This window comes from Saccostrea cucullata, unplaced genomic scaffold (assembly GCF_032062105.1).
Source record: "Saccostrea cucullata isolate Sc308-1 unplaced genomic scaffold, CSIRO_AGI_Scuc_v1 ctg482, whole genome shotgun sequence".
NCBI lineage: Eukaryota > Metazoa > Mollusca > Bivalvia > Ostreida > Ostreidae > Saccostrea > Saccostrea cuccullata.
The window spans coordinates 314,318-366,975 of NW_026932110.1; the positions used below are offsets into that span (position 1 = coordinate 314,318).

At 34.1% G+C, this 52,658-nt stretch overlaps 1 protein-coding gene across 1 annotated transcript; it reads right to left on the reverse strand.

Annotated features, from left to right (window-relative positions):
- Positions 1 to 3,598: 3,598 nt before the first annotated feature.
- On the reverse strand, positions 3,599 to 51,834 carry LOC134234476 (disks large 1 tumor suppressor protein-like). The gene is made up of 26 exons (XM_062716555.1): positions 51,612 to 51,834; positions 50,146 to 50,277; positions 45,759 to 45,895; positions 45,384 to 45,497; positions 39,582 to 39,614; positions 39,329 to 39,376; positions 35,157 to 35,281; positions 31,053 to 31,155; positions 26,273 to 26,339; positions 25,785 to 25,921; positions 25,442 to 25,583; positions 22,463 to 22,523; positions 17,347 to 17,412; positions 14,287 to 14,443; positions 12,040 to 12,142; positions 11,640 to 11,742; positions 10,323 to 10,499; positions 10,059 to 10,122; positions 9,684 to 9,810; positions 8,404 to 8,430; positions 8,094 to 8,141; positions 7,711 to 7,812; positions 7,364 to 7,536; positions 6,630 to 6,739; positions 5,951 to 6,042; positions 3,599 to 5,762 (listed from the first exon to the last, which is right to left on the reverse strand). Exons 1-26 carry the CDS (start codon positions 51,628 to 51,630, stop codon positions 5,656 to 5,658), a joined length of 2,574 nt encoding a protein of 857 aa, XP_062572539.1. The 5' UTR covers positions 51,631 to 51,834; the 3' UTR covers positions 3,599 to 5,655.
- Between the last annotated feature and the right edge of the window lie 824 nt (positions 51,835 to 52,658).

A 52,658-nucleotide genomic window follows, 5' to 3' on the forward strand; every position in this document is an offset into this window, starting at 1 on the left:
GAGGCAAGTGAGGCAGATGCCTCATTAAAATTTTAGAGCATTGTGAAAATTGAAATAAAAAGAGATTTATTTTTTACTTTAATTATGTGGTTAAAATAATATTTTCAATTTTCAATGTGTCAATTTCAGTAAACCTGTAAAAAAGGTGTGTCATTATTGTTTGTCGCATGTAAAGATTAATAATAATTAAAACTTTAGTTTTAATTTGTTTGTCTGTTTCTTTTTTATTTTATTTTAAATTTTTGTTTTTGCCCATTCCAAGATGGTTTTATTAAGATGCCACCACTTAAAACTGCAAATTTTACAGCAATACTCGGCACTCAGGGCCTTTGACCAGCGAGCTTTTTCGTGCAAGCATATCGATTTTGCAACATGGGACCTCGGTTTTGACGGTCTCTTGTCACATGCAATGTTGATGAACATTCAGCATAAGGACAATATATTTTACATTTAGATAGCCATTACGATTGTCTTAAATTTTGGGAAATCCCGTATCCCCAGAGAACCCCCTCAGAAACTTCTATGAACTTGAGACTCGGGTGGCCCCCAGATCCATTGCCTCACTAAAACTTTGAGCCTAGTTACGGCCTTGATTTTTTTTTTAAAAAGTCCATCTTAAAATTTTGCGCAAAAATCAACAATTTTTTATTATATGAACAGAAACATGGGAAAAAATACCCCAAAAATACCCCAAAATACAAACTGCAACTTTATCAGTTTTCTGTTAACATTTTTACATCTTTCCGAACAAATATTTTTAAATCACAAAGAAGATTTAAATGAAACTATTCATTCTGCAGGGACGTAGCAACCGGGGGGCCGGGGGGGGGGGGGGGCTGGCCCCCGCACTTTTTTCCCGAATATTACCTTTACTATAGTAAATGTTTATTGAAAGGATGGTTGGCCCCCCCACTTTATACCAAAGTATAGTGATATAGGGAAAAAATAGGAAGTGATAGTAAGTTGGCTTCGGAAAAGTTGGCTTTATCAGTTTTCTGTTAACATTTTTACATCTTTCCGAACAAATATTTTTAAATCACAAAGAAGATTTAAATGAAACTATTCATTCTATAGTGCACTTTTTTCCCGAATATTACCTTTACTATAGTAAATGTTCATTGAAAGGATGGTTGGCCCCCCCACTTTATACCATAGTATAGTGATATAGGGAAAAAATAGGAAGTAATAGTAAGTTGGCTTCGGAAAAGTTGGCCACTACCCCCCCCCCCCCCCCCCCCACGAAATAGGATTTTCGAGTTTGGGCAACTTTAAATTTTCTCAACTTTTTCAGGTAAGTAAGAAAATTTTTTTCTCTGGTTGGCCCCCCCCACTTTCAAAAACGATGCTACGTGCCTGTTCTGAAGATTGTGTAGCAAGTGTTGAGCGAAAGACATCAATACCACTTTATATATTAAATATATGACAAAGTGTGTTAAATTATTATAATATTACAGCTCGATCCAGATCAACTAAGTATACCCGGTATGTAATATGTAGTCTTTTTGATCAGATAATGGTTCATAGTGCATTGAAAAGAATTACGTATTTGTGGTTTGAAGAAATAGATATATAACTATAGCCCGGCCTCCCATCTCCCTTATGCTCCCTACCCCACAAAAAATGTTAATATTATATCATATTAAAAATATATATGCTTGGTTCTCTCCCACGAAGCAGCACATACTGATGTTGATAATCCAGACACACACGTCATGTACTGGCTGACAGATAACAATATGTGCCAACAATCTTGGCATATATGTACACATTTATAACAACTAATTAATTATGACCTCATACTATTCTTCAGCAAAGGATAATTAGATATTTTCCCTTATAGTACAAAGTGATCCCACCTCAAAGCTAGTCCTTTGGGCTATGATTCAAAAAGAACTAGAGGTACTGTGAGCGATGAGCTCACTAAATGATACCCCCCGCCTCCCATATGGTTTTAACTGGTGAAAAAGTCCATGTTTTCCTGTGGCCGGGAAACCCAAAATATGTGTCGGATCAAAAAGTAAAATAGGAGGTGCACAATGGCAATATGTAATAAAGATTCTGTGAAAGTTTCATCAAATTTCATTCAGTGGTATGAGAGGAGTTGCGGATAAGAGATGGGTACCCCAAAGCGTAACAGACGGACGGACGGACGGACGCACGGACAGACTGACGGACGTACAGACGGGCGGACGGAAATACCGAATACTATATACCCTCCCGCTTTTCAAGCGGGGGGTATAAAAAAAAATTAAGCTTCACTTCTTGAAAGTGAACTAAGGATGCTTGCATGATACGTATGACTTATTATGATCCTACGGTTATTGAGAAGATTTTCAAATATACCCGGTATTTTCCATATATTCATGAACTTTAAACTACATGGCCCTGGTCTATGGCTAGCCCTGAGCAAAATGATTTGACCTTGAACCTTCTCTGCATCGAGAAGCTTGCTTATCACAGGCCTGTTAAAAGTAATTGCAGGTTAGTGTGTGTGTGTGTTTCTTGGGGGGGGGCAAACATTTCAAGCTGGGGTGGGGAGGGGGTTACACCAAAAGTTCAAATTTACTTGACAAGAAAATAAGCAAATAAAAAAAGTTATAAGATGGTTTTATAGAGGTGGAACAAGTATATAATATAATATGATATCTGTTGTCTATATTATTCTATATATCGGGGGCACCCTATGGCCCATTGTGGGATACCCTCATGTGATCTCTTCTTTTACTCATCATGAGTAAAAGACGAAATCACCCGTGGGTATATATTCGAGGATTGCCTATAATGGCCTTGATCACTAATTTTGACCTGCTGTTTGATCCGTTATTGTGGCTCAAACCTTTCTTGTAAGGGCTATAAGTTATAATCCAAATCTGACTGCATAACTAATTTTTATCTTTTCTTTACATTACACACCAGATTTCTGATTCTCCTACTTCTGTTCCAAAATTTTTAACAAACTTATCTTTTCTTGCTGTAAGATTTTTATGCAGCTAGAGTTATCTGCCCTTAGATTCAAGAAATGTTTGTTTTGAATCAATTCAAATATTCATTACACCTCAATAAACCCAAATAATCAGATTGAATAATTTACTTGCATGTATATACCCTTCTAAGTAAACAACAGTTATTTATGTTCATCTGAATTTTATTTCAACATTTTCCCGGGGTTGGGGTGTGCACCAGCTACCCTTTATGATAATCAATAATTTAATATTTAAACCTAGTAACATATACAATATAACTTTCTCAATATCCAAAAAGCATTTTCCTTGTCAATAGAGGGTTTACCCACAGGATATCAATAAGATCAGAGCAATCTAAATACACATGTATCTCATAATGTGGAAAGACTATGTTGTTAGTTTCACATTAACACTGAGGTAAGCCCCATCACACAGTAAATACTGTAATGTTTGAGACATCAGTCATGTCACTTGACATAGGAAAATTCCACCCAGATTCCACATGGAAATCATTTGTGTTATGTTGGTTATAATTAGAGAAACAGTTTTGAGCACAGTTTCTAAACTTTAAAAAGATCTTGTCTGTGCGAATTAAAAATGCAATCCCCTGGAATTCAAAAATAGAAGACAAAACCTTGGAGATTTCAACAATAATTTTATTAATTTATATTAATGATATACTATTTTTCTTGGTAAATGACTCCTGAATTAAATCAGCATATCAAATGAAAAGCATTTTCCTATTATGTACATGCACAATGGAAGCAAGCAAGACTTGTTTTCAAACACTGAAAATTCACACTGCCATTTGTAATCAAATGATATAAAAGAAGTTTGGGAAGAAAACCTGAATGATATCACATATACTTAACAACCTGTTCATTCTATTTTGTTCTTTAAATTCAAAAATATTTTCTATTAAAGTATCTGAAATTTCCTGTGAATAAGTTATACATTTCTTATTTAGCATAAAAATCCATGTACATGAGTTATATCTGAACATTCTTATGCACTAAGACACATTTCTGTGTAGCTGACAATTTCATTTCCTTTGTGTCTGGTAAAACCTTTAATTATAAAAACAGCCTTTCATATTGTTAAAATTAATTTCTACAATCAAAAATCCATATACCTGCTATATAACATTTCAAACAGCATATATTACATAACATCGCAATTTTTGTAACATATTTGGAGAAATATGGCAATTGGTATTGAAAAATTGAGAAATAAATCTACACCTAAATGTGAATCAGAATGGTTAGTAATGAGGCCATGGATATTGAACAGTGAGTTTGAATGCACAAAAAATGTAAAGAGAAAATGGCAAAGGTTTGTGTTATAATGACTGTCATCCTAATCAGACACACTTGTAGAATATCACAATCTCTCCCAGAATCATGAATGAAGTCGTCACAATACAGACAGATCCTAATCAGTATTGGCAAGACAAAAAAATCTCCCAAAAACTTCAACAAAGACAATGTACAAAGAAGCTTAAAAAAAAAATTGCTTACACTAAAAATTTTCAGCTCTAAACAATGTTGTCATGAAATACTGTAAATTTTTTCCTTCTGTTACAAGTGGGACTTCAGTATTTGATTGATAAAAACTAACATGGTCCTTGGCTGTTGATAGATAAGTAAAATATCAGTTGGTACAGAGGCGGGCGAGGTAGGCAAACCGTGCAACACAAACCTAGAGCTGTCTAACGACACAGACATTCAATGCCCATTATATGCAAAATAACTAGATTTCTCAGGAAAGAATTTAAAGCTTGGCTTTTTTGTATGTACAATAAAAAGGAAATCAGCACTTACATTGTCTTCCAAACAACTTGCACATCAATGCAGTTGTAATATTTCAAATTAACAAGTCTGTCAAAGTGTTTTTTGTATATAATAAAACAGTTCTTCGTATAGAGTATGTCACTTAAACTTGGAATACTTAGGAATGTTGATTCAATAACCTTTCATTTATTCATTCAGTTACAGAAAAGTGCATTTTAGAAAATAGCTGTATAATGCACAACTTTTAACTAGAAGCAAAAGGAATACATTGGCTGTATCATAAACCTGTACTACAATATACATAAAATGGAATAATTAAAATATCTTATTAATCAACATGATTAACATGAAAATCTTCACCGTAAAATTATTTCATATATTACATTTCTAAAAATTCTCCAATCTTATGTATTATTCTTTCCATTTATATATACAAATTTATCACAATAGGCAATATTTTACTGTCATCATTATTAATTCAACTTGGTTAAATTCTCCAATTATTTTCTTTATATACCTGAATATTCAGATCACTTTACTACCTAGGTTGTTAAATCCCTTAAAACTTTGATTTTTGTCTCTATTTGTCAAATAAACTCTTAAAAGACATTCAGCTTTCTCTAACAATCTTCCATCAATCAAAACCTTGAAAATTCTAATCTACAACAAAAGAACTCATACTGTCAAAATGCATGATCGAAGATGAAAAATGATAAATTACAGTAAAAAAAACACCATAAACTTCAATAAATAAAACTATTGCCCGCCCAGGTTTGTAGATTAGTTTCCCTTGGCCTGCATCACACATGATTTGGTAAGAATGTCAAAGTTCATTGGCAGTTTATGGATCACTGAACAAAGGTTGATCTGCTTCAGTAACCACACGACCTCTGACCCCCTGCTCATAACTTTTCCTTGGCTGGTACCCAGATAGTGGGCCCTGACTGGTCGCGGATCACTTCCTTAACCTTTGCATAGATCTCATTTGCCGTATCACCTTGAACAACAGCTGAAATAGACGAAATAAATTTTATTGCATCATTTCATAAAAGTCACATATGTGATATAAGTAACTATCATTTTAAAAACCTACTTAATTATCAATGTTACTTCCTAGCAAAATCTAAATTTTATGAAATGAAAAGAGATAATTATTATTTAAGACTTATTTTCACTAAAATCAAGTGCAATAATTACCAGTAAAGTATTCCCCGAATTCTTGTTCCAGTTTCATGGTTCTTTCATAGGTTAATCTGGCTTGTTCTTCTGTTATTCTCTTGTTCATATCCCTACAATGTACAGCTCCAATATAGAACGGTTACACACACAACACAGAAAGAGCCAAAGAAAGAGAACTTTCAAACCAACACAAAATTGTTAAAAGCGAAAATTTCACACAGAAATAAGCACCGTACTCAATGGCACCATGTCCCAAAATTGATTTGGAATTCATAAGTACCAGAAATGTGTTCATGCAATTTTAATACAAAATACAATCAAGTTAACCACAGAACAGAGTTCTACACGTAAGATTTCACTCCAGAACAAAACCCAGAGAAGCTGAGCAAACTGTCATACCAATGCTGGTCTTCTTGTTGGACATAAAGAGATCTTCCCAACTTACTTTAAAGATATTTTGTGAAATCTTATGAAAGATGGCATTTGTAACAGATTTTCTTTATATAAAATTCTTTTAAATAAATCCACTAAGGCAATGATTTCATAACAAAGCCAAACCACTAATTTCACTCTGAATGTACTACTTTTAAAATCAAGGAATCAAAAACCTTTAACTGTGAGTCATACCTGAGCCTATCAAGAGGAATGCACTTAATGACTACTGAAAATTAATTACAAATAAACCTTTCAGACTTACATTATGGATTCTATGGACTTGGGTTTGATAAGGATGGCTACTGGATACAGTCCAGCCACCTGTAGTCTCTTTATGGCATTCCCACTCACATCCAGGATACAGTGCTTCCCCTGAAAGACAAAAAGAAAAGTCAACATTATCTCCAACATCTCAAGCCATGGTTCAGAGTCTGCATATAGCTCTCTCCTACCTGTGGCCACAAGAAGTATCGTAATCCTGAATATTCATATTCAGCCAACGACAATATTTGTTTTCATTGCTATTGAAATCAACTATTAACATCAACAGTGTACAAGACACGTTTCATAAACTGCGATTGGGTATTGAAAGTTGTGTCAAAGTTCATTTTGCATCTATGCTTTACTCGCATTGGTCGATTTTTAATGAGCTACGAAATATTCTCTTCTCATTCAAGCACGGCCAGAATGGGATAGGAGTATACATTTCGACCATGGTTTGCAACAATACATTATCTCAAGTATTCATTCTGACTTGTAAAATTTGAATACTAGTATTTGAAAAGGTTAATATTCATCCAAAATAAAACTTTTACCAGTTGTTCTAAAAAAATATTTATAGAATTTGCTTTCAGTGTTGTCTCATGGCACAAATATGTGTCGTAAAAGATACACTTTAATAATATAAGTAACTTAGTGTACAAACTCTATACTACCAAGTCACCATAGTTTAGAAGCAAAACAGGATACAAACATCAATACAAACTAAGTACTAACCTTTTCTGCCACCTCTTTCACTGACGCTACACTGGTTCCATAGAGGTTCTCATTATACTGTCCTGCTTCAATAAACAGGTGATTTTGGATGTCACGCTCCATTTGTTCCCGTGAGTCTACAAAATGGTAATCTCGGCCGTCCACTTCGTACTCGCGCCGTGCTCGTGTCGTATCTACAATGACCAGTCAGTATCACGAGTTAATTGCAACAAATTGACTTGCGACATCTTGAAAGCATATTAATAAGTGGTATTTAGAAGAAAAAATTATTAAACGTATCAGTTCATTATTATGGATACTATTTATATTTTAAGAACACTTTTTTATTTAGTTCAAGTGAGACTTACGTGGAACACAACTGCCGAATTTGTCTGGGAATTCTGAGATGAGGTCATCGTTGATTCTGTCCTTTAGTGGCCCCAGAATGATGACAGGTCTGGTGTATTTCACTGTCAGTAGAAAAACAAAATGTGCACATGTAAACCAACAAATGTGCAAGAAATATACTTGAATTTAACTGCAGTTTTTTTTAATAACTGCTGAAATTATTGCATGTTAAATATACATATACCAAACATTACCATAGTGACAAAATACACCGATCTGCAGACTCTACATAATGGTATAACAGTATCAATTGGACTTTTTAAAATCTTGGTTTACAATTGGACTTTTTAAAATCTTGGTTAATTGGTAATATCCAGTAACAATGAAACTAAGATTGACTTACACTCCTGCTGCACTACAGCCTCGTATGACAGAATAGGTTCATCTCCACCTAGGGAACAAACAGAGACATAGTCACATGTAGAAACAACAGAAATTACCCTGTATATTTACTATTAAATTTTCCCAATTGTTCATGTGGATTGACCAAACATACAGAAATAGAAACTATTTATTCTGCTTTTATCTTAAGTTTCTTATATGAAGTGTAGATACAAATTCCATCCCGATCAATGTTAAGTTCTGTATGACATGTTGAACTTTGATAATTTTACCCCTATTGAACAGACAGGCAGACAGACAACTGTACTTACGATAGCTGGCCTCACTGTCAGCGCCACCTGAGAACAAAATCAAACTAGGGTCAACACACCATGCACATTTACACAACCAATCAACAACGTTAATAGCATGCAGGTTACCAGGCAACATCAAGTTGCTAGGCAGCATTAAATAAAAGCAAATCAATTGTCAACAAAAATTAATATCACTTCTTTTTTTTTCTTAATTAGCTAAACAAAAGTGAAAAAATTGTTTTTAAAAACAATGTAAGAAAGTATAAATTTTAAATCAAAACATATATATTTAGATATAAGTACACATAATACAAAATAAATGGGATTTCATCTAAGAGAAATTCGCAAAGCAATGAAGAAAAAATTGTGACTAAAAGAATTTAATGTGTTAGTCTATTTTTCTCACATTTATATTCTCTTTTTTAATACTGTATTTTATTTGGTTTATGCTTAATAGTAATTATTATACCTTTGATTGCTTTACTGATTTCTGTATATGAATATTTTGCTTGTAACAGAAGTACATGAATTCTGATTACATGTATTAACTTTGACTTTATTCTAGAATTTCTTTCTGAAGAAAATTTTAATCTCCAAAATGAGCAGTTGTTCAAGTAACATCCAACCCAACAAATATTCTACACATAGCTTTTTTTTCTTATTTCAAACACAACGTTAGTAACTTTTTTTCCCAACTAGACTTTTTATATTTTTTGTTAACTTCATTTGAAAGATTTGTTTTCACTTTTCATGTAACTTATAAATCTAGTGTGACAGTTATAGGTATATTTATCAGTTCATTTTCTGAAGCATTTACTGGCAGAAAAGCTAAAGAGTTACTGATGAATGGTGAAGTCTTCTGATTAAGTTCACATGTTCACAACATTAATCTCATGTAAAATGTACGTAAGAAAGAGTTTGTCTACATTTCTACTGACAATGATACTTTCAAATGTACATTTCACATGACTATATCATAATCTTGGGACAAGAACAGAAGCTAACAAGGCAAAGCAAGAAATTAGCAGCTACTGAAAATATTACCTTCAGCTACAAAAAAATCACAACAAAGAAACAAAATTAATGTCACTTCAAAGGAGTCTAAACTCTAAATTCTGCTGATAACGACTCTAAAGGAATATATACAGATATAGGTACATTTTATCCAACATTCTACAATTTTGAACTATTGAGGTCATAAGAAATAACAAATTCTGCTTTAAGGATGAATATAGGATTGTTAAGATCAGAGATATACACTGGGCATGCTCTGGACGTTAGACTGTCCGGTAACTTACGTTCGTCAGCACTGATGTCCTCGCCAACCGCATGGTCCTTGCTCTTCATAAATGGGAAATGTTTGGAAAATGAAAAATTCTTCTTTTTCTTCTCATTTGAATTGACATGTTGCACATTGCCATTTGTCTGTGAAAAATAAAATTCTTTATGCATAAAAACATCTCTCTTGTATATTACATTCTGACAAAAAGTGTTATAAACCTTGACAAAGTTGCAAGAGCACTCACATATTTAATTATATATTTTGTGAAAAAAAAATCACCTATCTGTTCGGTGTCACTAGTGTTCTTATATTAAAAGGGATCCAATAACAATAATTACCAAAGAACTGTAGAGCAAAACGCCTGTGGTTAACATTTCTACAACTTTCTTACCTTTTCACTTGTTTTGCCTGTAAATTTAACGTTCTTTAACCGTGCTCTTTCTTTTCTGTCTACCCTGTAAACAAAAAAGATTCAACTCAGCTGCAACATTCTTTCAAATAATATAAATTTCTATGACTGTAATGTTCTTTAGCTCTTCTGTATTTCAAATTCTAGTATACTGGTGTTTCATATAAAAGCAGTAGTTCTACATTACAATATCATGCAAAAATTACAAATTATTCCCATTCAAGTTTCTCTCGGGATCATTCTTACCGTCGTTTACTTGGAATGATCCCCATTCCTTCCTCCTCCCCGTCGGGGGTCACATAGCGGGCCTGCCACCACTCGTCATCACTAGCATTGGTTACATGGAGAATATCACCATACTTAAAGGCCAGGCCTTTACTGGGTAAACCACTGTCTTTTGTTGGTTCATAATCAAACAACGCTCTGAAAAACAGAAAAAAAAATCAGATTCAGGGTTTATTAAAACTTTTTACTGCAGGAGTAGAACCTTTGTAAAGAAGTATAACATTCTCTTAACTCTTTCAACACTGAGTAACTTATCAACCAACCCCAAGTACACTGAGTAACTTGGGGCATCACTAAACATTTCACCTTCCGTCACAAAAAATATTATAACTTCTATATTTCTTTGAATATTTTAATAAATGACACATCATTAGAAAGGTGAGGCATTTCTCTTTTAAATGATATAAATTTTATATATATATACAAAATTATTTATCAAGTCAAAAATACTAATAAAATTCATAATGACATTTTATAACGGATCTTATGCAATGATTTAATAAATTTGCTGCTATGAAGTTTCAGAATCAATTATGTTCTTACCATCATTCAAAAGAGAAATTATTTGCGAGTAAAATGATATGCAATATGTCAGAATTTATTTAAAAGTAAGTCCATAATTATTAATAAATAAAACAGGGTGTTTCAGGACATCGGAAGAAGTCTGGGGCATGGAAAACATCCTCTATTTAGGAGCCTTGATATTCCGATTCCGAGTCAACTTTCTCCGACAAGATTTCACAACATTGTTAATAACTCATATTTTTGTTGTCTAGAAACATCTATAATGTCTAATTCCCTGATTTTATTAAATCTTTCATCACCAGAAGGATCGGACATTTCGTTGTTTACCGCCATTTTGCTTTCTTCTTCGTTTTCTTTACTGATCATCTAATTTTCCTTTAATATTTTTTCGTGGTTTTCGCCATGTGGTCCGCCATATTTGTTAACAGATGTTTACATCATTCTACCCATAATTCATAGCGAAAGATTTTGCGCAGAGAACACTTTCTATTTCTAAGAATAAACGTTTTACTTTCAGTTTAGTGTCTGAGACCGATGTATCGGTCTACCGTGTTCCAAGACAAAATTTTATCAGACCGATGTATCGGTCTACAGTGTTGAAAGGGTTAAAATAACATTTTTCACACGTTTTTCAATCAATGCTAGAAATGAAAAAAATTCTGCTTTGCATGAAAAACAATAAATCTGTAAATAAAAAATCAATATATCTTGTTCTTAAAGTTTTAACAATATCCCTGTCAGAATCATTTGTACCTGACATAAAGTGTCCTTTTCTGAGTGGTGCGTAAACTGCCTGTACTGGTGTTCATCATCTGTTCCCGCAAATCCTGAATTTTGGCCTCAAATCTGTTGTACTCTGCATGGGAAAGGATTAGGGACATTAGTATAAAGTGGTGAAACCATCAGGTATGTTACCTTTAAACTTTCATTTGAAACTAAAACAACTGTCTTTAAACATAGAACAAATGTAAAAGGAAAAGCAAATCATCAAAAATGTTCAAATAAACAACAGCTTGTTTAATCTATTTGAATTTCAAATTTCCAATGCTAAATGTTGCTGTGTATGACAGAGGGAATATAAAATAGTTATTGCCCTCCCCCCCCCCCCCCCAATCCTTTGCCTGTGGAGGTTGTGTAGTGTCTGTATAATTACCGTCAGGTCGGTACTGTACTACCAGTTCCACTGTGTCCCCGGCCATCTTCAGGGCACCCGCTGCCTCTTCATGTGTGGCCATTACTAAATCCTTCCCATTCACCTACAACAAATTCACCAACATCAGTCTATGCATCACCTTTTATATCTCTTTACAAAGATATTTCCAACATCTCAGGACTACTGTTAAATAATCTTGAGTTATCTATCTTTCTGTTTACAAATTAATATATCCAACAATTTAGGCATGTTGAATAATTTTTGAATTGTCCCAAGTTCTCCTGTGCAACGAATTAATGATGTTCATGCTTTTATATAACAATCTAAATTCCTTGCCCTTGTTATGTCATAGTACAGGATACTGTAAATTGTTTGCTTAAAATTCCATATCCCTGATACTGATGGCACTTGTAAATGTTTTTTTTTGTTTTACATAACTTATATTTTTAATGCAATAAATTATCACTGTTGATACTAGTAAATTATCATAAAACTACATAAATTGATAAATTGTTTATGTCTACACACAATATTTCCATTTCTAATAATGTCTCTGTGATAACTCTTTGAAACTTAGCGGAGTTAATTTCTTGATAATTCTACTGGAATGTAAATTAGGCAGGTCAATAGGTCAGGAGCTAAAGAGGCCTAATATGCATGTAAATCTCGTGCGCATCTGTCTCTGAGTCTGACGCTATGGAGGCCAAATATGCACGAAAATCTCGTGCAGCTGCTGTTATGTTTGACATCAGTGGGCAAGAACTATTGAAATTGGCATGGGAATCCTCGTGTAATTTAAATTTATGTCTGCATTTTTAAAGTCTTAATCTACAACTTTACAATGAAATGGAAATATAAGGAATCACTGTCTAGTTATATAGTATGCCAGGGACATCAACAATAGTGGGAAAAAATGGGATAATTTATGCATAACGGGCTTCGCCCGTTATGCAAATTATCCCATGTTTCCCACTATTGTTGATGCCCTGGCATACTATACTAACTAGACATTGATTCCTTAAATATATACTCCATCATAACTTAATATTATTGGACGAATAAAAGTGATTAAAAAGTATACATTAAATCAATTATCATGCTTGTTTACATATGACCTCATTCTTAATTTTTTTCCCTCCATCATAAAATCTTGTCAAATCCACTCTGCTCCAACAAAATCAGACCCTAACCTGCCAAGGACGAGTTTTCAGATCACAGTCAGCAAGATCGAACTATAGTTTACCCTTTTATAAACAATGAAATTATTGACACTAAATTTAAGATACAAATTGTTGGGTTCTATTTTCTCCTACTAACACCATTCTGAAATTCAACATACAACTACCATACTAATTATTTACTTTTCATTCCATAAGCAGAGAATACTTTCAGTCTTGATTTACATTTTGTTCACTGTGTCAGTTAAAAATACACACAAACACTACCAGGTGTTAATAGTTATACAGTAAGGAAGGTCAAAATGTTGTGTCAGTTAAAAATATAGCCACAAACACTATCAAAACAGGTGTTAATTGTTACACAGTAAATAAGGTTAAAATGTTGTGTCAGTTGAAAATATACATTCGAATAATTAAAACTACTAACACTAGCATACCATGTGTTAATTGTAATACACTTAAGTGAAGTTACATGCAGTAGAGAAATCTCGATTTCATTGATCATTATTTTATAAATATAAGTTTGATAACAACGACATACTTTTCACATATTACTTGTCACAAATCAACTGTATTCTTAAAGTGATTGATGTTTAGGCCAAGTATGTACTTCTTTGTTGTTTATTATGAAAAATATTATTGCTTATGTTGTCTTCTATGATCATGATGATTGAAATCTACGATTTATGTTTATGAGTTCCAGGAAAGTCAACTTACAATAGAATATGGTTAAAGGAAATACATGCAAGGGAAAACATAAATTTGGTTATTTCTGTTATTTGTATCACCGAAATAAATGCACTCTAGGTACAAAACAGTCCACTACTATAGATAGTCAAAATTAAGCTATATTTTTTTCCAATTAAATTTGATAATCATTTATTTATTTGCAGTGATATTTTGGGAAGTAGGGGTGTTTACAAAGAAGTAGTTGAAACTCAGAGTGTAGCATAATTAAACATGTTCAAAGATAAACAAAATACAATTTTTTTTTGAAAACTATTTTCACATCACATTTTCTTAATTAAAAGGCAAAGTTCTAACTGATAAGCCTTTGCAGTTAACGTACCGACAAGATTTGGTCGCCCCTCCGTAACTCCCCGCTGAGGTCGGCCGGGGCCCCCGCCAGGATGAAGGAGACAAATATCCCCTCGCCATTCTCTCCTCCCACAATGTTGAAGCCCAGACCAGTCGACCCCTTCTTTAGGACAATCTTTCTTGGATCCCTGCAGAGAGAAAAGGACATTATTTATTAAAAAAAACATGCACATAGACAGAATATGATAAAAATGAAATTCCCAGTGCAAAAGTTACACTTGTTTGCCTGCACTTGTACGATTGGTTACTGAACTTTTGACTCATAGACTCCCCATCAGGTTTTCTTGTACACATGTATCTTAGGTTTGTAACCAGGAAATCACTGAGAGTATCTCACATAACAGTGAAGCAATCCTATCATCTAACAGAGGGTTGGGGGAGCTGAATGGAAAAAAAAACCACGAGCAGGAGCACACAATTAAGACATTGTGAGTAGTGCAGCACACAATTAAGATAACTGTATTTGATTTGTACTCACATTCCCAGAACAACCTATTAACCCATTAACAAGCTGTGGTAGGGGGGGTTAGCTATAGGATTTCATTACCATTAAAGCCACTTTTTTCAGTAAATCAGAGAAACAGATGAGTCATTACCCTGATTAAGAATTTCACCTATCCATAATGAAGATTTGTCTGATACAAGATAAAGTAAATTTACATGACAGAACTAGGTGATCAATTAGCAACAAACCATGGAAACAGAACACCAGCCCACCACAGCCAGTGTTAGGTGTTCTATCTCAATGTAATCAAAAGCACTGACCCACAAACAATGAGGCTAACAAATAGAGTGGTGGATCCAACCCATCAGAATAAGTGTTAGGTGTTCTATCTCAATGTAATCAAAGCACTGACCCACAAACAATGAGACCAACAAATAAAGTGGTGGATCCAACTTATCAGAATCAGTGTTAGGTGTTCTATCTCAATGTAATCAAAAGCACTGACCCACAAACAATGAGGCTAACAAATAGAGTGGAGGATCCAACAAATCAGAATCAGTGTTAGGTGTTCTATCTCAATGTAATCAAAAGCACTGACCCACAAACAATGAGACCAACAAATAAAGTGGTGGATCCAACTTATCAGAATCAGTGTTAGGTGTTCTATCTCAATGTAATCAAAGCACTGACCCACAAACAATGAGACCAACAAATAAAGTGGTGGATCCAACTTATCAGAATCAGTGTTAGGTGTTCTATCTCAATGTAATCAAAAGCACTGACCCACAAACAATGAGACCAACAAATACAGTGGTGGATCCAACTCATCAATACCAGTGTTAGGTTTCCATCTATTAAATGTAATCAAAGCACTGACCCAGAGCAACATGAGGCTAACATATGCAGTGGTGGATCTAGTTACAATTCAGGGGGTGTTTTTATCAACAATTCAACATGTTCAATAAATAATTTAATACTAGAAGCACAGAACCACCTAGTTACTTCATTTAAAACTTTCATTCATGTTAACACAATTTAGATAAAATCTGAAGATTGGCTGGTTTAATAGGTGTAGAAACTTAAAAATCTTCAAGTTTTAGTATTCTGCCAAAAGGAAACACCCATTATCCTGTGTATGTCAAGTTTTCAGATCTACAGTATGTGTAGTGTTTGAACTCTTTCTACATGTTAAGTACTTGACCTCTTTGATGGTTGTTAGCTCCACCTAATTTATGAACACAATTTAATAACATCAGATGAAGTGGTTTAAGTACCCAACTTGTTTCTGTTTACATGTGTACATGCAATGACTCAATTTTGTACAATAGTATTTAATCTTCAAATTATCATCATTCCATTTATCTGAATATCTATCAATTAATTTCTCTTATCCGTTTTCCCACATTATTCATTTCCTCTTCAAACAGTTTTATACATGTATTTTAAAATTCTTTCATACATTTGTGCATGTAACAATTTAAATTTGAATGCCAGATAACTGACCACACAACAATGGATAGAAACAATGATAATCAATAATCAAAACTGAATTTTTCCTCGTACCAATTTAGAACTTTTTTCCTGTAAAAATCAAATGCCTATTTCCTGATATGTAGTGAAAACCTGATCCTTCAAGTCCAATAAAATATCAGATTGAATATCAGGCTTTGACACAATGCAGCAGTGTCAGATTATCTGTAAGAATCACGCAGAGAATTCTCAATATACGTGTCTACACCATACACCATGTACACCTAGAACTGTTCTGGCCTCTAGACATAGGCTTTCTGAGGAAGTCAGCCTCATCAATAATTAATACTAGGAGCTGATAATGGTCGAAAACAGTTAACCATGATCAATGTCAATTAGATCACACGCAACCATGTCAACATAACAGAGTCAGGAGCTTCACACTGTAACAGGATTTACTTCAATTTTATGGCTTGCATACACATAAACAATTTTTCATTTATTCATGCTATTACAAGTTTATTAGCATAAGATTGACCCTGTACTTCTGTGTCAAATGAAGACACTTAAAACTGCACAGACAATACACACACTGTTCTCTGACATGTATCTTGTGTGAGATGACAAAAGCCATTTTAAGTGTCATCTTGTCTGACATTTATAACCTGGTTTATATGAAGCTCCAATACAGCAGGTTCAGAGATAAGGAGCTACATATCCAGTGTTTATATGTTTCAGATCTGGTGGAAGTATTCCTGCTGTACCTCAAATAAAGAGAAAGCAAGGCACCTGGGAGTTTGTGAGAAACTGCAAGATGATAAGCCTTTGCTTTGCTTTTTAAAGGTTTCCTCCTGTTTTCCATGTACATACGGAGCATAAGCAGACTTTAGCTCTTAGAGGATACACCGTACTAATTCCCACAAGCTGCTCTAACTTTCCCAGCACCCTAGCCTGCCTCTGCAGATCAACAGAGCACTGTATATACCTTACTAAATACCATCTGCCCTAATGTTGTGGTACATGCAGCTACACACAGATCTCTATTAAGTACCTATAAGTGACAATTAACTCCCCTCCCCCCACCCCACCCACCATCAGAACATTCCAAAAACTAACCTGCTAATGTGAGGATCATAGAAATAAGGGTCTTTCCGCTGTCCTTTTTGCTTCAACATTCCGTAACTGAATAAGTTTGGCTTTACTTATCATAAATCTCTCTCATGTTTACACAATCACAAGTCAATAATTCTTGTAGATCCTGAAGTTTCCTTTGGTTTTAAAATCCCTGACCTACACACTCAGAATTCAATTAAATGTGAAACATCCTTTAAATATCATTAGAATGTGATGCGTTCCATGACTTCAAACATCCAGCTGACCAAGACATCACATCCTTCCAATCAAGGCAAGGTTAACAAAACACAAATATTCAGTAGTAGATGCAGCCAAGAGCTGTATATTTACTGGGCAGTCAGTGTTTACTGACCTAAATACCAGACCAGACAACAATGACTTGTTCTGAAGATTTAAATTAAACACAATCCCCGTTATACAGTACTCTAAGATTAAGTGTCTACACTGCACAGCTTAGATCAATACAGTTCCCATTCAAGTGGTTTTCTTTATCAGGCAAAAGCTTGAAATGGGGCTCCATAAAGGATATGCGATTTTTAAAATTCAAATTTGTATACTTTTGTTTACAGTTTCACTCTACGGTCACGGTGTTAGCAGTGATGTAGGAAGATCTTTATCTGATGACATGCAATGCACATTCATTTTTAGGAGGAACACACAAAAATAGCATCAGGGGTGCATATATTATAACAACCATTTACATAATTAAAAAAAAAAAATGTGAGGGGGCATCTCAAAAGTAATTTATCATATTACATGATACATAAGAATACCTTTAGTTTCTATTCAGCTGAAAAGTGCAGGTAATTTAAATGCATGTCAGTTAACCCATTTTACCTTCTTTAAAACCTGCTTTTTTTTTTTAAAATTCCTAGATAAATTGCACACAAAATTACAGCAGAAAATTAATACATTTATATAAAATGTTTATCCATCTTCATTTTGCAATAAAAAGGAAAATTTGCGGAAAAAAATAATACAAAAACCACAATGAAACTTTTAAATAGACACTACAGTGTGAAATCTATTTCAAATAAATGTACTTACTATGGAAAAAAATTTAAATCAAGAAGACTTACAGCTATGCCATTACTTATATTTCTATAAATCAAAGAAACTTCTACGAGAACATTTCTGGAGAACTGACTATATTCTGCAAGTTCCTGGTCAAAAGAATATGAAAAAAATATGCCTAGAACTTTGATATGGGATTGTAATGATATAAGGACCATTTTATATCCATTAAGTGCTTTTATTGAGAATACCTAATCCTTAATTATCAGTCAAGTTAACACTCCATTTACATTAACCAAACCTTATTACAACACTCCATTTACAATAAACCTTATTAAAACCCAATCCAGTTACCACACTAAAAGCCAGTAATAATTATATCACATTCTTCAATACGTAATAAAGAAAACATATTTTTAATGACAGTGTTCAAACCCTATAGAGTGAGTGTCTGGTGCAGCCATAAAATCAATATGGCCTCTGGTAGCAGGAATGATATAACAGATCTAAATGGATTCTGTCACTATTTACTGAGCCCTGTGCCAGCTTCAGCATCAGTGGTGAATTGTCACACCTTGGAACCTATAGCAAAGCTAACAGTAATCCTCTATACCATAATGCGCAACAGAACTGCAGATATTTATTGCATTCTGACACCAGTAGAAAAGCACTGAATGGAGGTAATGGTGAAATTATCTAATACATGCATGGCAACTAGATATTATGTCAATTAAATGTTGAAAACAAGAAACACAAACAACCAAGTAATCAATATGTTCAAGGACAAAAGGGTGATACATCTTTGTTATATAAAATATTTTTCCATTCCAAATTTGACACCTTTGTGTAAATATGATTTGTTACAAACTATCAGGTATGAAAATGTGAATAGAATTTTCTGCTTAAAGCTGAATATGTGATTTATCTTTAATTTACAAAAGTTCTATGCATAAACTTTCAGCACACTTCAAAATAATTTCAAGAATACTATTGTTTAACATGCAGGCATCACTTTAGAAAAATCAAAAGCCTGAAAGGCTTCAATGGCGTCGAACAAGAAAAACAATTTCAAAAGATCTGCAGGTCAAATGATCAACATAATAATAAAATTAAAAAAAATAGTCTTAACACATATACAGTATAGGGCCTTATAGCCTTGTGTCCTGGTTTCAGGGTTAATTGCAGAATCAGAAATGTCCATATATATATATATGAAGGGTTTCATAAATTATTTTAATTAATTGCCATTGTCATAGCGTTGTTCTGTTGTATAGTGATTGCATCTTAACTACAACCATGACTCTAAATAGTAATGTTACAATGAACTTACGATAGGGCGCGGTAAACAAATGGAGGAAATGGATAAATACAGTAATACTGGCATTACTGGTCAATATCGTCGGTTGTTCGGATAAAATTGGATTGAAGATCGTAAAAGCAAAGCTAAGATTAAGAAATTCAATCTTTATAGTCTTGTTGTATTCGTGTCTATTTTGTAATTATTTTACCGTATTTAAGATTGTTTGTATTACATTAATCGGTCCCAAAATGTGATTCATGTCATTCAACGCAGTGTTATCCGCAACAACCATAACGTTTTTCTTGGAATAATATCTAGTATTAATTGAAGATACAACTGATTTAATTTTATATTCAAGCTATTATTCATTGTGAACGTTTTAAAAAAATTGGTTTACACAGTGTGTCCACTGACACGTGCGGTCGCGTAAACCTGACTGATCGCTAGATGACGATCGGGCAAGCCCGACGCCATAAAAATCCACAGGAATATCAACTTTTATGTCATTTCAAAATTGCAATATATATATATATATACATGTATATATATCATATTCTTAGTAGTAAACACACCGATTCTGCATGGTGTGATGTGGGTGACGTCACAATACCCAATATCAAGGACCAGTCCGAAAATCCATATCACGTACCGGACCGGCGGGCAGAAAATCCTTATCAAACCAGAAGTAACATTTGAATAAAGTTTAAAAGTTAATTTACTTGATTTTATTTAATACTTGTGTAAAACAATTCTTTAATGACATTTGTGATCTTAATTTTTTTTAGTTAACTAAAACTGGCTCTATTAGATTTTAAAGAAAGAGGTCATATTAAACGGGCACGAAACATTCTTCAATGACCATATGTGAACTATTATATTAAGTATTTTAAATATATGATAAATAGAATACTACATACTAAAATCCAAAAAATCATATGTCACTTCAACCCTCGGGCTGATAAGGGGCCACTTGGGCTGATATGACATATGATATGGATTTCAGTATGTAATATTCTCTTTATATCAAATCTAAAATATTTTTCATATTCTGAAGAAAGATTTCTGAATATTATTCACACAAGGATGAGACGTACTTGTAATTGTATCACAGACTGACATATTTTTCTATTACCCGGTATTTAATAGCCAGTCCAAATTGCTTTTTTTTGTAAAAATATGCAATAGTAAGACATTCTCAGAGGAATAAATTTGGAAGCAAAATATGTGAATCAACCTCTTGGTCTCTTCTACTTTTCTTATTAATTTAGCGTAATAAATCATACACCTAACATCTTAATCAATACATCGATACATGGCTAATGGAAAAATAACACAAATATAAGATAAAAATTTAATAATAATCAAATTCTGAATCACTTCTTCTTCCTATGCTTGCTTTGATGTAAGGAAATATGAGTTATCTTTCTTTACCTGATACCAAACTAAGCTGAGTCTATACAGAACAAGTATAAGCTTTCCTGATAAACTTGACTGATGAAAACATGCCATGTTAACAGGATTTTTTACCTGAGTTGTAGTATTTACCGTATGGTGCCATACCTGTGTGAATATCAGTAAAATATACAATTGACAACTGAATATTTTACTGATATTTTGAACTTTGGTAAAAGACATCATCCATGGATATGTGTGTTGGAAGTCCCAACCACATATTCTTTGTATATCAAATGTGTAAAATGAAAATATGAATGAAATATCCAACCTTCATGACATGTTTTCTGAATGATGTGATACATGTGAGTCTATTTGTATGGTGTTTTAAAGATAAAATTGTGAAATTTGATATCAGTATTTTGTCCTCAGTATACTGATATATAAGGATATAAAATCTACTAGTATTGGGATGTCATATCAAAAATTGTGATACAGCTTTGACAGTATTGTTATATATTTTCTGTTAATTTATATTTCTCATACAATTTATTGAATTGGGATGCACATTTGGGATGGAAGTATTTTTCAAAATTTGACAGTATTGTGATGTCTAAATATATGTCAATATATTGTGATATAGTTCTTGGGATGTCAAAATATGTGAATTAACCTATTGTGATATCAGTATTGGGATGTCTATCAGTATTATCAGTATTTTTCTTATTAAGTTAGCTTAATAAATCATACACCTAACATTTTAATCAATACATCAATAAATGGTTAATGGAAAAATAACACAAATATAAGATAAAAATTTAATAATAATCAAATTCTGATCTTCATTTGTAGGTGTTATCTATAGTGTTAAACATTTTGATGTAAGGAAATAGGTATGATATATTTCTGGGACATTTAGTATGATGTGATATATTTGTGGGTGTATCAGTATGATGTGATATATCTGTGGGTGTATCAGTATGGTGTGAAACATATGTGGTTCTATCAGTATAGCATGATACACTTGTGGTTCTATCAGTACGGTGTGATACATATGTAGGTGTATCAGTATAGCATGATACACTTGTGGTTCTATCAGTATGGTGTGATACATATGTAGGTGTTACAGGATTTTTAATACCTGAGTTGGCATAGTGTTTCCTGAGTGGTATGATACATCTATATTTCATGTGTGATATATATCAGTAAAATATACAATTGACAACTGAATATTTGTGTGTTACTGTATTATATACTTCACACATGTAGTGGTGTGATACATTTGTGTGTCTGTCTGTATTATTTGTAAAATCCAGGGTCTTCATTGGCGTAGGTGTTTTCTGAGTGGTGTGATACATTTGTGTGTCTGTCTGTATTATTTGTAAACCTTACCTTCCAGGGTCTTCATTGGCGTAGGTGTTTTCTGAGTGGTGTGATACATTTGTGTGTCTATCTGTAAGTATTTTACCAGGGTCTTCAATGTTTTCTGAGTGGTGAATACCTTGTGTGTATCCTGTATTATTTTTTCTTCCAGCCCCATCATGTTTTCTGAGTGGTGTGATAAATTTGTGTGTCTGACTGTATTATTTGTAAACCTTACCTTCCAGGACCTTCATTGACATGTTTTCTGAATGATGTGATACATTTGTGGTCTGTCTATTTGTTGGTGTGGTGGAAAAAATTTGTCAGAGGTCTATCAGTATTGTGATATCACACAAGTATTGTGATGTCAAAAATGAAAATATTGTGATATCAATTTTGTGATTTTGAAATAGACCTACATAAAAAATTTGAATCAGTATGAAAATGGGATGTGAAGCAAATTTGAGAGTTTTATCTTGATGCAACATTTGTGCAAGTTTGGTCTATACAATGTTATATAAGCCTTATAGTTTTTTGGTAATGCTATAGTCTACTTGTGTATGTCAAATTATCATAGCAAGTCCATTAGTGTGCATTTGTTGACATACATGTATAAGTATAATTGGAAATAAACCATTAACATTTTCCTCATCAACAAAAAGTAGGTCAGATTCAGCATCCGAAGCAAGCCCATTTATATATGTGATTTCTGAGTTTGGTATAAAGAAACATTTGTGGAAATGTATCAAAAACTTTAACCTGTTGTCAACCAGAAAATACATTTGTGAAGCAAGCCCTGTAGTGTGCATCCATGTTGTGATACATTTGTGGGCTGTATCAGTATGTTGAAATGAAATGCACCAAAAACTTTAATTTGAAAATGGGTGTATCAGTATGCATCCTTGATATATCATCCATGCAAGTTTGGTCAACATAGGGCTTATAGTTACTTGGAAATGAAACCTGCACCAAAAACTTTAACCTGTTCACTCAACTGTAAAATGTAGGTCAGATTCAGCATCCGAAGCAAGCCCTGTAGTGTGCATCCATAGATGTATCATCCATGCAAGTTTGGTCAACATAGGGCTTATTTTGGAAATGAAACCTGCACCAAAAACTTTAACCTGGTAAAATTTTCTTCAGCATGGTGTGATACATTTGTGTGTCTGTCTTATAGTATTAAATGAAACCTTCACCAAAAATTCCAAAAATGTTAACCTGCTCCAAAAACATTAACCTGGTCATTCCTTTGCTGAAATTGCAGCATCTGAAACTTTGGTGTACAATGAAACACACTAGAACATCTTGTGTGTCTAATCAATATAGGACATAGAAGTACTTAATGTCCAAAAAAAACCTTACCTCCCTGGGTCTTCATTTCGTTGAGGTGTTTAAAAATATGAGTGGTGTATACATTATGTGGAAAGGGATTATCAATGGAGCAAAGTCCAGTAAATAATGAATGCTTTTTAAGTTCAATAAATGGCTTTAGATATGGTTCTATAAAATAATACAAGATCCAAGCAAGACTATAGGGTATTCATTTCAATGTTCGTCGATCATGCATGTACAGGTAACATTGCAATATACAATATACATTGTATTATTATTACCTATAAATCAGACAAAATGTTCAACACATAAACTTTATCTTTAAAAGATGCTTCACCTATTTATATTCACATGTAAATCATATACTGAAATATTCATACCGTAAAGAAAAGTCGATTTATTTTTGCGAATTTGGGTCAAAAAGCTGTATTAATTTTTACGCTTCAAATTTTTGCCAATTGTCACTGGTGCTAAAAATAAAAATCATGAAGATTTTCATGCTTTTTAAGTTCAATATATTAATAAATGGAAACAATTTTGATAAAAATACGAAAGGATTTGCACTGAAAATAATTTCTTAATCAATTATAGCAAACATTTCAGAGGTTGTGTATGCCTTTTAACCTGAAGTTTAATCCAAATGAAGAAAAAATACCAATAGCAAGACTAAAATTTACACGCCGCGTAGGTATTTATTAGATAAAATCAGTTCTCTCTTTATTGGCAAATTAATTGATGAAAATTATTCATCTCAGTGCTTGTCAAATCATCGGACGATGTTACAGGTAAAATTGCAATATACAATATATATTGTATTATTACCTATAAATCAGACAAAATGTTCAACACATAAACTTTATCTTTAACAGATGCTGCACCTATCTATATTCACATATAAATCATATATTAAATATTAATATACTAAAAGACATATATATTTATCACATGTTCTACACGTTACTACTTTCTTACAGTAAACAAATCTGTGTAATCTATGTTGAACATATCCTGCATTGCTATTTCTGATAAGACTCATTGTTCATTGGGCAATGACCTCCAATGAAAATAGAACCTGACTACTCTTCCAGAAAAAGGTCAGATGCAGCATTTAGCCATGTAGCTTGATAATGTGCATTTACAGATGTATCATCCATGGGTCCCAGATATGGGTTTTGGGTTATTTATAAAATTGGCCTGCTCTAAGAACTTTAATCCAAGTACAGACACTAACAGGAATATGTACCAGACTCCAAACAAATATCAACCATAATTTCAAACCAAAACAAAGTTGATCTATTTATGTAACAGTGCATGAATAATACATTTATGTAAAGCAAATACTGTTTTCCCTAAGAACCGGCTTCCGGCCAAATTGACATCATCAATTGACAAAAATGCCGCTTAGAAATGAAAAAAAAAATTAAAATTTAATTGTTGTAAGATCCACAGAGATTTTGTTCATTAACCTTAGCCCTTAGCCTGTTACAACTGATCTCCAACCCTTTACTTTGAAATAAAGAGAAAAAACACTAATTGTCAGATTGATTTCTGATCATTTCTCTGAGCTAAAGTACACTTTTAATTGCAGTCAGTTGCAGCAACATATTTTATAACACTTCAGTAAAATTGAGTCTTTCATCCTAACTATGTGAGGCATATTGTCCTAGTCAGACTTACATGGTGGTGTGGCCTGGTCCTGACTGACGTTGTCTGGTACATAAGACGGTTTGGCGATGGTCAGGTTGACCACTTCCTGTGTCGCCTTCAGCGCTGCCACGGCTTCTTCATGTGTCACATTGTCCAGGTTTGTGTCATTCACCTATAAAACATTTTTCATTCTCTTACCATTCTTTTAATTTTACAATAGATTTTTAAAATCAAAATAACTTGAATTTGTAAGCTAGCTTTCTTTTTCCTGAACAAAAATCACAGTCATCAGTTTGTAACATTTTTATTTTTGTTTTATCATTAAATGAGCTTACTTCAAATAACACAGTACTTTTTGTATATTCTGACTTACTGCGATGAGCCTGTCCCCCACAGCCAGCCTGCCGTCCTGCTCTGCCGCCCCTCCCTCAATGATTTTGGTAACAAATATCCCATTGTCACCTGGAATGTGTTGATTTCCGATGCCCCCCGCTATACTGAACCCCAGGCCTGAAGTAAAAGAGGAACATCATGCAGTACAGAACCATGCTAAAATGTGAGTTACAGGCTGCAAGAGGGTTAATTTTATCATAGGTTATTTAGTGGAGGTTACTGAATGCTATATATAATTAACATGTTTACCACTGGTTTTGAAGAAAAATTTCTGAAAAAACACATATTATTTATCATTAATACTTTGATTATAATTTTTTCATCCTTAGTGACTTTTTTCCATTCTTTACATAATCCATGACCAGAGAGAAAAAATGTTGAATCAAATTAATCCAAAGTTATAAATAAATAAATCAATCTTTGATAGTGATCGTAGAAATTTTGAGTTCAATAATATAAGATACCAACCCTTGTTTGATTTGATTAGCTGTATCTCCTGAACATTCTCTGTAGGGGCTTTTAATCTCTTCACATGCTGAAATTAAAAGAGCCATTAAGATTTAGTCAGAAACATTTTACATTTTCTTTATTTTTAAATAAATCATTTTTTCCTAAAGCTTTGGTTGTAATCTAATAGTATATATATAATGATGCATTTAGATTTTAGTTTTGACAAACTCAAAAATTCACACTAGAGACATATCAATATCCAATAATTTCAATTACTCCAGCCCCCTGGGACCAAGAGTTGAAGAAACCTGAATCATATAGATTCTTGCAAATAAATTCAACAAACTGGCTCTACAAACTTTTTCTTTTTAAAAAAGCTTTCCTTTCTATCCTTACAACAGTTTTACTGCTGAAAAAGAACTTGGCTCTTCATTTGAAACAGAATGAAATTGAATTCTCAACATGCATTGATGTTTTGAGACAAGTATGAATGAAATTGGCCAAATTATTCTCGAAAAGTCAGGAAAAAATGGATGAAATCTTGGACAGCAATATAAGACAACTGAGTGACGTGTGACCCAAGAAGACACCTCCATACAACTTATGTGCACCGAGATGCTCAACATTAAAGATTCAAATCAGTTTGACGTATATGATGAATAAACTCTACATTCTATTGCAATACATGTACCAGAAAAATTGGTAAAGATCTAATAAGTCCAACGTCCTCTTATGGTTTACTGGAAATTTATTTCTGCTTTTTTAAAAAATCATTAATATCAAACAAATTAAGCAATTTAGCAACTTGCTCCATTTGGCTTCATTAAATTATCTTCCATTTTACCAAATCATTACCAAAATCCATTGCATGCTTAATCTTTTTTCATCAAGTGGATATAATAAACAAGCTTTAAATAAAAGACATCAATACATCCAGGCCTGTATAACAACATTATGCTGTATTTTACATTACAGACAACCTTGTCAACCTCTGTGTAAACTGAAAGCAAAAGAACTTGCCCCGAGGTAGCACAGAACTGTGACACAGTTTACCCTTGATAATCCATTCTGCTTGGCATTCATGCTTGGAAAATGACAAAGATATTGAATGGCACGAAGTACAGCCAAAAAATAAACTGGTGCTGCTAGTGTTTATATGACTTTGTTAGATATGATCAAATAACAATAAAATAGAAAATGAATATATTTCATTAGTTCTGTAAAGTGCTGTTTATGCCTTCCATTATTTTTTTTTCTATGCCCTCAGGTTTTAAACTGGTGATAAAAGAAAAGAAAAACAATTTTTATGATAGAAATTATGAAAAAAGTCATTGTCAACTACTGGTTTGTACTTATAACAAAGGATGAGAAAAGAAGCCATTGCCATCAGACCAAAACTGTAGAAAGAGTAGCGTATTAAAGGAATTTCAAGGACATTTCTATTTTTAGTAACAATGGCAACACTGTTCATTGAAATCAAAAACCAATGCACTATTAATTTTATGTATCTTAGTGTAGTCTACTTGTGTGCCAAGTAATATTGAAATCAGACCAAAACTGTAGAAAGAGTAGTGTTTTAAAGGAATTTCATAGAAAATTCTATTTTTAGTAACAATGGCAACATCGTTCATTGAAATCAAAAACCAATGCACTATTTTATGTATCTTAGTGTAGTCTACTTGTGTGCCAAGTAATATTGAAATCAGACCAAAACTGTAGACAGAGTAGCATTTTAAAGGAATTTCACAGAAAACTCTATTTTTAGTAACAATGGCAACACCGTTCATTGAAATAAAAAACTGATGCACTATCTTATGTATCTTAGTGTAGTCTACTTTTGTGCCAAGTTATATTGAAATCAGATCAAAACTGTAGGAGGAGTAGCATTTTAAAGGAATTTCACAGAAAATTCTATTTTTAGTAACCATGGCAACATCGTTCATTGAAATCATAAACCGATGCCCTATTTTATGTATCTTAGTGTAGTCTACTTGTGTACCAAGTTATATTAAGATCAGACCAAAACTGTAGGAGGAGTAGCGTTTTCAAAAATTGTTTACAGAGAGACGGACAGCTAGACGGACGGACAATGGACACCTAACTATCACATAAGCTCTTCTGGTCTCTGACCAGTAGAGCTAAAAAGACATTGTCAACCATTTCTTCTACATTGTGGGCAAGAAGACAATTTATTTGCAAACACAATGCCTTTAGCTGTTTAAATTCAATTTCACTCTTTTATTTTGAAGTACTGTGGAGATGATGTCGATGTGAAAAGATTTCATGGAATTGCAAGTTAGTGAATATTCATTGTTTATATGATCGGTCAATGCAATGTTAACTCCTTGAAATTTAAAATACATGTATATATCATGAGGCCCCAAAACACTATAAAGAGATGTAAACACAATATCTCATATACTCACAATCAATAGAAACGCAACACCCTAATTTTAGGAAGAAAATTACATACAGGATATAACTATATATTTACATTTGCAAATATCTTTCTTAGATGAACCTATTGAAGAGAAAATGTGTTCAATTCTGTGTGAATGTTATTTGGGGGTCGGAGGTCATAGACCAACAAAATCACAGAGCGAGTTGATATTTTGTCTACTATTTCTGTCACGGTGCAACTTGTTTTGGAATATTTCTAAGTTTATACAATGTTAAAGATAAAATGCTAACAATATGGATATTTTTCAATTACGAGATGTACAATAAATCTTCTTTTTATGTGAATAAGGTTTTAAATACTCTAATTAATCAGCCTAAAACTGCACTTACCTTTTTAACTCGAAATTCCTTTAGTCTTATGCAAACTAAAACAGGCGATACCACCACTTTTGACTTCAAATATTTTAAGAACTTATGAAATAGTTAGATTTTTCTCAGCAGCGATTATTGTTCTTTCACCATATACAAATATTTCCTGAACTTGACTGCTAAACATGAATGTAAACATTCAAATTTTGGAGCGAGGTAAACTTTCTAGACACACACAGCTTTTACATCACTGCGCGTCACAACATACATGTAGCTACGGTGGTCCATTCATGTAATATATGCAGTTTTACTAGAAATTTATTCATCTCAAATGAAAATATAAATAATAAACAACAATGTTAAAAAGTTCAGTGGGAAATAACTTTAGTTGGTACGTGGTCAAATCTACTGAGAAGCCCTTTGGGCTTCACAGGATTTATGGACCAACTAGCATTTCCCAGAGAACTTTTTAATATTGTTGTTTATTTCTTAAGTACCAAAAAAGTTAGGAAATCTTTTACTTTGCCAAATCAGTTATTTAATGGTTGAATGAATTTCTTTCCATTACTGGCAGTTTTTCTAGCCCCCTTAACAGAAATCAAAATTTTGCATTTTTAATAAAATTTTCAACAATATTTTGGGTTTTCAAAGTTTTGTAGCTGTTAATCATAAGTATTGTACTAAAATCTCAAGAAAAAAATCCTTGTTTCTTTTCCAGATGTGATGCCTATATTTCCTCAAAATGACTTCTCCCTCCAATGAAAAACTTGGGAAAGAGAAAAGTTGATTTCATCAGCAAAAATCCTTGCCTTACTTAAAAAAAATGTACTTTGAAGGGATCTAGGAAGGAGAGCCTACATTAAAGGTGGTTTGTTAGCTCACGGATATGGTAATTTATGAGAGGTAGCAAAGATTTTTTAGTTCTTTCTTTATTTCCCTTGTAAAAGTTTTATTAATGATACAACAAATTTGCAGTTTTAGCAAACAAACAAACAGAATATGTAGACAATAACATAGAACAATCTCCATTACACTCAGCACTTGTCCTTTTTACAATCCACTTTAACCTAATGACTATGTTTTGTGTCATTACAATAAACCAGGACAAATCCCAAGATTAAGAACCAATCTTATAGGATTTCCTTTTTCTCATAACTGTGTTGAAGTTGATTTGTTTCTGGACCCATGATCACAAACTGAAAACTTTCAAGTCAAAATTTAGATTCTGAATATTTGACTTCAATTGAAAGAAGTTAATTGCAGGTTTGTAAATTGTGAAATTCAGATAATTTTTATGTCCCTGGATTTAAAGATCTGGGAGTATATTGTTTTTTGTCCTGTCTGTCTGTCTGTTTTTCTGTCTGTCTGTTGTCAACTTTAACCTTGCACATAACTATTGAGTGGGTGGAGCTATGGCTTCAAAAGTTATGACCAAGGTTAAAGTTTTTAAAAAGTGGGTCAAACTCTTCGGTCAACGTGAAAAGATCAAAAATATTATACCAGCTGAAAGGTGTTGTATGAAAGCCCTAGCTCCAACTGTTCAAAAGTTATAGCCAAGGTTATGTCAAACTCCAAAATCTAGGTCAAAAGGTCAAATTTGGTGGTACCCAAAGAAAGGTCTTGTCACAAGGAAAACACCTATGAAATATCAAAGCCATGGCCCTACCCACTCAATAGTTATGGGCTAAATTAAAGTTGACAACAGACAGACAGGCAGAAAGACTGACAGGACAAAAACAATATACCCCCGGATCTTTTGATCAGGGGGAATAAAAATAAGTTGAATTTTAGTCTTCATATGGATTACTGTTTAGGATTAAAGGCATACACAATCTCAAAAAGGTTTGTTTTGATTAATTTGGTAAATATTTTTAGGGCACCCCCTTTTGTATTCTTCATTTTTGTTACAATGCAAGTATATGGGACTTATTTTAACTGTGTTGATCGAGGGCTTGTTCTGAGACACAGTTAGATCGTTCTAACTAATGTTAAACTCCCTCTGTGATCATAATCAGAGTTATAGACCTACCAGAACAACTCGTGTGCCGGCCTGTTTGAGAGCATCTACAGCCTCTGAATGTGTAGCTTCTGATACATCTACTTCATTCACTTTCACAATAATGTCATTGATTCTGGAAGGAAAAAAATGCAAATATTAGAAAAATATTCTTAATCTATATTCCTGTCAATCATCAACTCTTAAATGCCATATTTCAACAATTTGTTTTTTCTCTTTTGCAGGCTTCATCACCTGAAACTTCAATCGCAAATTAAGCTGGGTGTCATTGTGAATAGTATATCATTACTATATGTAAAAAAAAAAAAATTACCAAGTTATGACACACACACATATAAGTATTCTTACGACTTTTTTCCCTGAGTCGCAAAAGTACAGAAAAAAGCACAGTACCAAAGTTTTTACAGAACCAAGTCACTATTTCAAGACAGCAATTTAATTGCCATAAATCAATGGACTAACTTAATAACTAATCACCTTTCTCCATTTTTTAAGGATATATTTCTTGATCCTAAATTTCAGAAACAGAAAAAAATTTAATGCTTTAAACCAGCATACTTATTATACATAATTATGTACCTGTGTATCTGAACAATGTACAGTTCAGTAGAACTATTACAGGTAAAAATTTGATCCCCAGGGAAGATGTACATGATTTCATGTAGATGAAGTTTCAGTCACAAAATGCAACTGTCCAGGCTCACAAAGGAATTCTTCATTGACTTCAAATGTCACAAATAAAATATTCACAGTCACTGTCACATAATCCAAAATTTTGATTTTTTACAAGTCTTCGATAAAAAAAGTTCTTGTAGACAGCTGATGCATCAGGTTAGGTATTTCACACAGCACAAAACAAAATATAATATGCAGAGCCAGATTTCTGTCATGCAATATTTGCTCAAACTGCGGAAATTCCTGGAGTTCTTTGACACCTTTATCATCTAATCATCACAGAAATGCTTCATTGATTGATATCAATTCATATTTCCTTTTTTTAATATAAGCCTCCACACGAAATGTCATGGAGAACAAACTCATCAGGTATGACAAATATAAATGTTCCATTAAATTGATAAGTACATATATATTTATAATAGATGAGAAATAATCTCCTTTTTATTTAGAAAAGCCAACTTTCAGTCTCTATTGATGCGAGTTATTAAGCCACGACCCTCGGTTGTAATAATAGGGAGCAGCCTGCCTGGCTGATTGACAAGCCCGCACTATTGTGTTTTGCCTTGCCTGCAGAGGGCCTTCAATAATTAATAAGGACTAACAAATCCCTCGTTATTATGGTGGCTACCCCTCCAGGATCTGCCATCAGACAATTTAACAGGCACCAATCACTGGGATAAGTGCTTCCATTTTATTGCAGAAGAGCTCCGAACCCAATGCTGTTATTTTAACACCCTCGCCAAAGAAAGGCATATATGTAAAATGTCAGCTTTACACCTCTGAGAAAATTCTGTTGAGGGTAATGAGATTTTTATGGTCAAAGTTTAACGCTAGTCTTGATTTCCACAGAAATAAAATGATGTGGGGAGTATAGCACAAAAAAGTCATTAGATTTGTAGTCAGTCAATACAAACACAGAAATGTCTCCTCTTGGACATAATTATACTTCTTATGTCATGTTATGTCCAGTTTTATCTTTTTACTTCACAAAGTACCTAAACAAGCTACTTAGCACATTGACAGTGCACATTTTCCATCAAAGCTGAGTTAGTAACCTCAAAATTAACTTCATTATAAACAATAACTTTTAATGATTATCCAAACCACTGAAAGTGTCAATTTTTAAACAGAGTTCAGTTATTTTATCAGAAAAAGAAAAATCTTGAATTTCCTTCCTGGCGACATGAAACAGCAGCTAAAAAAACCATGGAAACCAACCTAGCATCTATCAGTCCTTAGCCACCGATACAGAGCGGTGCTATCAGAGCTTTCATTATGGCATACATGACATATTAAACAGGCTTTAAAAGGAAATTATTGCTACCGCTTCAAACGCTTGATTTATCTGTCGAAGCGCACATGAAAACTGTCTCAACTTCATGGAATCTGATAATACATCATTTTTTGGGTCTTAAAAAAGAACATCTCGCTCTCACTCACACAGATGCAAGCACAATAAAAAATACTTTATGCTGTTAAAAAAAGAATTAAGCTTGTCAAAATGTTCTTTTTTATTCAAAACCAAAACATGAAGGAACATCCTGAAGACAATTCAATTTCTATGGTAACAAGATTACAAGAGAACTGAAATAAAATTAGTATTGATTATAAATAATTTCTCATTATCTCATTAAAAAATTCAGAATCTCCGTAATCAGTGAGAGCAAGGAATCCCTTATGAGGGAGCAGCCGTCACAGACTAAAAAACCAGAAAAACAACAATGGAGGACTGGGAGGACTGAGCTACTACAACACAGGAGTGGGAATTGGGTCGCGGCAGTCTGGAACATGAAATCAGAGTTGTAAATCCCTTATGAGGGAGCAGCAGTCATAGCTTGAAGGACCAGAAAAACAACAATGGTGGATCAAGAGACGACAATAGAGTAGTGGGAATTAGTACAGCCCTCGAAAGTCTGGAACATGAAATCAGAAATGGAAATCCCTTATGAGGGAGCAGCAGTCATAGACTGAAGGACCAGAAAAACGTCACAGGTGGACCAAGCCACGAATAAAAGACTGGGAATCAGTACAGCCCTCTGCAGTCTGGAGAGGCATACAATTCCCAAATACGACATCAGAGTCAACAAAACTTCCAACCCAAGCACACAAGATAAAAGGATGACAATTGGCCAGTTTAGAGTAGCTGATACTTGTAGTTAATGGATTTGTTAAATAATTCAGCCCCAATCAATTATCTCTCATACATGGAATCTAAAATTTCTTCTCTGAATCAGGAAAAAATATAGATTTATCCATCCCTCCCCAAAAACTTTTTCTTTGATATGTTGATATGCATTACAACAACTTAGCATCATACACGGACCACGATCTCTTAGCATCGACTTTAGTTACAAGGATAATCCTGGTCGCTCCATCAATGAGACCACTTACTATACAGTAACCAGAGAAAGCTGAATGGAGCATAATTTTTTAATGTACAAAAATATGATTTAGTAACTTACTGTAAAGCAAGTTAAATGGCTGCACATCAAAATCCAATATAGTTAATGCTTATCAGTGTGATCAGACCGGGCTATGGATTCTGTGCACCATTTCCCTGTGGTCTGTTAATTAGGTTATCTTTACCACCAAAAACAATATAAACTATTTTTTGTGTGTTCAAGTCCCTTGCCACAATGAGCATGTTTGATAAAATAAAAGACAAGAAAGGAACATGATTACTAATAATAACAAAGATGTGTAGAAAAGTGCACCAGGAAGTAGATCTTTTTATTAATTTTTTTTCTGATGGCTTCTGTTTCAACCCCCCTCCTTTTTTTTTTAAAATTCTGGATTATTGTTTAATTGCTGTTTAACAAACTTTAAAATGAAATATCATTATTTAATTAAAGTTAAAACTTTGCATTTGGTCCTCTCTGCATCAAGTCAGTTATCGTACTAAAGCTGATCAAATTTCTTTTTTCCTTTTAAGGAGATATATAAGCTGATCAAATATTTATCTGTTTTCATTAAAAAAAAAATCCCTGCTGCAATAGTGCTAGTGTAATTCTAGCATTTTGTGTAATGTTCCCAGATCTTTGTTTTATTTAGTATTCTAGTTATGCAATCCTATTGACAGGAGAGAAACCAAAATTATTTCTCTGAATTTGTATGATTTCAAGACAGTACAGTTTCAGTGTGTTAAGATGTTAGTTCACTCTATGGGAGCCTGACAATCTCTTCACCGTAACAAGATCATAAGATATATGTAACTTATTCAAACTTTTCCATGTAAATCCTACATGCTACACAATCAGTGTCATTAAGCCCACCTTTACTTGTCTTTCTATCCTCTATTTTGTATAAATTTATACCAAAATATATGCTGAGTTATGTTTGAATATATTTTTTTCTAGGCCTATTCAAGATGAGTGGTACCTGCACACCAGTCAGTATACACCCATCTTTGGTGTTTAGTACAGGGTCCTGTTGACTTACTTCAGTCTTCCGTCCTCGGCCGCTGCTCCTCCAGGGATGATCTTCGTGATGAAGATACTGGGGTCGTCTCCCATGTGAGGATTGTCTGCCCCTCCCGCAATGCTGAACCCCAACCCCGTATTACCCTAAAAATAAAACAAGACATCAGTTACTAAAATCATTACCAGCATCTACTTATAGAGAGAACTTTTCTGAAATCCCTCCTAGAAATAGAATTGTCAATATTGCTTCTAAAAATATACCAGGTAGTAAGTTGTGAGTTCTATTACAGAATAATCTGACCCTTAGAGGCTATTAAGCCAGATTCCTTGCAGGCTTGAGAGCAATATGTATGTTAATATTGTCCCCAAAGTAATATTGACTCTGTAATGAATTGCAAGCATTGTTGTGTTTATGTGTCAGTAAATTATCTTCCTTGTCAATTTCAGAACAGCATAACAGAGGTTCCTTGAATCTCTCTCTTCTGCTGCCAAACAATGCACAAACCTACACTATGAGCATTTTTTTCTTGTAGAAAAACACATGGTACATGTATTGCCAAACTATAATCTGCAATTCAATCCTTAATATAATACCCCACAGGCCTTTGGATAGTTTTTAAAACAAGAGGCCCATGGGCCACATCGCTCACCTGAGAAGCTTTGACCATTCTGTTCTTTACCAGATTTCACCCTTGTTATACATAATGCATCCCCACCCTACCCCACTGATCATAATTGAGACATTTTGAAATCTCCTTCCATGGGCACATATGTTTCAGCTTTTTGGCCCAGTGGTTCCCGAGAAGAAGATTTTCAAAGATTTTTCCTATATATTTCTATGTAAAACTTTGATTCCCTGTAATGGCCCCGCCCTTCCCCCGGGGGTCATGATTCCTACAATTTAGAATTTACACTACCCCAGAATGCTTCTACATAAGCTTCACTTTTTCTGGCCCAGTGGTTCTTAAGAAGAAAAATTTCAAAGATTTTTCCTATATATTTCTATATAAAACTTTGATTCCCCATTGTGGCACCACCCATCCCCCGGGGGTCATTAATTGAACAATTTAGAATCTACAGTACTGCTACATTATACCAGGATGCTTCCACATAAGTTTCAGCTTTTCTGGCCCAGTGGTTCTTGAGAAGAAGATTTTCAAAGATTTTTCCTCTATATTTGTATGTAAAAATTTGATACCCCATTGTGGCCCCGCCCTTTCCCTGGGGGTCATGATTTGAACAATTTAGAATCTACACTATACCAGGATGCTTCCACATAAGTTTCAGCTTTTCTGGCCCAGTGGTTCTTGAGAAGAAGATTTTCAAAGATTTTTCCAGTATATTTCTTTATAAAACTTTGATTCCCCATTGTGGCTCCACCCATCCCCCGGGGGTCATGATTTGAACAATTAAGAATCTACATTATACCAGGATGCTTCCACTTAAGTTTCAGCTTTTCTGGCCCAGTGGTTCTTGAGAAGAAGATTTTCAAAGATTTTTCCTATATATTTCTATGTAAAACTTTGATTCCCTATAATGGCCCCGCCCTTCCCCCGGGGGTCATGATTCCTACAATTTAGAATTTACACTACCCCAGAATGCTTCCACATAAGCTTCACTTTTTCTGGCCCAGTGGTTCTTAAGAAGAAAAATTTCAAAGATTTTTCCTATATATTTCTATATAAAACTTTGATTCTCCATTGTGGCTCCACCCATCCCCCGGGGGTCATTAATTGAACAATTTAGAATCTACATTATACCAGGATGCTTCCACATAAGTTTCAGCTTTTCTGGCCCAGTGGTTCTTGAGAAGAAGATTTTCAAAGATTTTTCCTCTATATTTGTATGTAAAAATTTGATACCCCATTGTGGCCCCGCCCTTTCCCTGGGGGTCATGATTTGAACAATTTAGAATCTACACTATACCAGGATGCTTCCACATAAGTTTCAGCTTTTCTGGCCCAGTGGTTCTTGAGAAGAAGATTTTCAAAGATTTTTCCTATATATTTCTATATAAAACTTTGATTCCCCATTGTGGCTCCACCCATCCCCCGGGGGTCATGATTTGAACAATTAAGAATCTACATTATACCAGGATGCTTCCACATAAGTTTCAGCTTTTCTGGCCCAGTGGTTCTTGAGAAGAAGATTTTCAAAGATTTTTCCTATATATTTCTATGTAAAACTTTGATTCCCTATAATGGCCCCGCCCTTCCCCCGGGGGTCATGATTCCTACAATTTAGAATTTACACTACCCCAGGATGCTTCCACATAAGCTTCACTTTTTCTGGCCCAGTGGTTCTTAAGAAGAAAAATTTCAAAGATTTTTCCTATATATTTCTATATAAAACTTTGATTCCCCATTGTGGCTCCACCCATCCCCCGGGGGTCATGATTTGAACAATTAAGAATCTACATTATACCAGGATGCTTCCACATAAGTTTCAGCTTTTCTGGCCCAGTGGTTCTTGAGAAGAAGATTTTCAAAGATTTTTCCTATATATTTCTATGTAAAACTTTGATTCCCCATTGTGGCCCCGCCCTTCCCCCGGGGGTCATGATTTGAACAATTTAGAATCTACACTACCCCAGGATGCTTCCACATAAGTTTCAGCTTTACTGGCCCAGTGGTTCTTTAGAAGAAGATTTTTTAATGACCCCACCCTATTTTTGTCTTTTCTTGATTATCTCCCCTTGCGAGGGGATATGTCCCTTTATTTTAACAATTTAAATTCCCCTTTACCCAAGGATGCTTTGTACCAAGTTTGGTCAAAATTGGCCCAGTGGTTCTTGAGAAGAAGTCGAAAATGTGAAAAGTTTACAGACGGACAGACAGACAGACGGACAGACGGACAGACGGACGGACGGACGGACGACGGACAAAATGTGATCAGAAAAGCTCACTTGAGCCTTCGACTCAGGTGAGCTAAAAAAAATTGAGGTATTAAAAAATGTTTTTTTCACCCCAACTTTTTAAAATTGGATTTAAGCAATCCAAAGGCCTGTGTAATACCCCCAAAGAAGAGGCCTATGGGCCACATTACTCATCTGAGCACTTTGGCTACAAAAAAGCAAACATCAGTTAAGAATTGAGAAGTTTACATGGCAGAGGTCTCGGGGATGATTTAACAAACTTAAATCTAAACTACCTGAAGATGTTTCTGATTAAATTTCACTCAATCATGGCTTTGCTGTTCTTAACAAGAAATTTTCAAATGATGTATCCTTTCTATTTTGTATAACTATGGTCCCCTTCTAGCCCTACCCTATCCCTGGGGCCTTGATTTTAACAAACTCCTTCATCACCCAAGGATGCTTCCATATAAATATGACCAATCATGGCTTTGCTGTTCTTGAAAAGATGACTCTAAAGAATTTTCCTTTGTATTTCCAAATGTTTAACTTTGAGCTATCACCATGGCCCCAACCTATCCTAAGGGGTCTTGATTTGAACAAATTTGAATCTACACTACCATATGATTGCAGATAAGCTTCATACTTTCTGGCACGGTAGTTCTTGAGATAAAGATTTTTTAAAAGATATCATTATTTTTTCACAAAATCATATTTATCTCCCCTTGGAAAAAGGTGTTGCCCTTTAATATTTGAACAAATCTCTTTAATGGCCCCTACCAAAAGATACTATGTGGCAAGTTTGCTTGAAATTGGGTCAGTGGCCCAAAGAAGAAGTTAAAAGAGAAGAAGTAGAAAATTGACAAGTTTTCAGACAGATCCCAGCTGGACAAATATTATATGAGGCTATATATTGAGATAAAGATTTTTTAAAAGATATCATTAATTTTTCACAAATTCATATTTATCTCCCCTTGGAAAAAGGTGTTGCCCTTTAATATTTGAACAAACTTTAATGGCCCCTACCAAAAGATACTATGTGGCAAGTTTGCTTGAAATTGGGTAAGTGGCCCAAAGAAGAAGTCAAAAGAGAAGAAGTAGAAAATATGACAAGTTTTCAGACAGATGGAGCTGGACAAATATGATCATAGAGGCTTAGGTGAGCTAAAAATACTTAGGTATTGAACATAACTATAGATTAAAACAAAATTTTGTTTACTTCCAGATTTAGTATAGCCTTGTCCATCTAGACATGTAGTGAGTACTATGTCTTTTAGGTTAATAGTTTCCCAGTTGTACAGTCACTCCCCCCCCCATTACAGACATTGTGTACTTACCCTCTCCAGAGGAATGGTTTCATACTCCCACTCAGGTTCCCCATTCATCTACAATGTCAGCAAATTTTACTATTAGTACTTAACAAGTATATATCATATTATTTTTAATTCACTCATAAATCAAGTCTTGGAATATTACTTTTAGATTGAAATACAATTTCCCATATAAATTTATAATGGCAATTTACCCCTTAAAACCAAGACAACTAACAAAGTAATAAAAAGAGGAAAAGGTATATATAAAGGTACTTACATAATCTGACTCTCCTCCTTCGGATCCTTGGGGCTGAAAAAACAACATAGCATAAGATTATAAACCTGTGCAGTAACACAATGAATCATGGCGGCTTAGGAAGCCAAGATGTGTTTACCAAAAATTGTTTATTTTTGCACACTGCAACTATTACTCAGAGGACGAATGCAAACTTGGCAAAATTGAATCAGATTTATGAAAAATATGAAGGTTTTTTCCCCTCTCTTCCAAAACTTGCTAGAGGGTAGGGTGGAAATGGATGAACTTGATTTGAGCCCATGTGGTCAACACTGGCTGCACTCTCTGACTACCAAGCGCATCTTATGTAATACGCAATTGTGGAAAATACATCATACAAAATATGAAGTACAATGTGCCATTTTTGGAAGAAAGATACAAAACCTATGAATAATTAACAGAAAACCATTAGCTCAGGAGCCCTCCTTAACACTCAATAACGGATCTGCAAACCCTCATGGTAAATATTTGATCCCTTTGATAATGGATGAATTAAACACAACTCAAGGCCAAAAAAGATCTACCATCACCTCTCCTTCTTTTTAGCACCTTCCCAAAATCTGGGATTTCCCAAAGGAAAACAATACGTCAGAAAAATTCTCCCGATTCTTGCATTGACTGTTCTGAACTTGCCATACTGAGAAATTGTAAGGATGTACAATAAAAAACCTATAAAGACCATACTTAATAGTATTTGAAAACAATAAAAAAACACTTTGTTTCATATCTGAGAAATTGTATGCAACTTTTATGTTTGCTTGCTAGCTTTCCAATAATTCATTCATAAAAGATTCATTGATAATAACTTTCCTTACTATTGCCACAATTTCGTGAAAAAAGAAAATTAAGTGTATATTTATATGCATAAAAGCAAAAAGATGTTCCTGACAGTAAAATGAAGTGACAAATGAATTCTGTTATCTCTTGTTTGATAGTGGGTGGACAACTCATCATTGTCTACATCACTGTGTACCTTGCCAGTACTACAAGCTGCATAATCTGAATACCTGCATCAAAACAGAACTTGGCATCATAGAATCTTCTCTCTCTCTCTTTCTTTCTTTTTTATTCCATGGGAATGAACAGAATTACTCTGTATTTCAGATTACCCCTTGCTAGGTTACGCTGAACAGATACATTTCAAATTCAAGTCTTAAATCTGCCAAGGGGAAAAATCCATACAACTCCAGCAGAGAACGCTGACAGAATTCATTGTAATGGAATGGATAATGGCAACACACACTTATAGGCCAACTTAGCAGTTAATAGAGAAAAAACAATGGTCAAAAAATTCTCTTATGAAACACAATAGCATTTATAAAGAAAAGTGTGCCCATTAACCTTATTAATTGTTTTTGCCGTAGAGTTTGTTCTGGCCATGTGATCAATACCAGAACATCTTCTGACAGCAAATTTCTTAATCAATACAATAAAGCAGTGAAGGGTGCATGTTAACAAATTAATTTAGCTTCCCTTTTCCTCCCAAAATACTTCAGCTCCCAATCAAGATAACCATAAATTCAGATTACACAAAGTTAGGGTGATCTGATTGCGTTGTTCTTTGTGACCTTAGCGACGGCCTCGGTGCCCCTGTAAGTAATTTTTTATCTACGTTCTGACCTCAGCCCTTACCTGTCCCTGCGGATCCTGGTCGTACATTATCATATCCACATACTTCTTAAAGCTGACAGACCGGACCCTGTGACCGCTGCGGAGGTGCCACCAAGAGAACATAGTGGGTGACCATGGCCCCCTACTGCCACTAACATTCCACAAAACACTTAAAGCCCAACTCAGTATCTCCAGCCACTGAATTATCACCACAACAGAACTGATATAGTGTGAAGTAGGTAGTTAGAAGATTTCATTAGGTGACACACATCAATATCCTTCTCTCGGCTGAACAACTCTAGCATTCCTACACCACATTTAAGCTGTCTGCTGCTATCATTTATGTCAACATGCACAAAATCACTCTATTTCTGAATCCCCAAGAAAGTCTTCTCCTCAGCTGCTGCACACAAAAATGACATCACATGGTGGACCTATTAACAGTTAGAGATCAGCCTCCCGTGAGTCGTGTTCTGAGACCACCAGTGACAAGGATGGTGAGTTATGAGCTCAATACACCGAAGGAAGATAAACTTTACTTCTGGTTACCCCGGACTATATAAATCAGAGGTTTGGATCCCTGGCAAAAATCCGGCATTCACTTTACTTCTTGCTTCATTAAAAAGGAGGACATTTTCCCCTTGTTTTATTAGATAAATGATTGTCAGATGTCATGTACAATAACCAATTGTCCTCCCAATCTTATTGATGACCCAAAGAAGGTTATCCTAAACCAACAAAGACCAAAAAAAAAATTTCCTACCAACATTGATTTTCTTATTTTAAAATAAAAGTTTCATCTATGGTATCGGCTATATTAATTAAATAAATCCTGACAATTTCGATAAGAACACTTCATGTTTTATTAGGCTATAATGCATGTTTGTTGCCATGGTAACCACCATACACTAATCCAATCGACTGCCTCTCCGGTCTCGGTGGGGTCAGAACCATGGGAAGGCCCGTCACGAAACAATGGTGAATTCACAACAAAACTTGTCATACTGGCAATGACAATCAAAGGAGAGGTGGTTAACTTTTAGGAGAAGCAATTTCACTTTTTTTTCCCATTTGTCTATCACTTGCTACTATTACTGTGATTACCTGATTATCAACACTTTCCCTTGAGAAAACTCAAGTTGTGCCACCCATTTTTTGTTTCAATATCAAAAATTTTCAATGGAAAAAAGATGAAAATTTAATGAATCTGCAATCACTGTCACAAGAAAGTAAACCTGTTACAGGGTTATATGTGAGAGTTCTTTGCATCCTATCTTCAGTTATACAGACTCAGAGAGTGTATTAAGAACTCCTACACAAATATTACCAAAAAACATGGCAAAGTATCATCAGTGATAAAATCAGCAATGAAAATGGCATTTATCATCTGTTACTGTACTGAAATATTAAGGACCAAAGCCATACTGCAACAAAGACCACACTGAGGGATATAGATTTATGGGTGTGGTTTGAAGGGTGAGATTTTGATAAAAGAATTTTTTCCCAAAAATTCAAACAAAGTAAAAAAGAAGAACATGAAGTACACACAACCTTCAAAACAAACATCACTTGCAGAAGTGTTAATCTCCATACATAAATCTTTAGAAGACAAGATAATACAAATTTTTTGCAAGTTATTTCTCTTTGTCCATTCATTTTGGGTTAAAGAGGTAGAGAACATATCTGCATAAAAAATATATTGAACACTGGTATCAAAATATATCTGCCTGCTAAAGCAACAAACCAAGTTTAAACATTATCAGACAATCAGGCGTAAAGATTATCAGGAGAAACAGAGAAAATTGTGGATGTATGAACACAACACCCAGCATGTTTCCTATAGCCTACCTGCAAATCCTTGCTGGCCCCTAATTAGTGTGTTGTCAAAAGCACAATTTACCAACAACTCTATCATTATTTAGTATTTCAAATTTTCATTGGTATTCTTTACTTGAAGGATAACATATACTTTCTGACAAAGCATAGCATAAAATCTAGAAAAATATAAGTGGCAAATAAGTTTACAAAACAATGCCCTTGAAAATGATTGAATCACTGCATGAATACCAGCAGTAACTTGAAATTCCATTTTATTCTTAATCATATGTCAAGTCACTGCACCAAAAAATGACAAGTACATGGTTCAAGATCAAGATGTACCAATTTACATCAAAAAATAATTGAAGATGCATGCTGTATTCAGTAAAACCATGGCATATACTATCTATACTGAACATTTACATGTGCAGAAGTTAGATTTCTCAGGAGCAAATGTGCAGTACATTTGGGCAACACATTTAATCTTTAGAAAAGGCAAAAATAGCTAGATCCTCTACCAAGTAGTGGACAGTGAAGACCAAGTGTTGGGGAGGGCAGAGATTTCCTGGCGCTGGAGAGAGAGTGGGGAATATAATGTCTTTATTTCCCTCTCTTAATCAATAGTCATTGTCCCCGAAACACAATCAGAATCTGACATTTGTAGCCATTAGAGTTAGATTGGAAGAAGTCTTTTTACACTAATGGAGTCTTGTATACAAGCTTAATGAATTGTTAAAAGTGTTTCTGACCACAATGATATGAGGTGTGAGTCGTTCTTCTGATCAGTTCCCATCACATCTAGCGGTTAGTGCTGAATTTTATTTCTGTAACTACATAATTATTCATCAAATGATATTATCTTCCCAAATCATGGCTCTAATCACAACTGTGGACATCCATTAAACGATAAAAAAAAATCACCTTGTTCAAAATTTAGCCACTGAAATACATATGTTTCATTTCAAATGTATTGATCTAATTTTGAAATAGAATGTAAGTATTAGACTTTGTTCATTAACAGACACATTGAGGGCTCTGGTACAGAGACAAACACTTGTCCCTTAAGATGGATGTTAATTACAAAATCAATGATCTGGTTGAGGCCTTGATCAATTATCCAGCATGTCTGCCTCTCTATAATGTGTAATTACACTTAATTCCGACTTAAACACTCCCCTCTTTACTCCTACCAAGTCAGGCTTTCGCTTCTCATATCAGATGACTAGAACAGCTAAAACATGTAAAAGGGGGACAATTCAGATGACATTGCTGAAAAATTTACAGGTGGTTTAATGCATAACTGACTTAGACTGCATTATCAGTTATTTTTAATTCTATGAAGTCTGTAATGCTGGTTCATCCAAATGTTTACAGTAGGATCCCCCCCCCCTCAACATAACCATACTCTGATAGTTACAACATGGCTTTTATTTAATATATATATATATATATATATATATATATATATATATATATATATATATATATATATATATATATATAGGACTCCAAAGTGCGATGGAACTCCAAAGTCCGATGGTCACGCCAAAGTCCGATGGTCTGCGCCAAACCCAAGACTAATCTAAATCAGTCCAATAGTGTGCGAGGACTAACCCTAATATTTCTCGGGTGGCTTCGAAGAAACATCTTAGTGTTTAAGGACCAACCCTTATAACTCGAATGGTGTACGAGCACTAACCCTAATACCTCTGGTGGGTGAAAACAAAAAGCAATATCAGTAAAAACGTGTATGTGAGACGAATACTGAATCAATGGATTTTGAGTGCAGAATAACGTCATGACGTATGACTATTGTGACGTCATAAACATTAATTGTTCCTCCGCACCATCGGACTTCGGCTTGTCAGACCATCGCACTTTAGCGTCGCGCGTCTCATAGGAAACGAGCCATCGGACTTTGGCGTGACCATCGGACTTTGGGGTCCGTAAAGACAACGAGCCATCGGAGTTTGGCGCAGACCATCGGGGTTTGGCGAGACCATCGGACTTTGGCGTCACCATCGGACTTTGGAGTCTTACATATATATATATATATATATATAAAAATGTGTCTCAACATTTATACACCTTTATGTGCCAAACAAATGTTTAAAAATGGAAGAATATAATCTTCACTAAACAAACAAATGGTACAGAAATTATCTGCAACTTGAATAGCTTACTGGTGGAAGTAAATTATAGTCATATGGACCAATGACAAGATCACAGAGGGGTGATCATCTGAGACTTGTCTAACTTACAGAAGGGAAGGGGGGGGGGGGGGGTAAATTATCTTTGTACAGACCAATGACAAGAGATGGAGGGGGGGCTGAGACTTGTACATGTATAACTTACTGGTGGAGGTAAATTATCTTCGTATGGACCAATGACGTGAGGTTTGCTGTTGGTGTCATTTCTGAGTTCTGGGGGAGGGGGAGGCAACTCTTCATCCACTGGTGCAACAGATTTCTACAAAACAAGAGAACCGATCTAAATATTACCCTTTTTTCAATGCATTTTTTCATGCATTTTGCATGTTTATTGCCTAATGATAATATTATTTTGTATAATTGATAATATCAAAATTTACCCCAGTTCAGTAATTTCTAGGCCATAAGCAACAAATTAAAATAAATATATCTCATGCTGGAAATGAAATAATAATAAGCCCGTTATTCCTAAACACAGCTGATAATCCTTGCTTTGTGGAGCCCCCATTTCATGTTTTACCTCTATTTTGGGCTGTACTACACTGGTGATGGGGGGTTCCCTCTCCCACTTGCTGGCTATCTGTAGGGTCTCCAATGTCTTCTGTTGTGTAGATTTACTGTCGTCTAGGAGAGTGCACTCATAGAATTCCTGTATGTCTGTAAAATACAAATGAAAATATATAGCAACACTGCACTATATGTATGATACATGTATTTATTCTACATGGACATAAAATAGTCTTCTATTAATTTATTATAATAATACTTTCCTCATAGTTGCATTCATTTTGAACATTTATGCATATATGCATCTTGTTGATTTGGTTGATAAATTCAAACTACTCTTAGACTAATAATTTTAATGAACACCATGTATGAGGTTTTGGTTCTTTTTGTTGATTATTTTTTACGATAAAACCTCAGGTGAATCAGAATTCAGAAGATAAATATTTGTTTTTTCTGAATATGCATTACTCATTTAGTTGACATCCAAATCTGCTACAGATTCTACAGCCTACATTCAAGTCATTATTAGGAAAAAAATATAAATAAATGACCAGGGCAAACATTGAGACAACACACATTTCCTGAGTCACCCAGTGAAGCTATTTAAACTGACAGGATTTATGGCCTGGGAAAATTTATATTCCGAACTGCAAATACTATTTATCTTAGTGTCCAGGCACTTATGTAGGTTGCCTAAGGTCAACCTTACAGGTAAACAAAGGTAAGAGGACAGGTAAAACAGGACAGGTATTCACTCAGTACATCATTAACAACAGGGGGAGATGTAAGAGTTGCCCCTTACATTGTAGCTACTGTTGATTGTCTGAGATCATATGTTCAGAACATTTCTATAATCTATAGCAATATTGATTAGCTTGGCAAGTGTTTAAGGCCTTTGTTTCCTTTTTTTTGATATATCATTTGATATATTGCTTAAACCATACAGCTATCATATATAACAACCAAAACATGAAGCATTTCATAAATCAAAATAATTTTTTTTCTGTCTTTGCATTTTACATCTTTTTATGTTTCCCCTGGGTTAAGTGTGATTTAATATTAAAATCCTTGAACTTCAAACATACATGCCTCTGTAGTTGATTGCAAAAGCCTTGTCAAAATATATAGGTAAGAAACGTACCAAGGAAACATAGGAAATACACATAAAACCTCTAATAACGTCCACGGCTGGGTGAACTCTTGGCAGTGACACAGTTGCTGTGACCTTCAGTTTGACATTGAGTTAACATTTTATGGTCTGCTAATACCTCAGTAACTCTTTAAACATTTAAGAAATAGATTCTTATTGAGGAAAACAAAAATAAACCAAAACAAATGGTAATATCATATGTTTATAATAAAAACAATTTTGTAATAATGATCCCAATTTTTGGTCCATTTCATTAAACTTTAAAGAACAATATTCAGGAAAACCTGCCAAGTTTTTGGACTGGTGGCATAGACCCAGACAAATTTAGTGTGTAGAAAAATATTCAGAGTCTGTCACCTGATCGACACCTAACTGAAATTAGCTACACCAATCCTTGAACTCTGACCTCTAAATCAATACATCATCAGGATTCTATATATCTATCATACTACATCAATCTCAAGTCTTTCGTCTTGCTTTGTGCTGGTCTTTTTGTCAACATGTTATTATGTTCCCCAAACGGAGTTTGGGAACATATTGTTTTTACTCGGTTTCTTATTATTATTATTATTATTATTATTATTCTTTTTTTTCTTCTTTGTTCTCCGGTACTTTTTTGTCCGCGAGTGTTCTCAGAAACTGTTCACCCAACTAAGCTAAAACCTTTTTAGGGTTAATAGGTGTGTAGTGTAGGTGTGCGGAACGAAGGTCATTTTGCGCGCATACGCATGCACGTGCGTGCGCGTGAAATGAGTGAAATGACCGATATACTTAATATCGCTATAACTTTTACATTTTTTAATTAAATGATTTGAAACTCATTATATAAAGATATATTAATAGTGTAGATAATATGACACTGTTAAATTAGCACGAACTCACGCGCATGCACGTGCACTTCGCTCTGATTGGCCGAAACAAAAATCTCAATATCTTTTCTGTTTTTTGACGAAATAATATGAAATTTAAAATATAGGTATACTTTAGGATGTTCTACAATATTGTGTATAAAAATTGTCATGAAAACACGCGCATGCACGTGCGCTGCAATCTGATTGGCTTAAACTTGAAATGGCTATAACTCCCTTATTTTCCAACCAAACAGGATGGGATTTAGAACATAGACAGATATAATAGACTCCTACAAGAAGGTATGGTCATCATGCACGTACGTGCATGTGCGCTTCGTTCTGATTGGCTGAAACAAAAATCTCAATATCTTTTTTGTTTTTTGACGAAATGCTATGAAATCTAAAATATATACATACTTTAGGATGTACTACAATATGATATATAACAATTGTCGTGAAAACACGCGCATGCACGTGTGCTGCAATCTTATTGGCTAAAACTGTAAATGGCTATAACTCCCTTGTTTTTCAACCAAACAGGATGGGATTTAGAACATAGACTGACACAATAGACTCCTACAAGAAGGTATGGTCCTCATGCACGTACATGCACGTGCGTGCATGTGAAATGAGCAATATTAAAATACACTTAAATGAGTGTATTTCCTAATACTTCTGGATTAATTGATTTGTTATTAAGTATATTAAAATATATATATAGTGTAGACAAGATGATGTGGTCATTACGCACATGCATTCAGATGAGCACGCGTGCAATGCTAAAATTTAAATACATTTTGTATTCTTCTGGGAAAACGTTGTTTAAGTCTAAATTGCATAAAGTGTGTCTTACTTAATAGCGCTTACATGGAATACGGCACCCAAATGGAGTTGGGGAGCGTTTGGGGAACATCTGTAACGGTCCCCGTTACAATTAGCCCTAGTTATATTTGCTTTGGATACATAAGTTACCATCTGAAGCTTGTTCAATCTATTATTTGATTTTGTTAGAATAGTCAACACTCTTAGGTTCTAATCTAGGTATAGTGAACCATTTCAAATAATCTATAATCAAAATCTAAACAAATAGTCAACATAATTGCAAAAACTTTACATTTCACTGACCAGAACATATTAGATAAAGATTTTCAATCTGGAATTCGTACCAGACTACCAGTCTCTTTTTAAAGTAGCATCCCGACTAAAATAGGAAAAAATTTTCATATTTATAGAATGTATATATGTCTTTTTTTTTTCTCTTATGGCCTCTTTTAAAACAATCAGGATTTATTTAACGGATTTAATAATAAAACACCTTTTTGTAAAACATATCTCATGTATATTGGTGATATTAATGACAACTTAACCACAAGTATTCATGTACAGCTTGGACCACCCTTGACCCTACTCCTAAGGACCACGCCCCTTCCCCCACAAAAAAAACAAACAAACAAACAAACAAACAAACAAAGAAACAGGTACTCTAGCTTTTAAATACAGCATATACTTTAGGAAATCCTCTTTATACATTTTTACTTTTTTCCATTGAAAGATAAGACTATTGTATTTGATGAGCTTTTGGGTTTTTCACACATTCTGAAAGAAAAGTTCATTATGACCAATGACAATGGTGTTGAAATTTAAAATGGCCTAAATGGAAAAACTGTGGTGCATCTATGGGCCAAAGAAAAAAAGAAAATTTGCAGAAATTATGCATGTAATCATCCAAACTGGAAAGATGCTCAAGACTAGTCAAGATAAACCCTGGTCCACGACATGTAAAGATTCCCTTTCATTATAGGCAAACTGATGTTATCCCACTTTTTCTTCTCTGTTAATTATAGATAAGAAGAATAGCTCCAACTTTTTAATTACTCTCTGCAAATGCTAATTAATATACAATATCAAATGCATGTTAGTTCCTCAGATCACCATCAAGCAATCATTCAGACCATTTTGTTCAATGATGTACACAAGAAATCTCTGCTACCAAGTAGAATAGAAGATCTCTAAAAATCTAACAATTATTTTGTTTTTTCCTCAACAAAACACAGGATGCACATGGAATGTCAATATGTACTTTATCTGGACTATCATCTCTCTTTCCATACCTCAGAACCTAATACATATCTTTCCAATTTAAGTGTGAAAATATCAAATCTATGACTATTAATACATGCCACCGTCAAAAACTATCAAGATGAAATACAGTAATTGTGACAGTAAAGACCTGAACAAGAGAGCAGCCTCGGCTAATTGATTATCCTATTTACACAAACATAAGTGATGGAAACAAATTTAGGCACTGCCATGCCTCAGCTGTGACTATTTGGGGGCATCAATCATGGCTGATATTCAGTGTCTCTAAATTAGTTCAGATCCCATTTTGAGAGTCTTACCCAGTAGGGCCTGGAAGAGCTTGCTCTTGAAGATCCGGATGACCCGTTCTATCGCTATCTTTAGCTGCTTGTCCTGTGTCTGTGTTAGCCTGGAGTGGTAGTCCTCTAATAACTCCAGGGCCCGATGAGCATCTACAAAATAAGTAACAATGCAACAAAGGATATATTTGATTTAGGCTCATATCATGCATATCTGGGCTGCAACTAAAATACTAGTGTAATCCGTATGGGTATAGTCAATATTCAGAAGTTTAGACAGGGGCTCGAGAATTTGTATTGAGAATTACCAACTCCGTTACTGATATACGGATTATCACAAAATATATGTTATAATATTTTTAATATTTTCAAAATATACTGCCCAATAGGTTCTGACAAATGTACAGGAAACTGACCCATGTTTCTGTTAACATTAACAAGTCAACTAAAATGGTCTGTATAAAATTTTGCCAAATATGTCTAATAAAGCAATAGCAGCATTCCGTTTTATTTTCTCAGACTGAAGTAATTGGTCTGGCCCCATGTGTGCATTATGGGGGTCACATGTGAATGTCTAATCAAAGGACTCTTGTGTTCTTCACTGACTGTTGTTATATTGACTTGAATTGTACCTCTTAGAGCAAGCAAACCTGTCAAGGTCACAAAAGAACAGTCATCTATCAACAAAACATGTGTTTTTATGACACTTACATATATGAAAAGGAAACTCAAGAAACATATCTTCCTCATACAATCTGAATCTGAAAATTAGGCCTAATCAATTCTTGAATTGTAATTTGTATTCATCCATTTTTCCCTAAAGTATAATTCCATATTAATTTCTCTAGTTAAATTAGGTAAATAAAATACTTTTAACAATCATGATCTGTGTTTGAAATGCAATTAATTCTCTTGAAGGAGCTGAAAGAAGATATCATAGATATATGTACATTTTGTACACCATTCAAATCTCTTATGTTATATGATCAATTTGGGCGATACTTCTAGAAATAAATTATAGTGTGTTAAACATCAAATAGTTCGTTACATTGAAAAACATTAATTTATTTTGCATTGATAACAATAATAATATAATATTTATTTAAACTTGGCCTCGGTGTTGATAATTGTGCTCTTTGTATAGCTTTATCATAAAATTAAACCACCCCCTTCCCGTCATCCCTACAAATTAAAGATGTCGAGAAAACATAAAACTTCCTTCATTTCAAAATATCAGTGTAGTTACAAACTACTACTAACTACAAGACATGTTCATTTTAGATCCAATACCTGTCATGTTTATTATTAACATATTATGGGTCAACAGAGACCAAGGTTGTACAGCCTCAAATACATTCATATTCACCTAATACATAATGACCAGCTTATTTACATCAGATTGTAACAGCACGTGCGCTTTGTTTATCCCAGTGACTACAGAGTTTAGCACTGTGGTCTGTAAACAACATCGCAATGACAACACAGACCTTGTTTTCGGACCGGCATGGTGATTCCGAGGGTTATTCCTCGCAGCCTAGGCTTGCAAAGCACCTGCTTCTAAATCTAGAAGACAGAGGAAAGGTGGATCTCGTGCAGAGTGAAGGGGCGACGTGCAAAGTGCGCGGGAAATGAGTTAAACATCCAAGGAAGTCACACAGGAAACGATGAGATGCGTATTTACCATTAAAGATGGCGGATTACTCGAAATAATTGTCACGTGATTGAGGGAGAAGTCATTACTTCATTACATTTTACTTTGTTTGTATTATTTTATTTCATCTAATTCTTGTATTTATGTGATTCACGAGTAATTTCTAATCTGTTGAAATGAACATAATATCTAAAAAGTAATTGTTATGAATAATGCTGTGGAGTTAAGCAATGACGTACAAATAACCACTCCCTAACATTTTGAATGGGTGTGACAGGTGGGATATGACCTGCTTATAAAATTCCTGTCATATCTGACAAATATACAAGCAACATAATCATGTAAAAATGTGTTATACACGTCCCTCAGCGGTTTAATTTAATTTTGCTTTGGAAATTGGAGAAAATTTTACACATGCTTTTTAAATGAAATTTATTTGTAGAAAGGATAAAAATTCATTATTATCGAACTGGTGTGAAATTATCCAAGAAATTTTCTTTAATAATTTGTTATAATGACGCTTTACACAACTATTTCAAAGTAATTTTAAATTGTTACTGACGTACTGTCAGAAAGGATTTTTTTTTAAATACACACACAAATAAAAATTCGTCTCATTATCTCGCAATAAGGAGACATTAATATTTTTCTCTTATATGAAAAAAAAATGTGAAAAATTCCCCTTAAAATTAGCTCACAGTAATCGCTGACCGGTGCACCACGCAGAAACATTGTTAATTATAACCAGAATTGTACTCCTCTCTGAAATATTTCCACAAAGTAATTAACTTGTGGTTTAGACAAAAAATAGCTAAAAAAAATCAACGGAATATATCAGTTATATCTGTCCAACTTATACCTACAGCTCCCTTTCTAAGGGGGA

Coding starts and splice junctions, on each gene's coding strand:
- LOC134234476 (XM_062716555.1), bottom strand. Junction 8,142..8,403: donor TGACAGTGAGGCCAGCTATC/GTAAGTACAGTT, acceptor TTTGTTCCCTAG/GTGGAGATGAACCTATTCTG. Junction 6,043..6,629: donor AAGTCCATAGAATCCATAAT/GTAAGTCTGAAA, acceptor TGTACATTGTAG/GGATATGAACAAGAGAATAA.